The following is a 57,804-nucleotide window of genomic DNA, read 5'->3' as shown; positions in this document are numbered from 1 at the left end:
ACCTTTGTGTCTGAGCAAGGAGAACGGGAGGTAGCACTGGCAAAAATGCTGAGGAGGTGGGACAAAAGCTGCTGAAGATGCAGTGCAGCTGAAGTGAGATGTGACTCAGTGACATGTCATGCTTGGCAAATAGGAAGAGGTGAGACAAAGCTTGGCCAAGAGGAAATACACTAGGAAAATTAAACACTTTATAAGAAAAATAGCCTCTTCTTCTCTCTTCCTGATGTCTCAATTTTCACTGCTCACCCAGGAATTTCTATATATATAATGAGACATTAATGCTGGCCCTAATTCTAGTGACTGTCCCTCTTCAATAGAACAAGATTTGACCTTTTGCAGACTTGCTACATCTTTGCAGCAATTTCTATCTGCCCTCCAAACCTCAGTCTGTTTTCTCCACTGAATTTCCTGCTGTGTATCTTTTAAGCTCTTTTTATGCAGAAGTTCCTTGTGGGCAGAGATGCTTATTTGTCTGTTATAATTTATCCACTGTATGGGAATCATGAAGTTATATAAAGCAGCAATACTATTAATAGCAGAGAAGGCAGCAACTTCTTTCAAACTTTTAATACAAGTTCTCTGTCAACTTAAATGGAAGCACAATCCATAAAGTGGCACAGTCTTGTGTACAGGAATGTTGAATCACAGTGAAAAATGCAGGAAAAGGAAGTATTTTAACCATGTCTACTCACAGAGAATATAAATTCAGCCACACAAATCTTTTAAATGTTCCTTGATCAGGTATGTGCTTACAGCTCGGTATTGGCTGAGGCAGGATTATTGTGAACCGGAAAACAAACCCAGCAAACATCGTCGGAGCAACAGGGCAGGAAAAGTTTAGGGCACCCCCCTGCTGTAACAAGAACCTGACCACTCCTGTTAGTGAAATGCCAGTGACAAATGTGAGTGAAAGCAGCAGTGAAAAACTGGCCGGCGAGAAGTACCAAGTGATGGTTATCTGAGCTTGTGCTTTCTGGCCCTGGAAACAGAGGGTGCTCTGCATTTCCGAAGAAATGAATGCTGATGATTCCATATCCAGCAACATCTTTTAAAGGGGTGTCATGAAGATGGGCATCAACACTACTAGAAAGATAACTCTGCTTGCTTTTAATATGGGTCCTAAAGTCAGGGGAAGGTGGGGAAGAAGAGTAAGGGCTTTGTACCACTAGAATTAGCTGTGTATTTTATAAAAATCTTGTATAGTTTCTGAGCCTATATAAGAATGAATAAGCCTCAGTTATATTCAATTTTTAAGTGAGAAGAAAGGACTGTACAAATCCAGTTCTTAACGATAGAACTTTAAAGGCATGGTAAGAAGGAGCCAGGTGTCTACTACTGTATTGAAGTGAATGGCATTGTCTAATTAATGAGGCCAGAATTGCTAGTCTATTTATTTACTTATCATTAAGTGATAGAACATTCTCTTCCACATCCTGAAGGTCATTACCACAGTATATTTATTTTGGCTCTTTAGTGATGTTGAACATCCAGTACTGTGCCTTTTACAAACATATACATGAAAGAAATTCACGAAATCATTCTCCTTCAGTGCTGCCAAGAACAAAACAAAGTGTAACCAGGCTGCATATGGTTTGACTGTGGTAAAATATCCACACCCTGCATACACTGCAGGTGCAGCTCTACTGGAAGAAATATCCCAAGTAGGTTTCAAGGGTTGGATAACATCTTACTAGAGGAATTTCAGTGCCTGGTAGAAGATATGTCCTCAGCTGACTCCAGTTTGATTCCTCTCTCTCATATCCTGTGTCTTAAATGAGAGTTACATTCAATGTTCTGATGCACTACTCTAATCCACTAACATGTTTTCCTTCCACAATTATGAAGTAGTAAGAAGGACAATTTAACCAACAATACTTTGGTTACAAAATCAACAGATGCATGACTTGACTTTGGCAAAATGATACACTTGAAATAAACAACAAAATAATACTGCAGAGTTCTGCCTTTGTTTACTGGGGCTCAAGTGATGGACAAATCCTTGACTCTAATACTGCAAAAATCCCTGACCAGCAGCTCCAAAACAACAGTCCCAGTCCCTGATCATCCAGTCTCACTTGTATTAGTAGGATTTTGAACTCCCTAAGATTCTCATTGGTAAATCAAGGTTCACACTGGTGTGTAGTGTATCAGGTATCAAAGCCAGGGCCCCGTCTCCGAGCAGGAATGGAAAGCTTTGCCATGAAGAGGCACGCAATGTTTGAACTATGCCGTGTGTAAACGAGGAAATAAAGATGAGGTTACAAAGAAAAAGCAAGCCAGGGGTAATCTGACTAATATCCCCCTTTGGGGGGATTTTTTTGATACATAGTTGAACTCCAAAAGTGAACTTAAGAGATAAAATATGCTGATTATTGTACAAGACAATTACAGGATCATGACTCTGTGTGTTATAAAGAACCTTTCCAGTAGCTTATGTCTGTAAGAAAATGTATTTAGTACTAATTTACTTTTTTTTAAGAGAAGATTATGCAAAAGAGTAAAAGAGGAAACATCTTTTAAAATTAACAGATAAATCTCTCGCCAGATTACTTGGCTGTTGCTCTTGCATCTCTTTAGAGACTCCTCAATCTGAGGACCTGAAAGTTACTGGAAGCCAATTTAACCTGGCTGTTGGGCACTTTTTTGAAGAGGCAGAGACACTACAGGAAACTTTCCTAATTTGACAGACCTTCTGTGTGGAGTTAAGTGAACTCTCAGGCTGGACTGGAAAGTAAGTGTCACAGTGAGGCTTTTAAATTTAGGCAGCTCTTCCCTGCCATGTCCTGGGGCTGCTGCAGTTCAAGCAGCACCCCTGCCTGTCTGGGCCAAGGGTGCACAGAGTTATAGGCATAATAGGTGTTGTATTTGTTCCTGCAGAGGCCACATTAAGAAAAAAATTCAAAACAATGAGCAAAGTCTGCATTGATTGTACATGTTCCAAATAGGTCACAAACATTCAATTTAAAAGCTTGTCTCTGTTACTATTGTGCCTTTTTTAAAACAGACTGAGGAACAGAAACATTCAGTGATCGTCTGTTTCTGCCAGTTCTGTCGTAGGTTTATAAGCACTTTGACAAGTGCTCTTCAGTTTTTATCTGCTAAAAACAAAACAAAGGAAAATTCTGTATGTAAGTCTGTTACACTGGTGAAATCATTGCTATAAACAGGGACTGTAAACTACACAGTGTTTCATCTGTAGAACTCCATGTGATTTCAGAAAGGGTTATTAGCCTACAATTCCTACTGGGAAAACAGTGGTAAAGAGGTGCAGTGACTTGGCCAGAAGTCATCCAGCTGGTCAGTGTCAAAACTGAATAAATCCCAGGACTAATTCTTTATCCTGGAAGCTGGCTCAAAATAAATAATACAGAGAATTGTGCAATGAAGAGTGCTCTCGGGAACAGTGGCAGAGCACAAGACGAAAATATATATATAACCATCTGAAAGACTGTGAAGTAATTGGATTCAAGACAAGAAAATAATTACAGAAGCATGTGTGAAATTAAGCATCCTGTAGTAAAGGAACTTTGCTTTGGCCAGGCAAAGTTGTTATTATTAGAACATACCACATTTTCTAGATTTTATCTCTATTCATGTCTCTTCTCTTCTCTTCTCTTCTCTTCTCTTCTCTTCTCTTCTCTTCTCTTCTCTTCTCTTCTCTTCTCTTCTCTTCTCTTCTCTTCTCTTCTCTTCTCTTCTCTTCTCTTCTCTTCTCTTCTCTTCTCTTCTCTTCTCTTCTCTTCTCTTCTCTTCTCTTCTCTTCTCTTCTCTTCTCTTCTCTTCTCTTCTCTCTGATCAAGGGTAGCAAAAGTGACTGGAAAGATAGTTGCCTGAAATGATCCACAGTTTCTGGAAGTAATCTAGATATACATTTGCAGATTCTGTATGTAACTGAAGTGTTTGAATGGTGTGTACAATCTAGTGAGTTCTGAATTCTGTTTCATGAGGTTTTTCCATGCTCTTGGTGATAAAGCATTCAGCTGGAAGTTATCCACTGCAGCAAGAATTATGGCATAGAGCCCTCCTGATCCATGGGTGCCTTGGGGCATCTGCAACCCAGCTGACATCCTGAGGCCCTTGTACTGGGAATTACTGTGTACACATGCACTCCAGCTCTTTGCTCTGCCCAGGCTGTGTGGATGACCACACTGTCCCAGGACTAATGTTTGAAAGATTTCCCACCAACTTATTTTGTAGCTCTGGTATTTTGAGAACTCTCAACTTCATTCATCCCTTCAGAAAATTAGTGGAAGCAGTAAGTCCTGGAGGAGTTACCTTCTTCAGCCCTTGGCAGTAGAAGGAATGCATGGATGGAGCTAAAACAATTAACATCTCCTTTCATTTGTCTCTCACGTTCTTCCATTTTTTCCTTGTATTTATTATCATTCTTTTCCATAAGATTATCTTGCAAACTCCTCTGAGTTTAGACTACTGCACAGAACTGCAAATCAGTCTCTGATATTCATCCTGTTTCTTCTGTTTTTCTTTCAAACAGCCCTCAAGACTTTCTAATTGTCTCTTTCAGCCAGTCATACTTTCAGAATAACCTCATTATCTGACTGCAATCCCTCAATATGGAATAAGTTGCTGAGCTGCCGCCAAGCTGAAGGTCAGGTTTAAAAACTACTTTGCCCTGGGTTGCAGCTGCCTACCCTTTGGGTTCCGTGTGAACAGATCATTAAGGTTTAATAATACCTGGCCAGCCCATTGCCAGGAGCACTTGGAAACCCAGCCCAGCAGGAGGTTGTAGGCCAAGAGCTGAGTCTCTCAAAGCAGATTTTACATCACACACACAGAGCTGTGAAGGTCTGAAGAGTGAACTGGCTGGGATGGACTCCTCAAATCATTGCACATGTTATCCCAGGGCGTGGGGCCAGCTCTCTCACTGACTCTTCCCCACAGTAGCATCCTCATGCAGCATCCCAGGGCTGCACTCCTGGCCCTGTGCTGCAGGAGAGAGACCAGCCCCTCTCCTGGGGACTGAGGCATTACCTGGGTGAGAGAGGCTTGGTTGCTGCCCACACAGTGCAGAGGTAGCAGACCTCTCCCCTGCAGGAGCACCAGGGGTCCTGCTCCAGCCACATGTTCCTTGCACGCCAGGTGAATTATGGATGAGTCAGCCAGAGTTTTCCCACGTGCTTGTGCTGCTGCTCAGCACTCATTGCCAGCTGAACTGTGGTTTTCAGCTGCTGGCTGGTCCTCATGCTTGTAACACTAACAAAAAGAGACATCTCTGCTCTCTGACAGAGTGCTCCGTGGCAGGACACCGGGAATCCCAATCCTTGTCCAGTGTCAGGCCCCTGCACCCATAACATTTTGCTGAATAGCCTAGCATGTGTTGGAAAACATTTGGTCCTTTCTGCATGCTTTGCTCCTCTGTCTCTCCCACCAGCTAAGTGTATGGACACAGTCAATTAGAAGAGACAACAACAGTGGTGAAACTGATTTGAATTTCAACCAGGACCTGACAGCAACTAATGCTGTGTACTGAGAGCTGAGGGCAGGCACCCAAGGATCTGCCGAATGCTCACATAACCTAAAAGTTGTTTTTATTTTAAATTTTCATTTCAGTCCTTACCTAGATTCAGATTAGTTGTTGATTAGCAAATGCTGATTTCTTCTGCTCTTCTTTGAGCACATGATCATGTAAAAGAGACAGTCCACTTCTGGAAATATTTTTGACAAGACAAAGCACAAAATCCTTCTACCACAGCATTTTCTGAATCCTCGTGGAAAGAGACTAACTTCTGTAAATGGTCACAGTAAAAAAGCAGCACTGATGGCAAACTATACAGCACGGGAGACTAGGCATTAATTGAAGTCTTATTATAAATTTCTATTATCTGCCTTCAGGTTGAATCTAGAACCCCCAGTCAAGACAGGCTTCAGCTGTGCTAAACATTGCATCCATAGAAATGACAATTTGCACTTGAAAGCACTTAGCATCTAGATAGACAACATGAAATAAATTGGTGTGAAATCAAAGAAATTAAAGATCCCCACCATCTCTTCACCTAGACGTGTTCAGTAGGCTACCTGCTGCATTCAAAAAGCCTGAACTCTATGTTTATCTTTTGACAGCCTGAAGACTCAGTGATTTTAATGGGAGAGAAGCACAGGAGCATTTTTGTCTGAATACACAAATGACCGGCACCGAGCAGGAATTTGAGGATGCTTACTGCTTTACAGGCTAACATGGCAGAGATGGCACAGGAAGGAACAGAAGACAATCATGCTTTTGGGAAGGCCATAAACATGTCTCCTGGAACTGCCCATAGCAGCAAAAGTCCGTGATTTGCACAATCCTCCCTTAAGAGCTATTCAAGTGCAGTCGTCCCAGTGAGCACTTTCAAGTTCTGTGGAAGGAAGTTTCATTTGGCCCTATTTACACAGTGTATCATCTCAATTATTCATGCACACATTTCCTGACACCTTTGCCATCATAATTAAAAGGGCTTCTGGGGCTCTTAAGCCAGAATATGATCCAAGCACAATACTGTGATGAAGATAATTGATCTTTACCCTGAACTACTCTACCTACTTTATTACTACCTTTCACCTGCCATGGGATGTGGCTATGTTTTTTGCCTGTAGACAATGACAGAGCCCCTTGCAGTTGAGAACCTGCACAACCTGCTGTCCATCACCATGTTTCCTCTTAGTCTCCTTTTCAATAAAATAAAAAGAGTGATTGTAAGTCTTTTGCCATAAATCAGCTTTGCTTAGCTATCACATAACTCCTATTACTCCTTTGTGAAGCCTATATTGTCAACATAATTTTTCCCAAGTGTGGGCACCAGAACAGGACACACTATTCCCTTACTGTTAGGGCAATATCACATCTCTACTCCCATGGAAGGTGTTCTGCATCCAGGGATCACAGCAGCTTCCTTGGTGACTGCATTGCTCTGACAGCTCCTGTGCTGCAGGTTGCCCACGTGATGAGGTTTGTTGCTAATTCTTGTGATTCATTCAAAGCTGTCTGAGCTGCCACAAGCCACAGAGTAGAAGTTACTCTAAGTCACCCAGCACCTGCTGAGGTGGCCACAGGCAGCGAGGTGTGCAGCAGTGCCTCTGCAGACCACTATTTAAACATTCCAGTCATCCTGTGAAAAAAACCCCACACATTTGGTCACATAAAATTAGTCACTGAGCAAATTTCTGTGTTGGTCTGAAACACATCCACTTTGCCATGCTGCTAAGGCCCCATGACCCAAGGTTTCCTGTGGAACACAGTGATGGCATAACTTCCTTGGAGAGGAGGAGGATCTTTTCTGTAGAAGTCTCTCTCCAGGTAAATAAACAGAGTTAAAAGGTGTTGAACTGACGTACTGACGTTAGAGAATAGTTGTCTATTTCTCTTTCCAAACGAACATACAGTGCTACGTCTAGAAGGCTATGTAATGATGTAAGGTTTCTGTATGCACATTTATTTACCCAGAAGATTTTGTTATACTATTTAAAGTGTAGACAAAAACAAATCAAAGGATACAAAAGTAGTGTGTTGTATTGTACAGGTATTGTAGCATTATTGTATAAGCCAACACAACAGAACACCTTTAGTTTGACAAATGTGCTTTTAATTACCATAACTAAAGATGTAATTCTCATTTCACAAATATTCTTTCAGGTTTTCTATCCTAGATCTCTGTTGTATCCAAGTAAAATGATTATGTTCATGGATGAGACATTGCAAAAGACTAGAGTGTGCAATACTTCTAACTTTTCTTGTCTGAGATTACAGAGCCAAGTTCCACAGAATTAAAAATTAACAGTTAAAAGACAGTAAGTTGGCTGTTTAGCCCTGGATACACAACAATGAAATTTGGGCTTAGCTCTGTGCCAACAGATAAAGCATGAAGGAAAAGAAAAAGGAAGACACCTAGAAAAAAATAAATCAATGTAGTGTCACTGCAAGCCAGAGTAGAGAGTGACAAGAATAAGGGAAATTCGTTCAAAGGGTTAAAACCCTTGATTTTTCTTTTTTTAAACATCAATTAATCAAAATACAACACATGGCAAATTTTGTATATTTTAATTTTTATAATGGTGCTGGAAACTGAAACGCTCATCAGTTCAATAAAAAACAGACATAAGTTCATCTCAATTCAGTACCTGTTTATCCCTGTTCTGGTACCAGAGCCAGTATAATCAGGAACAAATTAACACATCCTCTGGGTCAGTGTGTAGACTCTTCATCATGTCTGTCTGTGACAGTCTGGCCACTGTGCCTGTGTGTAAATTTTTGTATTCTGATTTAAGGTAGGAAATCGATGAATTGCTGACTGTACTGGTGGATGTGGAGCTCAGCTGTCAGACCCAGGTCACACACCTTCCAGAGATGAGAAAACAGAGATTTAGTGAAAGTCAATTGCTCCCATTCAAAATAGGACCATCTCTGGAAAGTCAGATGCCAGAAGGATGAATCAGTTTTGCCCAGTTTACCTGATGTCCAGGAGAGAAGAATGGAAGAATTTTCTTGGATGCAGAGCATGCAATAGCATTAAGCATGGATTCTTCAGTGCTGTGGCCTATGTTGTGATGCTACAGCCAAGCCTCTCTGACAGCTCTCTGACACCACACGGGGCAGTCCTGCCTCTCACAGGTTGTGCTAATGTGATCCTCTGGTGAGATGGTTCCTCTAGCCAATCCACCAAAAATACTGCTCATCCTCTGTGTCACTGTTAGTTTTCTACTGGATCAGGTCCCTTGAAATCCTTGTTGTGAGGCTAGATGAGCTCCAGTGCCACAGGAAGGGAAGCTGCTGGGGTACAGGGCTGGGGAGGAGGTGGAGTGGGCTCACCCCTTTTGGCAGCAAGTAATTATTGGATCAGGTGAGATGAGCTGTCTAATCCCACTGTGGGCCTGACCGGCTGGGGGTGCTCTGGCAGGCACAGAAAGCTTGAGCAGAACAGAACAGACAACTCTCCTTTCATAGCACCTTGGTTTAGCTGTGAGATCCAGCTCCAGTTAAAGAGTAAGTTTCCTATGATTTGGAGGAGAGCAGAAGGCCTCCGAGTCTCTGATCCCATCCCTAAGAAAGCTGAGAAGCCTCAGGCAAGGAAAACCACACCGCTACTGATTATTTTGCACATATCTGTGCATTCCTTGAGCTGCCTCAGTAAGGCATGTTCAGTGCTACCACCCCTCAAATGCATGTGCCCAGTGGCTTCCACAACCATAGGGCCATGAAGAGATACTCTGTACTCAGTAACTCCCTGCTACTTTATAGGAAGGGAGGGACAAAGCCCTGTGCTTGAGCTAGTGGGATGTGTGGGGTAGAGGGAAGAGTAATTACATTTTGGGAGATTATAGGATCCAAGCTGTAAAAGGTTTCACTTTCTACAGAGGACTAACAGGAGCTTCTGTGCCAGAAACCAAGGATAGAGCCAGCTCTGTGAGCTGGTCAGATTAAAAACAGAGGGAGAACATGTAGACCCAATACAGCAGGCACCACCAAGGAGCAGGACTGTGTGACAACCATGGGACCTAGCTGAACCTCTTTTTTTCACAAAATGTTTTATTGGTGGAATATCAGGAGCCTTTTTTGTCCACTCTACATCTGCATTTCCTGAGTGAAATTAAATATGACATCCTCCCAATGTCCCCCTGCCAACAGTGCATCATTTACATTAGGGGTAAAAATGATTTGCAGTCACTACTTTTTTTGCAACATAGTTTTTTGGTTACAGAATCTTTTATCAGTATTTTAGACCTTGCATGCTGAGCTAGCCCACATTAATAAAGTAAAATGCAAATGGTGTGCTCATCCCTGCTGACCCCGACTTTGAAAACTGGTTTTTCTTTTCCTGCTTCTCATCTTTAACATAAGAGAGACAGGGATAACCTTAGAAACCAGCAGGTACAGCTGCTGGTCTTCCAAGTGACCTGATTCCCACTTGTCATTACAGAAACTTTCAGTACAGTGGATATTGGGAAATGGTGATGCTGTAGGAAATGGTAGATCATGGATGCCAGTTATGCTAATTAGATAGTTCCATATTTCTCAACCAAATTCTCCATTCTCTCCAAATTCTCTCCATTCCCTTAACTATCTCTCCTTATGGTTAATTATTCCTTTCCATCTTGCTGGTTTGTCTGAAAAGCCAAAAAAAAGCTGGTTTGTCAAAAGCCTTGATGCTAAAGGATCCATGTACATTCATCAAGTTTCAGATAGAGGAAGAAAAAGTCTCTGAAAAGATCTTCCCCACCTGTGCTGGCAAGCTTTCTCCTCTGAGTTCTCTTCACAGTGCAAGACTGCATAAACCAATTCCTGAAGATACTAATACTCACACCACCTCTCTTTCATATGCTCGTAACCCTTCTCTGTCTTGTTCCCTCTGTCGTTCAGAGCATTCACTAACCTTCCTGCAGTGTGCACACTTATTCTCAATAATCACAACATCCCCTCCTTTCCTTGGTTCAAATCTCACCAAAACTAAAACCACAACTCAGACACACAGAGTACTTCCAAGCTTCTTTTCTACTCTGTCTTGCATTCTGACATTCTGCTATCTTCTCTCATTACACTACTGAAATCACTGTCATGACTTCTGCCTCCTTAAATGATGTTGGTTTTTTTATATCTTCACTGATCCCTATCTCTAACTTCTGTCACCTCTCTGCCAACTTTCTTTTTCCACTCAACACTTGCTCTCCTTGGCTCTCACAACTCCATCTTTGCTTCTACCTTTTGACAGCTGAGGCTTCCTTTTCCATTCCCATTTGCCATGGAAATCTCATCAGGCTTTTACTCTTCTGCCTTTCCTGGTGTATCAGTACCCAGTCACATTGGCACCAGTGACGTGGTTTATCTTGGTGTCTCCATCCATCCAGTCCTACATTTTAGCCATTATGTCTTCTTGGGGAAGTGTCTTTGCCAATTCAACTTCCATATGTCTGCTGCTGAACTTCCAAGAAGCCCCCTGAAGTGCTAATCCAATTCCTCCAGTCTCTTCATAAGCATTGTTCTTCCTTTTGTCCTCACCTGTTGCTTGAACTAATTGAAGTCAGTCCTACCTCAAGGCAGACAGACCATGTCCAGGTTTTGCAACATTTTCTCTCAAAAAGAAGAGTGTGTTCCCTGACTTTTCTTTCCCCCTTCTCTTTATGGGAGACATCCTTAATAGCCCCTTCATCCCTATCACAAACAAAAGCTGGTACACTTATTCTTGCCCATTTTCTCATTGGTTTAAGGCTCTTCCCTGACTCTCTCTTTTACCATCATTCAACTTTAAATTTTCTTCCTCCTTCACAATCACACTCACTTCTGACCACTTCTACTTCTTATCATGCCATGTGTGTCTTTTTCTGCTTTATCTGTGATATAACCACTAATCCTTGAAAAATCTGTTACCACTCCTTTTTAAATACTAATTTTCATTCCACCTGAATAGCTATAATACAAATACCAAACTTGGGCAATATATCTTCCCTTTCCACCCTGTCTCTTTCAGGTAAACTTGAAGAAACTAGCTAGGAAACTTGGGGTTTTTTAGCAGTCTAAAAGAAAGAAAAAATGCCCAATATTGATTAAAGAACAATTTGATTAAATGGATATAAATGGTTTTAGTGGTTGTTGATTTTTACTTCCCTCCACTGAAGGATTAAAATGTACCATGAACAAATAAATGTAAATTGATGAAAGTCAAGCAATCACAAATATATCAAAGAATCTATTAACTGCCTGGAGTGCACTGACATAAACATTAAAATATTTTAAAGTATGACATGGGGGATTGAAAACGTGGTTTCACTGCACTGAGAAAGGGAGAAAATGAATGAGAATGAACTTACAAGGCTAACAGCTTTTTTGCCCAGTCCAGCCATTCCACAGTCTGTTTGAATTTCTGCCTAGCGCTTTCTAATTTAGGGCTTCATCCTCTGCACAGTGCTTAATTCTGTTAATGTCCACAGACTCATGGAATAGTTTGAGTTGGAAGGGAACTAAACAAAGTAATTTTGCAATTTATGAGCCCCAGATCCTGACACTCTGTAGATGCAGCTCTTCCACCACTACTATAAACCATTTAGCAAGCTTATATTTTGGGGGTATAACCAGTCACACAGAAACTCTACTGACAGTTCTGCCTAATACTAAAAGCAATAAGTAAGACTAAACACAAGTTTGGATACACTTGAAGCTGAGTTCTCTCTCCTTCAAAATTCTAAATCAATATTACACCTGAATTCTGACAGAACAAGCAAGCAGGACAATGTTTCCATACAGAACACATCTGTGAATGAACATCACCTTGGGCACTGCACTTTGTGCTGGGGGAGCCCAAAGCCTGAATGATGGCAGACTGGAGATACCAAGGGAAGGGGAGCAGTGGAGAGGGCTGGAGTTACGGAAATATAATCATGCAGCTACTTTAGTCATGCATAGAACTAGGTCATGGAATGGTTTGGGTTGGAAGAAACCTTGAATATTGAGTTCCAACCACACTCAATGGGCAGGGACACCTTCTACTAGACCAAGTTTTTCATCAGTTCAGGCTTCCTGGCATTTTTTCCTGACTTCCTCTTTCTTGGACTTCCTCTCTTTTGAGCTGGATCACTCCTGAGGTTGCAGGAAGTGATCCTTGAATATTAACCAGCTTTCTTGGGCCCCTCTTCCCTCCAGAGCTTTATCCCATGGTACTGTACTGAGCAGATCCCTGAAAAGGCCCAAGTCTGCTCTCCTGAATTCCAGGGCAGTGAGCTTGCTGTGCTCCCTGCTTCCTGACCCAGGGATCTTGAACATCACCATTCAGTGGTCACTGCAGCCCTTGAGCTTCACATCCCACACCAGACCATCCTCGTTGGTGAGAACAAGATCCAGAATGGCACCTCTCCTTGGTGGCCCCTCTGTCACTTGGAGAAGGAAGTTAGCATCAATGCATACAGAAAATCACAGGATTCCTGAAACAGAAGTTAGGCAGGTGAAGGTTTTTCTAAAACTGATCAGCAAAATTTCCCTTACCTAGGTATTTTTCTCATCCTATTTTTAGAGGGAAAACTGTGTACTGCTGCAACTACATCAATATAATTAAAACACAATAAATTAATTCCCTCTGAAAGAGTCTGATAAGCTGTGGAAAAAGGGACTTACACCAGTCTATGCTATATCACTGTAACAGGATATATAATATACCCATTTTTGTAGATATGAAATGCTCTGTTTGGTGCTCAGAGATAAAACAGGGAAATCAAACACCAGCTCAGCAGGGACCAATAGCATTGCAATGCCTGCAGGGAAAGGAAAGCTGTGCTCCCTGGAGAGGGGGGCTCCCAGCAGTGCAGAGAGGCTCCCCTGTACCAGGGGCCTTGGGGAGGCCCCAGCTGTGGGAAAGGAAGACCCAGTCCAGAAAAAGTGGGGTGGGAGGCAGGGGGTCCTTGCTGTCAGACACTTCCCAGACTGGGTTCTGGGGAAAAGCAATCTCACCAGGCATCAGAGGAGACACCAAAAAGCCTGGAGGGTGTGCCGGAAGGTAATGGAGGTCTTGGAGAGTCTTGGTGAGAGAACAGTGACTGGTGGCATAGAGAAGACTAAAAGGAAAAGTTCCCTGTAACTCTCCTGGACAGCTGTGAGGGGGTGCCCAGGGAACCGAGATACTGCCTGTCAGCAATACAGCTATTTTGGTCATTAAATCTTAGCTTCCCCCTCCTCATGACATAGGCCAAGACAAAATGACTCAAGCTCTCTCTACAGTAGATCTCAAAGCAAAACATAATCTCATTAGTACAATAACCTAGGTTACTCATCCACACTTTCTGCAGCCTCATTCCAGACCTCCTACTCTCCCTAGTGTGCCACTTATTTGGTCCAAAAATGCTTTACTCTAAATTAGCCCTGCTGTTACGGCTTTTCAAGAGAGATCATCTCCACAGAGTTTTTATTCCTGGATTAAAAATTGCTGCAAGTCAGCCTTTCTCCCCTTGTGAACAAGGGGAAAGTTTTCAGCTCGTGCTATGGAAAAACCACTGTCTGATTTCTCACTAGGCATGTGCCATGGTAGAAAAATGTAGTTACTTGAACCACATAGGAGAGGGCTGGGAAAACTCTAAAGCTCTGCTCTGCACTCAGTCATATGTATTAATTACTTAAAGGAACATATATCATAAGCAAGTCATCTCAGGCAGTTAAGTCTGCACTCAGGACAGGCCTCTGAAGCCCACTCTATTTTTATCACGTTGACATTTTCTGGTAACAATTCTAGCACAACTGTTAAAAAAAGTTTAAAGAAAACCCAAACCAACCCAAACCACAGGAAAAAAAATCAAAATAGAAAGAAAAAAAGAAAGAAAAGAAACAGATGATGAGGCAGGAGACAATGCAAACCTGTTTGACCAGGTGTGACTGAGCAAACATCAACAGACTATAACAAGTTACTGCAAAAATTGTATGAGACAAACCTCATCCCCTTCACTACTGCTCTGAGGGAAGTGTTGCCTTTCACAGGATCCCCCTGACTCAGCCTAAGACTCATGCACCACATTACTGGGTTGGAGACCTTGCCCAGTGGGTGTATTTTAGCCTTTTAATGGCATATTTGAGGTGTTTGTTTTGAAAGCTGATCTGAGCTGCTAGATTGTGAAGTGCCAATTCATTAGGTTCAACCCAGTGTAAAACTCCTTGGCAGTTCAGCTGATGAGGGGAGCTAATTCTTTGGCCACCCTACATGTGCAACACAAGCTTATTTTAGCCTCAGAACACATAAAGGCAAGATAGGAGCAAAATCAGCAAGCCTTCAATGTGACTCCTCTGTTCCTCCATGAGACACACCTGACTGAATGAAACCAACAATGTACTGGGAACAAAAGACTGGGTTTCATCCTCTTTTTTTGGCCAAGATACCTTTGAGTACTAATCCATATCATGTACAAAGAGCCTGTAAAAACTTCCTTCTAAAATGATAACAACAGAAGAAATTAGGTCAGCTACTAAAGAGTAGGTTTGGTATAATGAAGCTATAGCACCCCTGGGACAAAAAAGGTAGTGCTTTTTGAATTTGCATTTTGTCAACTTACACAGCTTATTGCGGTGGGAGGAACTCAAGGCAAATAACACCAAGACAGGATTTTCCAAAACGTTGGAAAACTGTTTGATCATTAATCGCATTTGAGAGTCTTAGACTCTGATTAGGGTAATTGCTCTGTATTTCTTTTCACAGCCCCGTTGTCCATGGGGGGATCAGGAAGGACTATCCACCAAGTGCAGCACAGCCCAGTTGCCTCTTTGTGCCTTTTTTTCTGCTCCCCCCGAAGTGCCAAATACTTGGCCCTGAAAAGGCACAATACTGATGGCTGCATAGAGAGTAGACCAGTGATAGGATCTACTAAGTAGAGTCTGTTTCATTGTTGTTGTGTCTCATTTGCTCTCTAGGTGACTAGTTATTCTTTGGAGTGAATTTTCTAAGTGATTACTTAGCAGTGGGAACATAGAGCTGGAGTTTGAACAGAGTTCCATAAAATCTTTCTTAAGTGCTACCTAGCATTTGAAAACCCTTCTTTTCAGTGTGGCTGGTGGCAGCAGTAGTGCACAAGGTCTCACATGATGTCAGTGGCTGTGCAGTGTATTAATGCTGTCCTCAGTTTGGCTCTATATTCCATTTTTTTTCATTACACAACTGCATAAAAAGGTTCTTGTCTGAATATGAAGCAATATTTGAACACTCTGTTTTAATTACTAGCACATGCATTTCTGTGACACACATCCCTGTGGAATCTAGGCATTGCCACTTTAATTTAGAAACACTGATATCATTATAATGAGCATAATGCCGAACTTAGACTACATAAGACAGAAAGAAGAGCAGAGATCCTGTTCCTTCTGCCTGTGGATTAAAAATTCCCTTGGATACTACAGCATTCTTTTGTACCGTGGCTGTTAAAAGTTTTCTTGTGGGTTGTTTTTTCCATGTTTATTATTTCAACAAGTAAGTATATAACGTGTTCAGCTCTAAAGAAAACAAAATAATCCTGTTCTTCCTGTCAGTACTACAAGCTCATCCCTATGCTTCAGAAATCCATTGGATTCTTTCCCTCTCAGATCACCGGCTACTGTGGTTCAGCAGGATCAGTTTATGCCTTGTTTACATTGCACAACAATGCTGTCTTCAGGTTCTGCTCTCAGTGTGTGTGCACAAAATGTAATTGCACCCAGCTCATTTGCACTCTCTCTGTTACGTTATTTCTGAAGAGCCAAGAGGATTAAAAAAAAAAGCAGCAAACATTTGATGTGGTCATTAAACCCAGTTCATCTGACTTTAAGTAAACAAAGTAATAAATCTATTAAGAAATAAGATGCAACTTTTACAGTTACTTTCCAAGAGCCCCATGCCTTAAGGAAGAAAGAGAAATTGAGGAGTTTTATGCCAGAGGCATTCCTGAGAAAGGTAAAGAGGTATGCAAATAGAAATCTAATCTGGCTCTGACGTGTGTGCTTGGGCAGAAAGCTATTGTTAGACAAACATGTTGTTCCTGAGCAGCACAACTAACGAAGCCTGATTTCCTACGGATTTGAGTCCTTTGTCCCACATCTCTTTCTCTTCACCACAATAATCCCAGCTCTCCTCATGCCTCCAATCACCCCGCCACTGCCAAGAGGCAACAAACTGGGGCTGTTTCAAAGCTACAAATATCCTCACTGTCGGCACGTGTGTGCTGCCTGGCCAGCTGGCTGCGACCAGCACGTAATGGCTGGGAGCCTTTTCTTCAGTCAGGGCAGTAACTTGACTCCATCCCTTATCCTGCTGCCAGACTTCACAAAATGTTCAAGAAAATATAATCATGTCCAACACTATCACTCTTTCAGCTTTAGTCAAAACCTGATTTGCCAGAGGGTTACAAAAATTATTAGGTACAGGACAAACACTGATTGTGTAAGCTGTTTCCACAGGAAACTAGGTTCAGAAGTTCTGCTACTTTTCTCTTAAAAGCAAAAAACCCTAACGAGGCTAATTAGGAAGTTTTCCCACCGACATTTTCAGCTGCACTCGTTTGAATAAGAAATGGTGACTGACCTGCTGTTTCACAATAATGCCTAGTGTCTGATGCTTTTTTTTTTTTTAATAGAGAAATGTGTGAAAGATTGTATCCTGCTGCTAGCATTGACACTTTTTATATGACTACATCTTTCCAGCCCACTGCACAATCATTATTGACCCTTTTCAAAGAAAAACATGCTGCCTCCTCTGTGGCCTGCTCTCTGTGCACCTCTCCATTCTGAGCTTCAGGAGAGCTCCACTGGACTGCATTCTCACACTGCCTAGACTTGAGACTACATTGAGCAATAAACATCGTCTGCTCCTAGTGTTCCCTCTGGCATATTTGCTTCAATTGTGACCTTATGTTTTGGTTTTGTTGTTTATTCCAGCTTCTTTAATACACACTCCCACGGCTCCTTCACCAAGCTGCCAACTAAGAACCTGCTTTAAAGGACCTTATCTATTTCTCCAGAGAAAAACTAAAAAAAAACTAAAAAAAAAAACAACAAAAAAAAACTAAAAAAAAAAAAAAAAAGTAAATAACAGAGGTTAGGCTGAAAGCTTACATCTCCCAGATCACTTAATTTCCTCTTCCATCACACCTGAAAATCTCGATTATGGCAACTCCTATATTGGTGGAGGAGGGCAGGGTGACAGACAGCCCTTGAGGAGCAGCAGATGTGTGTCATTTTGCCAGAGGCAAAACACGGTGTTGCCAGCAGGAGCGGGGCTTCAGAACAAAGGATGAGAACACAGAGGCTTGCAATGCAGTTTTGCAACATCCCAGAGCTGGATGGCGACCAGCAGTTGGAGTTGGTGAACGGAAAAGGAGCACAGGCTACTTGTACCATCAACACACAAGAAAAGGCTTCCATTTCATGTGTTCTCCTCAAAATGCCTGCAGCTTCCCATCAGCCTTAGTTGGGCTGAAACCAGCTGTTAGAATTGCACCCCAGTTCTCCGGCAAGAGGCTCTGCAGGACCAGGACAGTGGGGAGCAGCAGAGGTACCCCTGGGAGGTGCCCAGACTGAAGTGGGGTAAGGCATTAAGGCTGTGCTGAAATGAGGCGTCTGCAGTTTTGGGTTAAATAAGGAAGAGTATAAATCATAAAGAGAGATCAAGAAGACTGTAAAGCAACCAAATTGCCTGTGAGCCTTGGATTCTGACACTCCAAGAAACAACTTTTCATAGCAGTGTGGGAAACTGATTTTTGAAACCAGGGCTGTTATGTTCACAAGTAACTCTGTTTAAACACTAAGGCTGGATACAGTGAATGTAAAATAGGGCAGATGTGTCCTTCCCTGCCCTCCCTGCATGTGTGTATGTGTGTGTGCACATTTCACACATTTCACACATTTCACACATTTCACATACATTTACCCTTTTTTGGACTTGTGGGAGCAGGAGAGGGAATCCATCAAGGTGTGGTGAGGCAGAGAGTACCCAGGCTAAAGATTCTCTCTGGGCTTGTTCATCTGCTGAGGACCTTGCAGGAAGGGAGGATAATTGAAGAACAAATTACCTTTAGCTGTAAGTAGATGTGTAGATACATTAAAAATATTGCTAAAGAAATTTAAAATATCATTTCAAGATCAAAATAAAGCAGAATACACTTCAGAATCTAGATGTTTCCCCTTTTAAACTCATGTTATACTGAGGGGAATAGCCCATTAGTGATGTCTTGAGTTTCATAATAAATTATTTCATATGCATTTGCAGAAAATAAGAAGAATTAAACCCCAAGCTTTAAAAAATCACATTTTTCATACTCATTGAACACTAGGGCATGACATGTGTTTTTTGATCTACTGAAGTTACCATAAAAGAATGCTGACATAGTCCTGACATTCAAACCAGTGGATATAATGTTGTATTACAGTTCTGGTAGAAGTTTCCAGATAGCCAAAAAATAAAAAACATTTCCCTCTAGTATTTATATAAGCCTAAACCAGAGGTAAGTTCCCTGTGGAATTCTATCTTTGCTAAGATAAGCACAGCACAGTATAATGTGACTCTGCTGGTTCATGCAAGTTTTCCAACCACATCTCTTCTTGCTGCTTCTACTGGACTCTTATTCCAAATCCTACATTCTCTGATGGTCAGGAATATCTTTATAATTTCTACCCTAAGTGTACTTGTGCAAGTCTGTGCCCATCACCTTAAATAAGTCTTTCCTTTTTCTTGTGTTTGCTAATAACATAGCACCTGTGAGAGCATTCCGAGAGTCCACTTGACTTCAGTTTTCATTTGTTAGGGTAAGTGAATCATATTTCTGAACAGCCCGGTAGCTCCTCTTCAGAACACTTACAGTTTGAATTGGTCTTTCTTGAACAGCAGTGAGCAGAACTCTTTTTGTCTTGCCATCATGAGGTAACTTCTTAACAGCATTATCTTTGTGTCTCCTTCAAGTTAGATTATGTGGAACTTGTAGTCAAGATCTGTTAGATCCATAGGGTTTCTTTTGCCTAGAAAGTCTGTTATACAGTTATTACCAAAGAAAGCTGCCACATTAGTCTGGCACAATCTACTCTTGATAAAGCTATACTTTTTGTGCAATTTTCCTTTTACATTTCCAAGTATTCTTTCCTTTGTATTATTTGAACAGCTCCCTGAATGAGTGGAGGTAGCAATCCACAGTAAATGAAATTGGATGTACTAGGGAAAGAGCTCAAAGAATCGTAATTGTCATACAGAGCAAGTGTGGCTCCCTAAATCTGTCTAGCTGACTAACGTTTATCACATACCAAAAAGAATGAAAGAAAGATTCTGGCAACAGCCTGTATCAGTCCACAGCATCAGTGCAAGGAACTAAGTCTCTGTAACACACGGCTGTACTTAACCATACGTATTAATCTCCATCACAAGTGCCAGTTGCATATTTGATGCGCACTTCCATCGATCTGAGCTCTGTGGTAGAAGAGACCACAAATTAAAAAAAAGCAACCCACGTACAGGTCTCTTGGGACAAAGTTTAAATAGAGTGAATCTATTATGCTGGCTAGCTAGGGACTCATTACTGAATTGGCCATTCTTTGTCCTTGGAAATTCTAGAATCCATTCTGCAACAAAAGCCTGTCGGCCCTTGGGATCCCAGCAAAAGAGCAGAGTCTCTTTTTATCATTCAGTGGCCCTATTTCATCCCCACTGCAGAAAAGATTATGCCAAGGGTCATTGTTTCTCGTCCTCAGGCAGGCTGGGATCTCTTCTGAGATGGCAGAAGTTTGAAGTGCTTGCAGGAAGTGCTATGAAAAGCAGTGAGGAACTACCATCCTGCTCCCAAGAGCTGGATTTTCCTGTATAATTATCCCAGTAAGAGCTGGAATTTGAGGGACTCATCTGAGGGTGGGACTGAGCGAGGCACTGGCCAGCTGTCCCAGCCCTATGTGGAGTGGAAAGCAAGGCAGTCTTTTCCCTGGCAGTGTGGGTCTCTTTCCAAGCAATAGAATTGCTGCACTCGGTGTGTGATGATTTGATGCTGACACAATGCTTCCACATAACCTCTGAACATGGGAACTTTGGCGCAGACCTGTTAAACCATCCTCACCTACACAGCTGCTGGCCAAAATTGCCTCGTAACTTAGCAACTAACTTGCTCCTGCTATTGGTCCTAGGCCTTCTTTAATGCTACCATTTCTTGAGCTTTTCCCTTTCATTATCTGTATATATTTCAAGTATTCCTCCCCCTCAGGCAGTGCTTCAAGAAGCAACTCACTTTTCTTCGTTTTGGCCTTTCATAGGCTATCTCTCTAATCTCTCTATGGAAATCTCACCAGTGTGGCTACAGCTCATTCTGACTTAGATCTATCACTTAGCCCAGCTGTTACTTCACTAAGGATAATTAGCAAGGAACAATCATCCTTTGGTCATTAGCAATCAGAACCCAAACACAGTATTTTAGAGCAACATAAGTAAAAGATCTAAAACCAGCCAACCCCAATTACATGTTTAAGTTAGGATTTTTACACTGAGTCTAATGCAGTTAATATAAACCTTCATTTATTGGTAATAATGTGCTTCATCCCAGGACAGCAGAAAAGTACACAAAAAAAGGCTTCATTTTACTAGAATCAGAGAATGGTTGGAGGTGACCTTAAAGATTATCTGTTGCCAACACCCCTGCCATGGATAGGGACACCTTTCACTAGACCAGGTTGCTCAGAGCCCTACCCAACCTTGAGCACTTCCAGGGATGGGCCATCCACAACTTCTCTGGGCAGCCTGTTCCAGTGCCTCACCACCTTCACAGTGAAGAAATTTCTGGGTTAACATGCTGCTACCAGCAGTTACAGGAACAGGCAGCTACACGTGCTGCAAAGGCAGTTGTTGAACAGCTGCTTGTCTCCATTGCTGGGTTTTGTCCAACAGCAAAGAGGAGCCACATGCCTTAAACTTCATTTATGGACCAAAGAGACTGGCTTTGCTTATGTTTTCTTTCACCGTTGCTACTGTCTTATCTTGGTATCTTAGATATTTATACAGTGCACAGACTTCTAGCACCTTGCAAATTTTCCCCCCTACATTTGTATATGTTTCTATGTGATCCAGTGGCTTGTTTTATTCAGAGATATTTGAGTACCTCAGGGTCTTGCGGTTTTGCTGCATGTGGTGGTGTACTAACAGTGTACAAAATATTTAAATTGCTACTTGAAATACAATTTGTACAAAAACTTAAACAAGCATCAGTCAGAAGACTGATATGAAACCTCCATATAAATAAGCCTTTAACTTCAATCAACAAGTAACGGCTTCCAAGGGAGCCTTTGGTCATATTTTAATGCATTGAACACAGTTTTATTAGGAAATACATAAAATCCCTCAATAAGAACACACTGAAAGAAAACCCTGCCCCCTCCAAGTCTTTCTGCAACCTGGCAGGGACAAGAAAGCTTGAAAACAATGTTGAAATGACAAATAGCATATAAAAAAATCCAAAAGAATTTATTACATGACATATGGAAAATTTGAAGATAGGAACTGCAAAGGAAAATGAACTAGGAGTGCCCAACTACAGAGCTATGTTTTTTTTCTTTTTTTCTTTTTTTTTTTTTTTTTACTGCTAGGTAACAGCAGAACAAGAAAATACCTTTCAAAAAACTGGCCTTTAAGTAAACGGAGATGAGGTTTCTATTGAACATTTACCTTTCACAGAGAGCATATTTTTGCTTTGTTAGCTGATGACTACCACTTTATCAAACAGGATTAGCTTCCTTAGATATTCCCAGTTAGCTGCACCTTATGAATCACCAAATTTATAACTTGTCAGGCATGGTCTGATACCTCAGGGCAAACTGGGACCCTGTTGCAAACAAGACACGTTAACTGCTTAAGCAGCTCAGCAGACAGTACATTGTTAAATGTGCTGAAGTCTTGAATGCATTCTTACCGTAGTAAAAAGAGAGAGCAATCTTAGCACAGCTTTTTTTGAGAGCTGTAGTTTGGGCATGCCCAAACCAGAATATTTAAAATGAAACAATTCATATACAGGATCATGCTGCAATGCAGAGACTGTAAGGTGTCTAGAAGGATTAAAGAAATAAATCAACTCAATTTATGTTTAAACATGGTTCCTTTTTAGAGGGAATAAAAATACTAACATCTCTGCGATAATTTTCCTATGGACTTTTAGAAGTGTGAGTCTTATTTTGCACTTTTCCCCCCTCAATTTCCGTACAATTTGAGCTCCTTCTTAAAATCATCTCAGAGCGCAGTCCTTCTGAGTGGGGGTGCAACGTAACACATGAGACAAGGTAACTAACTACATCAAAAACCCCACTGAACAAAACCATAAAATCCATGTGCAAGATCCACACTAGACATGCTCAGTCTCTTCTAAGCACCAGCAGAGGTTTTTTTTTTCAAATAGGCAAAAAAAATGACTTTATCTGGTCTCAAATGCTCAGTGAAGAGCTTGGTAGCTCAGACAAGAGGTGGCCAGGTGCTTGGCTTAGCTGAAGTCAAGGAATGCAAGGGAACCCTGCATGTAAACCATGAGGCAAAGGAATTGGCTTCTTTTAAAGCTATGATAGAAAAGATTTTAAAAATCTCCTGCCACTATTTGGATCTGGTTGTGGTAAGTAGCCTTTAAAGGAGCTTCTGAAGTGCCCTTTGTATTTATTAATTTCTTATATCACTGAACTTTGTAAGCGTATAGAGCATAGTATACCTTTACCACAAGAAATCAGATCCTGGGTAAAGAGAGGAGAATGACTTGGAGTGACCCATTATTCTGGCCAAAATCACAATTAAAAGTGACACATTTAATAGCTGCCTATTCATGAAGTAACATGCATTCCCAACAGTCCTGCACAAGAGGACTATAGGGTTTCTAACAATGGAGAAAGACCAAAGCACGCTGGAGATTAAAGTGTAAGCAGTATAAATGCCGAGTTTTCCCTTCATGCTGAGAAACCTGCCCTGCTCCCTTCCCCACCCCCGCCAAGACAACTATTACTGTCTCTGTGGGTTCTGATGCAAACCCTGGAGTTCTGTATACAAACTGGATTTGACCAAATTCAGTTGCTTGCTATAAATATGCCACTGTTATATTCATGTACCACACAGCTCTGTTTAAAGTTCTCACAGAACATGTGCCACTTCCCCACAGGGAAAGAAAACAAACCACAATCAAAACAACACACCACCCTTCTTATTTTCCCCTCACTACATTTTTACTCATGCAACAAGAAGAGACTGTTCACGAGTAGCATTACTCATGACTCAAATCAAGCTGATATAACTTCAGAATACAACGGGGAACCTAATGAACTTCTAGGAGCTTGACAGGGTGTATATCGGGCGTGGGGTATCTGAAATACTACACCACATTGACACGCCTCACTACAGGGATAAACATTAGCCCAAGGTTGATATTTGCCGCAATATTTTGTTACTCATTTCCAATATTTTGTTTTCGATACCAGCTAGGCACCCTCCCAAGAAAACCAAAATCTTCCTCATTGGAACGGGCAGATTTCAAAGGAACATTATGCAAACACTGGTTATCTTCCTCGATGATCTCTATGTAGTTACAACACTGTATGTTGAGGATCAGGGGAGACTGTTCTGACACAGAACTTAAGTGTAAAATAAAGAATCAACAACACTGCTTTAAAATGTTTACTGATAGGGTAAAAAATATGTTTTAAGCCAAAGGAAGCTTTCCTAACAAAGACACAGCAGGAGAAAGATGGCCAGTATGCATTTTTTTTCTGCTTAAAGAGACCCCCAAAACTCCAGGCACATATTTGACTGTAAATGAACTTTCTATTTAGAGACTAAAGGAAATGTATTGCTTATACAGAAATCTTTATTCTAAAATAAAAAAACCCCCAACACCCAACAAGAAAAACCTAAACAACAAACATTCCTTTAAATTCGAGATCTATACAAATAAAGCAAAAACAATTAAAAAGAAAACATTCGTATTTGAAACTAATAAATAGTTTTCAAATAAAAAACATTAAAAAATAATTTTACTGTGTATTTATTCCTTGAAAAGAGACCTTAAATAGCAGTTTTGTTAAATAGTAAATTGTCTTGCAGAGTTTTGATAATTTTTAGAAATCAAAATAAAGGTAGTTTACCTGATTCCTGCAAACTCAATGGGGAGATGCAAAACTAAGTCTTGCTCACATCTTGCAGTAATTCAAAAGAACTAGTTACAGGAATTTACCTAAATGTGCTGATTTAAAAAACCCCAAAACCCCAAACCACATGAAAAACTTCACCAGCTTTCCTGTGCAAGGTCTGCAGATGGTAGCAACAGTAAGAAGGCAAAAGTCCACTAAAGCAGTATGACTCAAAACATCTTGAAGGTGCTGTTAATAGCTGCTTGGAGCTAGGATTTCACCATTTTTGGAAAGGTCATTTAAGTGAACATTCACAACTAGGAGAAGTGTTATTCTAGTAAACCAAAACATTTGTGGTTAGCAAAATTGAAGCAGATTTTGTATCTACATTAAAAATATGTTTCTATTTATCAACTTGTGGTTTTAAGTACAAATCAACAACATTCTGAGAAATGAATGATGCAAGCAACACTTCCAAGAGACAAAAGGCTAGACTGCATGGGATTTAACAGTAATAAAATACCTGAAGCAAACAATTTGTCTAATACATACCAGTGAAAGGGAGACTGCTCCCTTGTGGATTTTTACTGAAAACAAGAAGGAAAGCAAAATAGGCAGACTCAGAATATTCCCAGTAACATATCACAAGTAAATACAGTTTCACAAGAACTCTGGATCTCAATTTGTTCTGCAAAACACAAAGAAGTATTGGTGCAACTTAGGCTTTCCAACAAATGGAATGATTCTCAATTTCCTTCTCCAGAAAAAAAAAACTTAAAGAATATTCTGTCTTTGCTATATAAATAGGGAAATTCACAGGAAAAACTCACAACCGGTGTTTGTATAGACAGACCATTACTCTTACATGCTCACAATAGGAATGGACTTTTCTTGAAAGCAAAATAGTGTGGGATTGCATTTTGTGGAAATGGTATACTCTGGTTCACCCCTGGAAAATGTATGGTTTGTCCCAAGTCTGTACCCTCCCTGCAGTATCCTGTCTCTGTAACCTCATTGGCTGGGGAATGTTACCGCGCCCCTTTGAACCTCTGTGTTAAGGGTGCATTCCGAGAGGGCTCCTCCTCTTTTGCCCTGGTGGTCCTCGGGGACTGCTCCCTCCCCATCCCTCTCCCCTTCCCCCTCTCCCCTTCCCTTCCCCCTCTCCACAGGACCATGATCCCTGCCTGGAGTGAGACTTTGAATAAACCCTCATCTCATCAGCACCTCAGCAGCCGTCTGGAGTCTCTTTGCCTGCCAGCACGGGAACACCCAGGACCCTAGGACCCGGGGGACTCCCGGGGGACCCTCGCCGGGGACACCCCATGAAATTCAAGCTACAACAAAATAGGGCTGGAGCTCAGCTTCAGCTGGGAAATTAGCTTAAAGAGAGTGTGAGAGCTCTAAGATTTCTGGATTTTTTTCTTTCATTCTTTTTAATTTCTTTGTATGCCAGTCAGGAAGTGAACAGATACATGAGGTCAGGTCAATTGGTCAGAGCACGGTGCTAATAATGCCAGGGTTGTGGGTTTGATCCTCATTCAGGCCGTTCACCTGAGAGTTGGACTTGACGATCATTGTGGGTCCCTTACCAACTGCAAATATTCTGCGATTTCTGAATCACTGGGGAGCTACTGTAGCTTTTCAAAGCTCAAGTGGTTCTGTGGTAAAACAATCTCATTTATTTTTCACTTGCATCTTTTGACAGAGCTCTGCTAATCAAAAATCAAAGCTGAAAAGTATCTCTGTACATTTAGAATTGCTCCTGATTCCAATTAGAGACAACATACAGCATGATACAAACTCTTACAGAAACGAATTTGGAGAATTATCAACTTAAGAGCTCATATTTATGACTTTAGTGATCATTTGACTCTCAGCTTTCAAGACGTGCATTTGTAGCCCAGAAAGTGAATTGTATCTTGGCTGTATCAAAAGTAGCATGGCCAACAGGGGGAGGGAGGCAACTCTGCCACTCTGCTCTGGTGAGACCAAACCTGGAGCACTGCATCTGCCTATGGGGTCCCAAAATAAGATGGACATAGGTGTGCTCAAGCAAGTCCAGAGGCCAGGAAGATGCTCAGAGGGCTCGAGCACCTCTCTCCATGAAGACAGGCTGAGAGATGGGACTGTTCCGCCCAGAGAAGAGAAGGCTCTGGAGAGAGACCTTGGAGCACCTTCCAGTACCTGAAGAAGGGCTACATGAAAGCTGGAGAGGGACTGAGTACAAAGGCATGTAGTGACAGGACAAGGGGTGATGGCTTTAAGCTCAAAGACCGTCAGTTCAGATGAGGTATTAGTAAGGTGACCTTTACTGTGAGGGTGGCAAGGCACTGGGACAGGTTGCCCAGAGAAGCTGTGGATGTCCCAGTCCTGGCAGTGTTCAAGGCCAGGCTGGATGGGGCTTTGAGCAGCCTGGGCTATGAAAGGTGTCCCTGCCCATGGCAGAGGGGTTGGAACAAGATGATCTTCAAGGTTCCTTGCAACCCAAACCATTCTGTGATTCTGTAACAGATTCTTGCCTGTACCAACATGCTCATTCCTTGAGTTTAAATCTCTTTGTCAGATTTGTGTTTGGAAATACATGGAGGGATTTTCTAAATTTTTGGAAGGCCAAAAAATACATGTGGTATATATGATGAGACAGTATTAAAAAGACAGAGTAAATGAGAGAAGATTTTGTCTATGCACAAAGACTGGGAGTAACAAGCTTTTACACAACACTTGAAGATTTTATGGACTGGGAGATAATAATTATGTTCTATTTATAGCATATTTTTTCTGAATGACACATTGAATTTATTCCTTGCTTAAACACTCTCCAAGAAGTGCTGGTTTGCTGACACTTTGGTAATTCCAAGATGCTGGTGCTCCACAATCTTTCATTTCTTCCTTCCACCTGCCCTAAATAGAAATTTATTTGCACAGTATCTCTTTTTAGCAGAATAGACCCTGTGTTTAAAATTAGTCTTAAATACTTATTTTAGCAACTATTTGTCAGATGCACAAGCCTGCAGGCCAACATGTACTGATTCCATGGACATATATAGAACCATCTGCTTTGGGAAGATAAGACCAACAGAAAAGTCATTCTAGAAACTGAATTATCGCTTGTCTAATTTGAGAAGGTGTCAAATCCTGTAACTTAGTATAAAACATAATTTTTTAAATAAAAAAGTGAAAGTCTTCAGTATAAATTCATTAATTTAGAGGGGCTGTTAAGTTAGTCTACAATAATAATTTTCCTTATGTTATTTCTGTTCAGTGTCTTAGAGGGGCTGTTGACTTTGCAAATTCTTAGCTTAAAAGACTTGCTATAAGCAGTGACTTACCTTCAACCACAGAGACCGTTTTCCAACAAAAAATGCTTTTATAATGAAAACACATATTCTACGAAATATTCAAAATTCTTTATTTCAGGTCAGTATAGTATTGTTACAGGCATCCATCTCTTCCTCTGAACTTGCCCATGATCAAAGTTGGCACTTCCAACCACAAAAATGTTAAATGGTTATTACAGTAGAGGCACAAAGTAGCCAAAAAGCTTTATCTTCATTAAGCAAAACCATTATTGTGCTCTAACAGCATTTACCACCAGTGCATAAACTGAGCTCCCCTCCTAAGAGCAAGCAGGAAAGGGAAATTACCCTTAAGTGAAGGAACACAGATAGCAGCTCTGCTTCTAAAAAAGTAATTTCATCAGTGGAAGAATGACAGATACCTGAATACACTGGACATCTTTCTTCGCCGCTTTTAGTGAAAGACTGAATCAGGCACTTCTGATTCACGTGGGTTTCATATCTTTACAGGTGTCCACTGCTGCTTCAATTATTATAATCACTAGGAGAGTTCCACATTTGAAGAATCAACATGATTTTTTTAAGAAATGAAACAATGAAACCCCCAGAAGACTGTTGGCACTGCATTTCTCTTGCCTGTTTCGTAACCACCATTTTAAATCTCTCTCCTTTCTAGAAGCATCAAATCCCTTTCCTCAAGAAAGCAGCACCGGAGACACTTTGTATCACCTAACTACAATTTAACACAGTGTAGGTTACTGCATTTCTAACTTCCAGTTACAGTAAGCAATTAGCATATGGAATGAGTATCAGATACTTACTTGTACCAGAGGCAAGTTAGTCACAAAAATATCTACAAATACCTTACAAACAAAACCAGCAGCAAACATTGCTATCTTTACACAGGACTTATTCATGAACACAACTGATTGGGCACCATCTGGAAAACAAGCCGATAGCTATGTTACAAAAATAGCCAAACAAATATTTGATCCTAGTAACTGTACGAACAAGTGTTAGAGGGAGAGAAGCGAGCATGATTCCATTAGCACAAACTCCACTTATACAAGAGTGCCTCCAAGCCACAGAACACGTAGCTTCAGTTTTACACTAATAATAAATACTTCAGTCTGATACAAGCAACTGAGTCTGGCCAGAATTCCACTGGTTTTCTCTACAGCATGCAGGCCCACTCCACTGGCAGGAATGCCAGTCTTTGCCTATACAGGGCGCTTGGCAGCAGCAGGTGCCCTGCAGCTCCGAACGGAGGGACAAGGCAGAAGGGCTTCCGTCAGAGGTAAGGTTCAACGTATGCAAGGTATGTGCACAGTTTGGTTTTAGGCACGTCTTTGGTTACATTCTCAACACAGTCCGCTTTATAAAATAATAAATAAAACAGTCAAGATTTGGTTAAAACCCAGGTAAAGATTAAAAACTTCTTTTTTTCAGAAACTCAGACAAAGAAGTCTCTTTAAATTTGTGTTTTGTTATATCCATAAACGATAAAATCCCAGTGCTACAGTAAGGCATGTAAATACTGAACCTGAAAGAAAATAAAGATGGGGAGAAAAACAGCAAAACAGGATTAATATTGACATTAAATAACATTAAATCAATAGCTCTCAAAACATCTCTTCAGAAAGCTATGCACACATCTTACTACAATACTAAAGGTTCAATGACTTCCCCAACCCCCATGTGAGAGATTAAGTTTTTCATTTACAACAAACCATTTCAAGGTAGGAAAAGTATAAAAATGACAAAGAAGAAGGAGAGAAAAAAGAGTGCTGGAAAACTATCAACAGGCTGAAAGAAACCCTTACTTGCTTACCATCCCAAAAAGATCAATATAGCAAGTTACAGATGTAAAACAGGGAAATAAATAATGGGATTAATAAAACACAGTCAAGTATTTAGCAAACAAATGAATGAAAGCCATTTTTAAGAAGGCTTATCAGTTTTACATTTTTAAAATTTGTACTTAAATGAAATCAAATTTTTATTTCAAGACATACACACAAAATACTTTTGCCTTTGTTTGCAACAGGAGCACTTCAAACACAATGTAAATTATTTTAAATTATTTATTCTTCCATGTAGAGTTTAACTTGGTTTTGAGTAGGAATGGTAGGGAAAAGAATTTCTTCTCATTTTAATAAAGCACCTTTTATTTTCCATTTTATTGGTTCTCTCTAAATGATATGTCTGAAATACAGTACTATTAGGCTTATATGATTGTACTTTTCACAAAACTCACTGTGAAAAAATAATCAGAAAATCTAAATCAGAATAATTTTCTACTGCAAACCTCATTTAGTACTGCACACTCAGTAGTAAAATGTCAATATATTAAAGTTACCTAGGGCAATCATGTAGGCACACATACATAGTATGTTCTCCAAGTATATGGAAGTTTAAAGAATATGTGGCCTTGAACAGTCAGAAAAACTGAAATGTTCCTTTTTGCACATAGATCTCCGTCAGATAGATGAAGAAATCCTAGTAATGAATGCAGCAGACTGCTTACATAAATTAAGTCAGGCACAGAACTTTTTGGTCCTTGTTAACAGGCAGTCTTTTAGATTTGTCACACATATTATTAACATTATAAAGAAGGACAAAACCCTGAAAAAACGCCCATGCAAAATAAAGTTGTGAATCACAGGAGACTTCTTCTGGATTAGGTACACACAGCTAATCTTGCCTAAGACTATTTCAAGGGGGGTTTTGTCTGTTTATTTTGGGGGTTTTCTGTGTGGGGTTTCATTTGTTTGTTTTTATCAGGGCCTTTATAAACACAGCCCATTGAGAGTTTGCCAAACATTTAACAATGTTTGGCAGCTTCATCACCAGGGACAACCACCAGATTCCTTACCTGCTAAGTATTTAATATTATCAAGTTTGTGCGATTCAAGCATTGTTTTCAGATCTGCAACTTCTGTGTCTATTTTTCTGTCTGTTTGGGTCAGAGCTCGGTCCTGTTGTGCGTGCTAAAAAGCAAAGCAACAAAATGATGCAATTTGAACAATTCCCAGTTTATTTAGGAATTTAACCCATCCCTTCAAGTTGTATTTTTGCTTCCTCCTTAAATGCACATTGATTTGCATTCTTACATAAGTTACAGAATATTCTGAGTTGGAAGGGATCCACAAGGATCAAGTCCAACTCTGCAGTGAGTGACCTGTACAGGGATGCAGTCCACAACCTTGGCATTATTAGCATCATGATCTAACCAACTTTATTCAAAGAGAACAAGTTCCTTCTTAGCTGATTATGTCCAAGGAATTGAATCATTTGGTGAACTCAGGACATTTATGTGATTACATGTTCCTTAACAAGTAATCTAGAAACTGGCAGAACTGGATGACTTCTTATCTCAATCTAGCAGCATAAACTTTAACTTCCATCTGTCATTCAGCCCACTGACTACAGTCACCGCTCAGTTGTAAGAGCTACTGAGAAGCCTAAGAGCCTCTCGTGACAAAGTCACACTGGAGCAGAGAGATTGATAGATCATTACAAAAACTGAGAATTGTTCTTCTGTTGAAGAAAAGCGTGTCTTTGTTTTGCAATGAGTTTTACCAGCAAATCAGCTCCAAATTCAGAATCTGATTATGAAAGAAAACAGAACTTCTGCTAAAAAGATATGGGACAGAATTATTACTCAGAAGAGACTGAGAAATCCAACTTGTGAACCAAGAACAACAGCTACTGAGTTGCTGATAGTTTCAAATCAGCAATACTGGAACATTGTGAATCAGTTAATGATTTACTGCTAGATGACTTGCTAGGGATAATTCCATAAACTACAGAAAGGAAATAAAGAGTAGTAGTGCTTGGTAAAAATCTCCTCTAAAACATGAAGACAAATCAGTCTAGCAATGAGTTTCTCTCTAAACCCAGGGAAAAGAATTAATTTCACACTGTGAGTGGAATTTCATCTACAGAAAATACTACATACCTGAGGTGACTACTGAACAGCTCATATATACACACAGAGGGTCTAATAATATATATGAAAGCCTTTTTATTCTGTAGACATTTAATTTGAAGTGCATAAGGACATCACAAAATCCAAAAAGGATACAAGGTCTAAAACACAAGTACAAAAAGATTTGCTGTGTAATAATCAACTAAGTTCTTACCAATTCCACTATTTCTGTCCTCATTTCAAGTAGTTTTCTTTCATTAAGTGAATACTAGAAGGAGAAAAAAAAATTAAACATTATACTGTCCTTAAACTTTTTTCCACTTAAAAGCACATTTCTTTGTTTCCAAATTCCACAGAACACACAAAATGGGCAAGATCATTGTCTGACAGCACTTGGGAGACAGCATCGTAGGGTACCTGCTGTCCATTCGGAAAGCACACCTCAGCAATGTGACATGCAGCAAGTTCCTCAGACACTCATCCTCCACACAAACTGTGTATGTTAGTAAGCAGCTGCAAAAGTGGCTGGCAGATTTGCATTTCTGAAAAGCAAGGACCTGTGACTCTAAACAGTAACTCTGGAACAGCTGACTAATCCATTGAGCATACAAGCACAACCAACACTGAACCATCTGCTGCCTTCAGAAAGGGGAGAACACTCCTTAAAATGACATCAAACTCAGCTATCAACGAAATGTTTAGCCAGCACTGTATGCGCTCAAAATTTGAACTGTTCTGACCTCTGTCATTTTATGGTGTAGTTGTTAAAAACAGAACATTTGTATTGCACGTGAAGTCTTTTGTTTGCAGATCATCAGAAGCTGTGGCTTATTTTTAAGTTATGGCTACTTGGGTTCAAGGAAAAGTTAAATCCAAAATAAGGAGGCATACCTTTAAAGCAGGTTACCTTTCTGACTCAAGAACAGGCTTGATTTACCTTGACACCTATAATGGTTCCTGCCCCACTACTGGAGCAATTACTCATAGACAACTGATAAAGCACCAGTCTCCAGTGAAGAGTACTAAGGTCACCAGGCACCCATCTCAGAATCCTGAGTTAAACAGCAACAGCCTTGTCTATTGACATTCTCAAATGGAAAGTCACCTTATTTCTCCTTCACTATGGAAGCTTATTTAATTTAAACATTAAAATCAGATTAATCTACATAAATGCCTCAGCACTGAAAAACATTCTTTAAAGATCTAAAGCTCTGTTTGGACTTTTGACAGATCTCAAATTGAAGTTAAAAGACAGCAGGCTGCTACAAACGTAGAAAATTACATATAGACAAATAACAGCGTGTCTACAATTAATGGATTCACTAGATTTTGCAAAAAGAAGATAGGGATATAAAAGGGAATTCAGACATTTTATATAAATCTCCACTTTTGAAAGTGTCAAAATATTTTATTTTATAATCTAATCCAAGTTATTTTTCAGTAGAAATGCAAGAATTGGACTTCACATTGAGGAATTGATCACTATCAAAAGAACCGTAAGAATTAAAATAATTTTATGGACTGAAATAGTTCATCTGTTCTACTTTAAATAGACGCAGTTAGCCAAAGACACATCTTCTGAATGATTTATATTCTACAAGCTTCTTTCTGGATGTTTTCTGAAGTTTTGTTTTGTGTTTAGAACTCTACAGGTCAGACTCAAGGATTTTACTCTTAGGTTTAAGACCGTGAAATTGGCCTTTTACTGCAAGCCATCATCCTGTCTGTAACAACATAAACATAGTGCACAAAAAAAAAAGGACAAGGCTAAACCTACCACTCTGAAATTCAACAGACAGATTTCCACTTAAGTCCATGTTTTTCACAGTGCAAGAAAAATCCAATTTAGTCAGATACATCTTGAGATTTTTAACAGCAAGCTTAGAGGCACTGTGATGCACAAATACATTAATATATACAAGTTTTTGTATTATACTTCAAGTTTTTAAATCACATCTGTACACTGAAGACATAAATCAAAACATAAAGAGATGTGCACTAAGGTAGGATTCTCTGAGAAATACAGTAGAAAAGACTATAAAATAGTAAATTATAAAAATAAAAGAAAAAGCATTTGGAATTTGAAACATTAAAGACTGCCAAGATCAGTGTAGGCAAATTAAGAAATTCTCTTTCAACACTTACTCCATGTAAAACTGAAGGATAAGAACATTTTACTTATTGCTTCAAGTTAAAACTTGGGACATTTCTGTTCTGAAAAGTAACTTAGTAAGAATGCACAGTAACCTTCAATTATCCTTAGGGGTTTTTTTCTCAGAAAGCTGGATATTCAGTCTTTAGTCACATTACAAATGAAATAAATATAACAATGATGCTGTGCCTACTGTAGAAAATATAGGGTTACATCTTTCCCCCAACTCAGCATATGTGCTACAACCTGCTCCCCATTCAGCTGCCTTTTTCCTCTTCTGTTCACGCATTGCAGAACTGGCAATTAAATGGTGGGGTGGGGGGAGGAAAAAAAAGAGCAGTTTCCATAGAAACTATGAAATTATAGTTACACAACAGACTAAAGTTGGTCAGCCTTTTTAAGAGAAAGTTGACATGCACAGTTTGCCTTTTCTGGGAGGCAAAATAAAGGTGTGTTCTACCCAAAAGACCAAAGCCCAGGTTCCACGATTCCACATTAACATACAAGAAAACATTGCTGCATTATTTGTTACTGCTGCAGTGGTTTCATATAAGTTTTGTAAGCCCAAATTATTGCAAAGCTTATCATATACACACTGCCTACATTTCATATGATTTTTAAAAAATATTAGCATGACATATTAACCTTTAAACAAGAAGCCTACCTGCTCAAACTGTACTTTATTCAAGCACCTACCACGGGCTAAGACTGTTCATCTTTATATTGAGTCACCAACACAGCTGTTACCTAAAGTAATCATTGTGAAAAACTTCTAGGGGCATGCACAGAAGATAAACAGTATCTACTTGAACAGTTCATATAGCCTGGACTGTAGATAAGCATTATGTCTTTATGACACACCTGGGAAAAAGGACTGAGAAAGAAATAATAATAATTTAGAAAAAGTCATTAAAAGACCTTTCAATTTAGAAGATGCCATTTCACTGAGATTGCATAATACAAAGACTTGTTAATCTTCTAATTTTACATCTACATTACCCTAATTTAAGACTACATCAATTCAGATCTACCAGGTATTTCAAAGCTCAAAAACTATATGAACCAGGATAACTTCAGAAAAGGAAAAAAAATTACAACTAGTTCCACAGTAGGTATTTTCTGACAAACTCAATACAGGGAAATGAAACATCTTCAATGATGATTCAACAAAATGTGTAAACGATATTAAGTGTCTATAGAGAGAAACAGATATAAACCAGAAAACCCTCTAGGCAGCTAGTCAGCACATTAGATTGAATATCTAATACATTAAAGTGTAATGTGTTAATCCTGGTATTAAAACAAGATCAAAACAGGTAAGACACACAGACCCAAACCTAGCACCTTGCATATACTAGCATGAGTAACTTGGATTAATACCATCTGGAAGCTGAGTGATAATATAGCTTAGTGTGAAAATACTCTTTAGGTAAGATGCTCTTACCCAAATTTGGAGATTACTCCGTGTTGAGATAGTTCTAGAAGTAACCAAACTTACCAGTTCTTTTACTCTGCTCTTCTCCAGGTTTAGGTTTAACTTGTTATCTGCACGAACTTTGGTAATTTCATCCTAATGGGAAAAATTATAAAGCAGCAAGCAAGATCTTCCATTTTATCATAAGCAGAAAGAATTAGACAAACACATTCTATCTTTATTTATATATCTCATGAACATGAGCTTCTCTCCAATTAATGTATATAATTTTCAGAAGTGTTAAGTATTTATAGTCTTCACCTGGGAAGTATGATGTTCTATAGTATGAATTGGATCTCAAAACCAAAACCTAAAAATTACTTTTAACCCTGAGAACAGCACTTAACTGAGAGCACATGCGTCTATAAATGCAGAGGATGTTTTATATATTCTGTAACTCTCCCTGATATCTAGAAACCCATGTCTGGCTACACCTGTAAGTTGGATTTTTTCTATGAAGCAATCTTGATGCTCAAAATAACAAACAAAGCAGTTTCTCACCTTCCAAAGTAAAAGAAACTTTGTTTCTAAAGACTACATCTAGGGATTTCAGAAAAAGCTACAGACATTTTAAAAGTCAGGAAACATTTACTGCCTTTTTAAACATCTAACTTTTTAAAACGACCATTAAGTTGTGCACTTGCATTTGACTTTATCAATAGCTGTGAGTCCTGCTTTTCCTGATGACAGCTGCCATTTTAATGCAACCTCCTGGCAGGAATTCCAGCCAGCTGACAGTTTGTCATGTGGCAAACTGCTGATCAGATGAATATGTGGGAGAAGCAAAAGATTGCTGATGTTCTGGGAGATTCTACTGCTACAACCAAGTAAGCGTTTCTCAAGTAGGCCAGTGCCAACTCATTAGGTTAGCATTAACAATAATTAGGCTCAATTTCTGTGTTTGAATTTTGAACTTTAATTATCATTAGTTGTCATTTCAATGGAATACATTACAGTTTAACAAATAAAAAAATAGAAATTTTCCTTGAAGTTTTACATTGTGTCTTTTTGTATTAGCAAGCATATAACATGCCCTCGTGAGAATTGAATTTACAGTTAAAAGTAAAATATAAAGACATCTAGCTTTTAGAAAAGATGACTCAGATCCTTGATGCTCTACCAGTGGATTACACAAACTCATTTACATGCAACTAAAACCATAAATGAGTTACAATTCAAAAATGAGACGCCAAATGTATTTTAAAACAGAGTAAGCTTTCTACACAGAGCCTGTTTTTTTGCAATGGTCATTTGCTCCCAAACAAATGGGACCAAATATAATGGTCCCAAACTTGGTGGCTTTAAAAAGCTATTTAGAGACTGTTTTAAATTCTGGACGGATAACAGGTAAGTCTTCAGAGAAAAAACAAAAAAAACCCCACCAAATCAAACAATCAAATCCCCACAATTAGTAAGTACTGGGATTTTAAGTGTATGTTGCATCTTTAATGTAAAGGCAGCCCTAAATGCACAACTTCACTCAGCCTTAACTGTGACATGGCAGCTATGTTCTGAATCTGAATTAAGGACATAAAAATAACTTCAGTTATATTTTGGTTCACTTCTTATTCTAATCACAGTTTCCTGTCCCCATAAATGAGACATGCATGAAAGTGCCATTGCTGCAGCCCAAAGTGTACTGTAAAAAGCAATTTCAGTATCACATGTATCATAACAATTAAACACAGCTTAGAAAATAAAATTCTGAAAGTAATACTTCTTATTTTTTCCAGCTGATTAGACAGGTGTTAATTTTTAATTATATTGGTACAGTATCTTACCGTGACTTGCTTCTTTATCTGTTGGAGCTCAAGTTTTATTTTCTGTGAGAGTAAAAACAAAAAAATTTAGACTTTATTACTGTAAATAAAACCACACAATCCAGAAATCTATGGAAAGAAATCTATGGAATTTTCATTATCAGTAACACTGACTATAATTCATAATATGAAAAGGCAGGCAAACCAAGCACTATTCTATGTCTCCAGTATGTGTGTAGATGAATACACACGCATGTTTACTCAGTACTGTGCCCTTCCAAACAGCAGCACAAGGCAGAAATCAGCAGTGTCCCTCTGGCAGCCATCCTAACACAGCCCTGGAGGCCTCTGGCTCCTTTTGCCATAAGGGCTCATCACTGGCTCACGGTCTACCTGGTGTCCACCAGGTCTTCCCTGCCAAGCTGCTTTCCATTTGGTCACCTCAGCGTGTCCTGGTGCCTGAAGGAATTCCCCAGGGACACAACTGGGCATTTCCATTTGTTCAACTTCGTGTGACTCCTGTCAGCCCATTTTCCCAGCTTGCTGATGTCCCCATGAATGGCAGCACAGCTGCTGCTCCCAGCTTTGGACCATCTGCAGACTTGCTCAAGGTGCCCTCTGCTCAACAAGATCATTAATGAAGGTGCCAAACCATCCCAGCCCCAGTCACCTCCTTGGGTACAAGATGCTTTTCTACATCTTTACGAAAAAAAATCCAACAAAAAACAAACAACAACAACAAAACCAAACAAAAAAACCAAATCAAACCAAAAAAACCCACCAACAAACAAACAAACAAACAAACAAACAAACAAAGGCAGGTTCTAGAGTAGCACTTTCCAAGACAATAATTTTTACCTCATTTTCTGAACGAAGTGCTGAAAATTCACTTTTTTCCAAAATAATCATGTCCTTTTTCACACCACCAATATGGGACATTACTTGCTGCAGTGCAATTTCCTTTAAAAGAAGGAAGAAGAACCTCAGAACATATCACAACTATAATGCTTATCCTTATCTGTGCCTACAAATATGCAAGACTATTTTGGTACCCTGAAATTTTTAGTTCAGCAATTTCAGGTTGATTATCCAAGTTTCAGAAAGCAAGATGGAGTGACAGTGACAAAAGAAGCAAGTTAGGTTCAAACGTTGGTAATGTCTGACAAAACTGGCAGTGCTAACACAGATCAGAATAATTCCATTATTAGCCTAGGACACATTTGCTTCCAAGTCATCAAACTGTTAAGCTGGCAATGGCAGTAGGGAGAGCTGTCTCTGAGCCAAATGAGGAAAGCTGGCTTTCAGACCAAAATGCCTCAGTGCAACCGTACTCTTCTGTAATCACCTCTTTTGCCCCTCCCTGCAAGGATGCCTCTGCCTCACAACTCAGAATCACACACTGATGCTTTGAATTGCTCTTCTCAGTCCATTACACTGAACTGACAGAAGACAAACAAGAATTCCCCGCAACTTTCACAAAGGGAAAAATCTGTAGATGTTGTTCTAGATCCTACACTACCCACACATGCAAATAGGAACTGCCTGCTCTACTAAAGATCTTCCTCTAATCAGTAGTCCCTTGCGTTTGGGTCTGGACTAAGACCCCTACAAATCTGACGCAGCACTCTACCTTCAGTTTAGTCACAAAATGTGATTCTACCTCGCAGCATTTTATTTCTAAGTAGCATCTAAAGATGCCTGTCCGGGCTACCTGACCACAGGACTGAAAAATTGGGTCAGAGTTCTGGACATATTACAGAAAGGCTACAGAAACAGTTCTGCATGGACACCTCTTTTCTTACTCCTCAGTGTCTCCAGATTGCTCTTGCTCGCTCTCCTTCTCAGTGGACTCAGCAAACAGAGACCAGAATCTTCCATATTCTTTCTCTTCTTTGTGCATATACATACACACACATGTAAATCTGTTTTTTGCTAAGGTTTTATCTAACCAAGGTAATACTTTGATAATAGCTCATCCACAACATTCCAAATCTTTCTTCCAATTCTTTGTTCTCTTTCTGCAGAATCCCTTGTGCAAAGACCATAAAGAAATACAAATTTATCATGTGGCCCAGTGTTGATGGCACACACACTTCCTGAGCTGCCATACAAGCCCACACATTGCCTCTTAATGTGGCAGAAAGTCACTTGAGGGTCAAATCTAAGAGTCTCAGAAAACATCCACCATCAGCAGCAACATTAAATTCAACACAAAGCAACTTTCATTCAAAACAGCTAGGCAGAGTAGGAAGCTGAGACTGCTAGTTGTGAAATACAACTAACCATGGGAGAAAAGGACTCTTTAACATGGCATTCCCTGAGTGACTGTGGAACAAATTCAGCACAAGAGGAGGATTGCAGGTTTGCCTACAACCTAAAACTAAGGAAGATTGGCTTGAAACCTCCCTAGATGGAAAGTGCCACAAAATCCATTTTTGCAGCATCCCAGTTTTTAATGAGACACCCCTCCGGCAGAACTGTTACAGGACAGTCTACAGCTACAGAGACAGCAGCTGCTGTTTCCTCATGTCTCAAGAGAGCAGCCTGGTTACTGTGAAACAAGTTACACCTTGTGCTCCCAAGGTGATCTGAGGCTGTGAACCGCAGGCTCACAGAGCAGCCAGAGGTTGTACTCCAGCCCCATTCTAACACAATATAAACGTCACTGTGAGACACAGATAAATAAAAATGTACCACATAACAGGGTGGTAAATAACTGAGGGGATCTGTACTTCCTTGTTACAAGTCTACAAAAGAATACACATAGAACTTCAAATCCATGCATTGAGTGGATTATGCTTGTCTAAGCCTTCTCAGTAACTCTGTGCCGTGTTACTGTAAGGCTGAAACTAAAAAACTACTTGTGGTTTGCACACCAACCCACAAAACTAAGATGTCAAGGCCCATCACAACAGTTTGGTAACTATCTGATAAACTCAAGACAAAATGAACCAGTCAATAGGTATAGAATAGAATAGGAATGTTTGCTCTTCACCTTCAAACTTTTAAAATGCAGTGTCTAACAGTAATAACCAGTAACACATATTTCATTAGCAGGCATACAAGGCTTTGATTTACTTCAACCCCACCATTGCCTCTGATCTAACCTGCTGCACTTTGGTGACCATGTCCTTGTAAATCATATCCAGGTTGGTGTTCATGATTTTCACTAATGCAGATACAATGACCTCAGACTGCTGAGTAGTGAATCCTAAGTGAAACAAAAAGCGACATTCAGAGAGAGATCCAAACCTGGACAGTTTACAGAAATGCCATTTGCTAATACTCAGCACCAAATTACAACAAATGTCAGTTATGAAAGATAATAAAATATACACCTCTTGATCCAGCACTAACAAAGGAACACAGTCAGTACCTGCAAGTTTCCTCGCCCCAAAACTACATCTGTGACACAGGATGGCTGCTACCATAGTACAGTACTATTATACTATCAGCAGGATAAATAGGGAGTTTTCCACAGTTATTGTGGAATGTCACCTCTCACATGGGGCTACTTCCATGAGCAAGCAAGAATTCTGACTCTAAAAAGCAGATACTTCATCATACTATAAATTATAAATTATTATACTTCAGTTCCACTGAAGATGTACAAAACTCAGCAACTAAAAACAAAGCCAACAGTCCTGATTTTAGGTCTACCAGTTTCTGAGCACCTATTAGAAATGGTTTGAACTGAATATATTGGCAACTATAGTAAAACACTGTCCCTAAAAATACCTTCATCTTTTCCACCCTCAAAATGTAGGAGTAAAAATGTCACGAACAAGAGTTAATCATTATAAAAAGAAACACTTGCAAAGACGTGATTATTTCAAACCAACCAGCAGTTCAGCATCAGCAAGCACAGCTGAGAGCAAGTCACTTCCAGCAGCTGAGCTGATAAAAAAAGTTTACTACCACTAAAAGGCTCCCTCTCCCCTTACCCCTGGTCCTGACACTCTGACCTGTGCTCACTCAGCTGATCCAGCTGCTCATTAAACTAATGTCTCGTAATACCAAAGAAGAAAAAGAGCTGGAGAGTTTCCTGGGCAGCTTCTGGCACATGGAAAAAGAAGAAAGCACCTGGCAGCGGAAAGCGACTTGGCCCTCTCTGTTTTAGGAATGGAGATTTGTTCCAAGTCACTTCAGCTGTACTGAGCTTCACCTTAGGGTACCTCTCCCACCTCAGCACTGAATCCAAAATAATCTATTCTCTTATCTCTATTTTAGCATAATACTATTTTATAGAGTATTCTATGCTCTATCCCAAAAGCTGTACTGTACAAAGTAGTCCATATTCCACCCAATTGTAGCACATTGGTGAATATTCAAGGTGTAATATACTACATATGAAGGAATCCAATTAACACTGTTTAAACCACTACCTTGAAAACTCTGAGGTCTTTTGCTCCCAGTTCTTAAAATTTTATCTTTTCTTAGCTTTTTAAACTAGCAATAGGGTAAAATTGTTCCAAACAGTTATATAAGATAACTGTTTCCTTTTTGAAGCTGAAGAAAACCCTGTATGTCCCTATCTAGTATATAGATAAGACCTCAAAAATCCATAAAAATCAAGGTGTAACACTGCATGTCAAGGAAAAGCAACAAACTTTATAAACTAAAAAAACACTCATAATAGCCATTAAAAATAGCTACTTGTTTCAAACAAATTACCATTTTCTTCCAAGAGGCATACCAGCGCATGAGTGTCAAAATAAAGCCTCCTATTTCCCAGTAAGGAAATATCCTCTTTGCTTTGTAAAGATGACACAGAGATGCTTACATCTGGGAAAAAAAAAAAAAGATAATCCCAAAGTTATTTCTTAATGAAGAATATTTTATCGACATATTTGCTTACCAGGAGTTTCCTTACTACCCAAAATGTTTTCCACTTATGACAAAATAGTTTGTGTTGACATTACTATAGCTTGCCTGGAAGTGAAAAGACATCTAACCAATGAGTTCTGTGTGCAAGAGCTGGGAAACAGGACCCTACGCTACTGCTGCCTTTACGGGTGCTCTCCAGGAATACAGTGTTGTGGGAAAAATCCCTCCAATTGACACGGTCCTGCATCTGTTCCTTCACCACAATCACCTCAGCAGGTGGGACCTGTGAGCACTTCAAAGCTGGAGGGCTAAATCCACACATTCTTTGTTAAAGAAGTGAACTTTCACCACCTGCCATTTAGGGAAAAAGTAATCACTCGCAACTTGCCACTTACTGTTTTTGCAGAAAATACTTTCAACACCGAAAGCCTGTCTAAGGCAGTGCATTGTTTCCACTGGGATGTGTAGTGTATAAACTACCCTGACAGAATGAACGCGAGGTGGGGCATGAGGTGAACCGCCAAGAGGCGGAATCTAGGAATCAGTTAGGTTGGAAGAGACCTTTGCGACCATCGAGCCCAACCTTTGACCGGACAGGGCGCTGTGAACCAGACCATGGCACCGACTGCCACGTCCTTAAACACCCCTAGGGAGTGTGGTGACTCCAGCACCTCCCTGGGCGGCCCAGTCCATCGTCCAGTCACCTTTTCTGTGAAGAAATTCTTCCTAATGTCCGACCTAAACCTCTCCTGGCCCAGCTTGAGGCTATGTCCTCTTATCCTGTCGCCGGTTGTCTAGGCGAAGAGGCCGACCTGCACTTTGCTACGCTCTCGTTTCGAGTAGCTGTAGAGAGCGATAAGGTCCTCCCCGAGCCCCCTTTTCTCCAGGCTAAACGCGCTCATCTCCCTCAGCTGCTCTGCACCGGAGGTGCGCTGCAGACCCTTCCCACCCCGCTGCCCGCACTCTCTGCGCTCCCAGGACACGCCATCCTCACGGGCTCACCGCGCTCCCCGCGGTGCCGCCGGCTCCCGGCGCCGCTCCTGCCGCCCCTTCCCCACACGGCGCCGCCGCCGGGGCCCGGCTGCGCTGCGGGCGGGCACCGCCAGTCGCCGAGGCAGCGGCGCGCGGGGGGCGCGGGCGCGCGGCCGTCACGTGAGGCGCCGTCCGAGCCGCGCGGCCGCGGCCGCAGCAGCAGCAGCAGCAGCGCGCGCCCCCCGCCACTCGCGGCCGCCTGGGCCCCGGCCATGGCCGCGCCACCCGGTCCCGACAGCGGAATAGGGGAGGGGAAGGAGGGAAACCGCTGCTGCCGCTGCCGCCGTCGCCACTACTGGGCTGCCATCACCGAGCACACGCCGCGCCGGCGCCTCACTTCCGCCACAGGCGCCGCGCCGCTTCCGCCTCCGGGACGCAGCCAAACACGGCGGGTGACGCCGCCAGCGACGGCGATTGATTGTACGGCTCACGGAGCGGCTGCGGCGAGAAGAGCGGCGCGGGCGGGCCGGGTTCCGGCGGGGCGGTGCTGGCGAGGGCGGTGCGCGCTCGGCGCGGTGGAGACGGACACTCCCCCGGTCACAGAACCACCAAATTGCGGGATCATGGGATCGGCAAGGCTGGAAGAGACCTTTGAGATCATCTAGTCCTTCCGTCAGGGTAGCACTGCCGCTGTAACCCCTAAACCAGACAGACAACTTCAGACAGAACTTGTCGCTTTTTCAGTGGGACTGAGATTTCGGGACTTAAAGTTATTAACCAAGTAATGCCCGGGATTGGGCAACCTGGTGGGTCTGGAGCCTTAACCATTGAACAGGCGCTGTTTGTTAGGTTCTGCCAAAAATACAGGTTTTTGAGGAACACAGGAGAATAGGTTTTTCCTTATGTGCTGTTCTTAAGACACATTACTTAATATTTGTAGGAAATTAATAGGAGAAGAAGTTGGTTCATCCCACTGCCACGTTCTCCAAGCAGCACTTACTTTAGAGCAAGTTGATATTTTTCCTGTTATATGCAAATTCACAGAAAGAAGCATGCAGCACCATTTCTTCTTCCTACTAGGATTAATAAGTACAGCTAATCAGCATGAAGATGGCATCAATTGGGTGTACCTATATAAGTACAAAGGTAGGTGACCCACCATGGCACATGGCAGTGTCACTGCAGCTGAGACTGCACATACACAAGGCCAGCAGGGCTTTAGCAGCACCTCCCTCCAGCTGCTGTGGTGATAAAGCAGAACAGTAGAAGCCCTTGGTGTTTTTTCAAAATAAACTATAAATATTACTTCTGTGTATCAGAGAGATGTCATGCTTGCAGGCAGCACGAACAGCCATTTCTTAAACCACTTGCACTGTTGATGATCAGGGACATCAGTGGGCTGACTCTCACAGTTGTGTTTGTTTTCATTGTAAGTAAAAGCAGAAATATGCCTAATAAGTTCACTGCATCTGCTTGGCTGTTCCATGCACACTGCCTAGCAGTAGCACAGCACTAATTGCTGACATTCGTGAGTCTGCAGGCAGTTGTCTTTTCATTCTATGGATGATTCAGAAACTGGTGCAGTGTATTTTCCTTGATACTTTCTTCAATGATCCCTTTCAAAGCCCTGCGCTTGTTAGGGCAAGTGAAAGGCAAAACTATGACTACTGAAGCATCTTCTTTTATATCAACTGCCAGTTTGCATTTTGCAGTGTTTTTTGTGCCTGGACATGATGTCAGGTAATGATGCAAGAAGTGCTGTACAGACGGAGGCTCTGACTGCATCTGGAGCCAGCCCGTTCAGGGTCAGATGCACCCACGCATGCTGGTCTATCACACAGTGCCTCTTTTCATCTTCTCTAATGAAAGCAAAGTCACTACCAGAAGCTACAGAGATCTCCTAGGGCAGATGAATTTCTGTCTTTGTGTCAGAGATCAACATTTTCTTTTTTTTTTTTTCATTTTCCAGTGTCATGTCACAGGTTGAATGAGGTGATTGTCTCCCTCTACTCAGCTCTTGTGGAACCCCACTTGGAGTAGTACATCCAGCTCAGGGGTCCCCAATGGATGAAGGACATGGACAGGCCGGAGTGAGTTCAGAGTAAGGTCATAAATGTGATCAGGGGGCTGGAGAACCTCTTGTACAGGAGAACAGGCTGAAAGAATGGGGGTTGATCACCCTGAAGAAGAGAGGGCTCCAGGGAAAGCCTGTAGCACCTTCTAGTACCTAAAGGAGACCCACAAGAAAGATGGAGAGACTCTAATTACAAGGGCATGTAGTGGCAGGACAGGGGGAAATGACTTTAAACTTGAAAGAGAGTTGCTTTACACTAGATACTAGTAAAAAAATCCTTACTGTGAGGGTGGTGAAGCACTGGGAGAGGTTGTCCAGAGAGCCGTGAATGCCCCATCCCTGGCAGTGCTCAAGACCAGGCTGGATGGAGCTTTGAGCAACCTGGTCTAATGGAAGGTGTTCAGACCCATAGTAGGGAGGCTGGAACCAGATGCTCTTTAAGGTGCCTTCCAACATTCCTTGATTCTATGATCTTCCACATCCTATTTTTGACCATTTTCTCCATGTTGGAGATAGTTGTGTACTACTAGGAGGTAGCCTCCTAGAGTTCTGGAGGCACCTTCAGTAGCCTACATTAGCTTCAGTTTTATCAGTTTTGATAACTGAGCACTGGGGACTAATTTCTGCATGAAAAGGCAGGAACAGTGCAGTTGCAAGCCAGGAGAGTTAACAGGACAAAAAACTTCCTGCTATTTCATGATTCCAAGTTGCTTAATGCTTGACTTTAATCTATCCATTACTCTTTGAAAGCTGATAGACCCAGCATAAAGACTATAAATTAAGGAAATGCTTTGTGTCCTGAAAACTTCATCCCTGCAGGCACACAACATTCACTGATCTATGGAGTTACAACCCCCTTGGCTGTAAAAGAGATCTGCAGAGAAAGAACAAGTGGTGAATGACCTTAGAAACTAGGGTAACAGAAGTGGCAAAGTAATGCAAAGTGCAAAATAAGGACTAATTACAACATCTTCTGTACTTCTAAGTGAACACTGAAGGAGGATGAAGTGGGCTCTGGGACATATTAGTTGACCTACCAATGTGCGATGGCTGCAAGGAAAGCAAATGAACCCCAAGGTGTATCAAGTAGGATATTTTCAGTGGTTCACATGGAAGGTTTCATTGACCCTTTAGTATAATGTGATTTCAAGTATGAAATACATTTCTGGTCACTTCAGTACAGGAAAGATGAATTGAAACGGAGACCCTTGTGTAAACAGGATAATTAAGGGAAGCAAAGCATCCTTTCAATTGCGGGTGATTAAAAAGAAACTGGCTTGTTTAACTAAGAAAAAACAAAGCTTGAGAGGGGTTCTTGTTTGCATCTGTAAGCAAAATGGAAGAGTAAAAATCGAAAAAAAAGAACTATAGTTTATGTGAAAGGACATTACTGGGAAAAGAACATTTGGTGTAAAGTGGCTGTAAATAAATGTAGATTGGAAATTAAAAGGTTTTTGCTCAACAGTACAGCTTGTGAAAAGCTTTTCCACAGGAATTAGGAGGGATCAAAAGCTGAAATCAGTTCTTAGTTGAGTGTGCTTCACTTGTGAAAGGGATTTTACAATACAGTTCCCTGTAGTGTCAATGGACTGGTTCCTGTGCCCTTGCATTAATTCTCTGCTATGGAGGTTCTTCACTTTGGACCTCAAGCATCTGGGACTAGCCACAGAGACAGACTAATGAGCTAAAAGTATCACAAGTGTAATCCAAAATAGCATTAACTAGTACTGTTACTTACTTAAAATGTTTTAACACAGTAACTGTATAGAGTTCAGGGGGATTAACAGCTGTCGGGGTGATGAATGCCCCAAACCAGTCTTAGTTCTATATGGAAAAAGCTAAAAAACCTCCCAGTATATAAAAGAATGAGAGTCACCAGTTCATGAATGCTTTCCCACACTGAATGGAAGAGCTGTAACAGCTATCCAATGAATATACAAAAGATAAGGTGCATTCCAAGTAATTTCAGTGCTGTTATGTCAGGGATGAGTGTGCTCCAGTGACTTTGAAGTGAAGGCGGCACCCAAAAGACTGAAAGCAGACAATAAAAAGATACTGTTGTTTTCCTTCTCTATAGCAGATAATAATTCTAAGTGCTCAGAATCTTCTCTGATTCTTTTCAGGAGAATGCATAGGTGAAGGCCTTCCTCTGTTATTTTATTTTCTTTTTTAGGGGACAAATCAGTGATGGGTGTGAGATTTCTTCCATTGTACTTGTTTACGCACGCCAGCAGGTATGGATGGCTTGACAGGATGAAGGGATCGCCGAGGAATGAAGCCAAAGTGATGGTACCCATAGGTGGCAGCAGTAACTGCTGCTGGTGCTGCCTGTCAGTGCCGCTCCAATTCAGCCTTGGGACCCAGACGAGGTTTAAACCAATTGACCTGATCCTCTGAGTCGCTAAACAGCTATTCCAGAGTTCTTAAAATGGGGTCGTGCACCGATCTCCTTGCAGAAACCACCAGCAGAGTGCATCTCACTGGAAGCTGGTTCAATTGCCAGAAATAACCCTGCTGTGATTTCTTGAAGGAAGGAGGTATAATATTTATTCAAGTGCTATGGTTGACAGCAGTAAGAAATGGCATTTATATTAGAATATTAAATCCTGCTATGTTCTCACAGGATGTGTTTTTCCTATAGAATGAACAGATAAAAACCGTGTGTGTTTAAAGCTATCAAAACTGAATGCCATTATGATGGAGGACAATTTGGACCAATATCCCTTCCTGCTAACCCAAGAATTACCTTGTATACAAAATATTTATGTATTCACCACCTTTGACTGAATAAAGGTGGGAGGAATTGTTGTCATGATATAGAGGGGCAGCAGCAGCTGCTTCTGACTGCTGTAAGCAGGAAGACAGAAGTCAGGGAGGATTTTATCCATAGGAGTTTCCCATTTTTCATCTTTGCATGCTGGGAATCATATAAGTTGCAAATAAGAATTTCATGTCCTCGCAACCCTGGTCTTACTTTCTTCCTAAAGGAATCTTGCAGTGGGATTGCCAGGGAGGACTTTCTGTGCTGCATTTTAATTGCTCCTCAGAGATCTGGTTCACACTGGCAGAAGATTTGGAAAAAAATACGATTTCCAGGCAAGTGAAAAGGGAAGGAGTAGAGTGGAATTTGGGGCTCATCTCTACTGGTGAAATCTTTCCTCCCTAGAGATTGTTGTGCATTGGCTTTTTAACTTTCTGGAAATGCATCTATTATTTACAGTCTTTCCCAGTTTATCTCAGGCAGGGCAGTGCAAATATACAAGACAAAGTCAGCAGCCTGTGTGTGCTTTTTAAGAAGGACATGATATGCTGTGAAGAGAATTAGGATCGGGAGCCGTGTGATGGTGTGTGCAAGGATGCATGAGCAATCCGGGTGTGCTGCCAGCAGTTTTAAAGTTTTACCACTGTCATATAAGGACAGTAATACTATAGTGGCCTCTGGTGTAGCAGGCCTTGTGTGCAGTGCAGAAAGTGTGGCTTTGAGGGAAGATTTTAAGGAGGAGGCAGAGAAGAAGCTTTGTGGAGTAGTCCAGAGGTGTCTTCCAGGTGTAAATGTGCAAAGAAAAGATTACAAGTTAGTAGTAGGTAAAAATATCCATAGGGGGGACAGACATGAACTTAAAGTGGTGAAAGGAGGGCAGAAGAGATGAGCATGAAAGTTTGAAAAACAGGCTGAGAATATGTTGAGAATATATGACAGACCCAGAGCTGAAGCTGTGCTGACTCTGTGTGATACAGCTGGAAGAGCAATGGGGAAAGACACTAAACGGGGCTGGAGGAATCTGAATATAGGCCAGGGAACTGACGGTAGCAGTGACATTTTGTACTGGACTAAAATGGATATCAGTCAAGATTTGGGTTGTCATGTAAAGAAGGAAAGAGGCAGATGTAGGGATGGGAAATGGAGGTGAAAAGTGGAAGGCCGTTACTTGCTGTCCGTTATCCTGTGAGACAGTTGAGCAGTAAATCAATTATGATACCAAGCAATTGTGTAGATAATGAGTTAAGCAATGAGGCAGTTATACAGCAAATCATTTCTGATATTAAATAAAAATGGGGAGAATCAACAGCAATATGAATCAATTATGCAGAGAACTATTACCAAAGTCAGTCGGTTAAGTAGAGAAACAGTTATGCAGCAAGAGAATGAACAAATTAATTATCAAGTGGACCATAATGCTGAGAATTAATTATGCAGAATCTTCCTTTGTGATAAGAGGCATATCTGAGGCAGCTTCATGCACAGAAAAAAATATCAAAAACAAAGCCATATAAGCATGTGCAAAACTAATGAAGACACAAGTCCTGCAGCAGTTGTCAGACTGTTTGTGACATCCTCTCATCTGTCTCTTTGGGCTAGACTAACCTGTGCTACAGTGGGTGCTGAGGCCATTAAAGAAGCAGAGCCGAGGAAGCCTGTTTCTCCACCAAGCCTTCCTTCACTGGGAACGTGGACATAAGATAAAGCAAGTTCAGAGATGACTTTGTGGCTCTGACAGGTGGGATGTAGAAGGAGCTCATGGTCTCTGGAGTCATGTGAGCAGCACAGAGAGGCTCAAGTTTCTTCATGGCCCCCATGAATGGTCAAACTGTATACTTTCTACCAAAGAGACTGGAAGCTAGATTCTCCTCTGCCTTGCATTGGTTTCCACCTCTAAAAAGTAGGTGTCAATCAGCAGAGAAATGTTTCCATTTTGTCACTTGTCTCTAAAGTTACAGCTGGATGGAAAACAATTGACCTTTTGGTCAATACTACACTCCCTGATAGTGTCAAGTGTAAGGATTCTGCTTCAAGAGACATCTGTCTTACTTTAAACAGATAAAAATGCAAGGCAGACCCCAAGGCGATGGAAAACAAATTTCCAAATTTTTATTCCTGTGGTATCAATTAAATATTCTGACTTATTCAGGGGATACAATATGCTGTATCATTTTTTCTTAAAAGGAGAAAATAAAGCTAAATAAGCTAAACCCCAAAAATCCTGCAAGAGAGAAAGGAATCTGTAACATCTTTGAGAGAACCATGGGTTTTACCAGTTAAACCCTTTACTTAGACAACACTTCCATCTAATCCTGTGATAAATTGGCTTGACATCTGGATCCAACTGAGAAGAAATGCTGAACTAGATTCTTCTAACTATTACCTGTTCCAAGTCTAGTTGGATTCTTAAGATGGCTGGCAAAAAAGCCACTTTGCTGCTCCTATTCCCTTCTCCACCAAGGTTAAGTTTGCTGTATTTCTCACTACAGCTCAGAAGAGCAATAGTGAAGAGGTCTGTCTATAGATAACCAAACCTAAAGCCTCCCCTTTGGCCAATGCTGCAATGCAAGCACAGAATATTCATGTCTAAAACACGTCTTTCACACAAACAAAACAAGATATAGGTTCAGTTGAAGCAATTATTGTTTATTCCAGCAAGGTTAATGTCGTATTTGTTGTTTAGAGAGAGGAAGTTATATGGTATGTTCTGATGATAATAATATAAACACAATAGTAGCTATTCATATGTTTTTAGCAGAAGTACTGTGAAACTAGTAACAGAAACTTCTTAATGAATTAGCCAATAATGTTAAAAAGCATAATAAAGAAATATGTGAAATAAAAAAATATGACATAAAAGTTTAAAGGAAAATGGTATCTGCTGAAGCAGAAATAGACTGATGTGGTTGGATACGATGCCACCATATTTCTGTTCAGCCATGTTAACAATGATGTCAACTCTTATTCTCATCTGAAACAGAGAATGTTAGCTTCAGCTCTGGACAGTTGCTCCTGTCTGTGGCTTTCTGTCACGATTTTGGTGCAGCACATCAGAATCAAATCTGGCACATGCAATCAGTATTAATTGCACAGGATTATCTCTAAGGTGATGTGACAAGACCTTTATGCTGAAGGTCAGGGCTGCTGAAGTTAGCACTGCCTTTATAAGCACCCAGGCATGCAACTGGGCATTACGCAGGTATGGTATAATTTCCTCCTTTTTTTTCCTTTAAGGTATGAGAATCAGTTAGTCACACAGATGCTTTTTGTTGGTCTCTGCATCTACATATATAATTTTCATCAGGTCTCTAATTTTTTTTTTTTAAGGTTTCTGCAGACTTCTCCACATTTTGATTTCAGCTAGAAACTCAGTTTCAGGGAGCAGAGCATACCTGTGGCATGCTCTGTGCAAAATGGCTCAAGCTGGGTATTTGCTTTCAAAATGGGCTTCCAACCCCGTTAGTTTGTTTCTTTCACTGCTGTTTTCTTTCCAGACATCTCCATCCTAGAATTATCTCCTTTTAGAACTGTGGAGTGATTTTGGCTGAATTTAATCTCATGTTATTGATTTAATGCTATGTTAGTGTTAAACCTTCTCTGTTTCTTATCCCCAATGATGTTTTAAGATGCTTAAAACTAAAAATTATGTATACACCTCAAGACAAAGATGCAAAAGTCCTAAATGTCTGCCATCCCAGCGATGACTGACATTTTAGGTAGCACTGTTGTTCTTTGACAACACTGATCAGCTTTCTAAGAGTTTTAAAGCTGTGGATAGAGGGAGGAAATTTTGCCAACATGAATCGGAAGAAAAACTCATAATCTTGTTTACAAAAACACAGGAAAAGGGGAATAAACAACCTTGTTTCCTTTCATGTAACTTCTGAGTGGGTTTTTTTACCCCTTGGCAACAAGCAATGTCTTTGGCTGTAGCTGCAGTTAAGGAAGCTGCTTCCCTTACCTTAACTTTGACCTGCTTCCCAGCATCCTCCAATGTTTGCAGATGTCCTTAGTACATCTAGACTAGAGACTGGTTCTGGACCCAAGGCTCTGTGGCTGATAATTATTAATATATTGCAAGACTGTCAAATGTACTCTTTAGCTGGATACAAATGATTCTTTTTGCCTCCATGGAAAAATGCAAACTCTGTAGTCCAGAGATAAAGAGTTTCTCTTTTGTGTAATATTTCATTGGATCTGTAGATTGAATGAGCTGGTTATGGAAGCATTTTCTAGACAACTGCAATGTTTCAATTCAGAAAACTTTAGCTTCTAGGCAGGTGCCTGTTAACTGACACTGAAGACCCATAAAGACAAGGCAAACCCAATGTCCTTGAGGACATGAAATCAAACTCCTTCTGAGCCTGGAGGCATTATTTGTTTAGAAATGATCAATGACTCTACAAACTTTGAGAAACATCGATGAGGTCCATGATGTACTTTCTGAAATGTCAGTTGCCTTTGTAGAAGTCACACAGACTTAGTGAGGGCTGAGAGAAGACAGTCCACTCAAGGAATGGTGCATAGGCAAGACAGATGCAAGCATAAGTTACTTAAAATACCCTAGATGTTATCTAATGCTTTGTTTCTTCTAATCATGACTTAAATATGAGACCTGGTCATAGACTCCCTGGGGAGGAGACATGAATGCCACAAACTGACTGTGTGTCTGGGCTGCGACTGGTTACTCTACAGAGCACTGTAGACTCATCTAAAAATAGGGAATGTTCCCCTCTACAGCTGATGTAAAGAGTGATCTCTGCTGGGAGGGATTTGGAGGGACTCAGAGGAGGACTGAGATCCAATTAACTTTATAACCATAAAAATTGCATAAAATAAATCCCTGTGTATTTGGAAAAAAAGCATTAAAATGTCAACATCACCTACAGCTTTCCAAAAATAAATATTGTGAGGCCAAAAGACTTGGAAGAAGACATCTTTAACTTGTGATAGATAACTGCTTAACTATTCATAAAAAGAATTAGCCCCCATTTCTTTAGGATTCTGCAAGACCACAATTCCTTTTTAAATAAAAGGTAGATCACTCAGAAAATGAAACTTCACCCCCTGACTGCAAGATGTTATGAATTAATACTGTGGCTGGAAGAAGTAGTATGTTTCTTTTTGTTACTGACCAATAGTCTGGGTTATATTTTGCAGCATTTCCAAATGAAAGAAAGCAGTCCAATAAAAGATTTTGCATCAGTAAGGTCATTTGGGGACATAATTGTGCCTGAAACATGTTGCATTTTTGGCAATATATGAAAAGAGATTACAGTTCTGGGTACCTAATTTTTTGAGATAGATCCTGTTTGTGTAGAAATCTTTCTCCCTTGCACTTAAGTGTCAAATTTCATTGCATTAAAAAAGAGTACACACCATAACAGATGGCAAAAATGCCATTGAATAATTTTTAATAATAGCAGAAAGCTAGTTGCTTGTCAGCAGAAAATACCTTTTCCAGAATTGGCAGAAACCCTACAGAATATCCATGTTTTTGCTGTAAGGTTCAAGCTGGTTGATTTTGTAAAAATCTGACAAAAGTAGTCTTTGCATTCATCTAAATATATTTAGGTAAGGTACAGCTGCTGAAATGAGTACCTAATTGCTGTGAAATTCTGCTGGGGTGCCAAAAAGAAAAAACAGATTTTAAAAAGATGAAATTACTTCAGTTATGACTTAGCCATCTGATGAAGCAAGGTACTCTGGCTTTTGGAAGAGCTTTGTATGAGTTTATGCACACTGAAGACTTTCATTTTACATTTTTTCATTGAGAGTATTATGTAGATTGGTACTCTGCCTGCTAAACCTTCTGGTTTGAATAGGATGGATGTCCTTTTTGGAACCGGTATGAGAAATGGCAATATTATTATAAGTCCTGTATTGCAGATATAAAGCCCCTAAATTATAGTTGCTGACTTTTTTTCATATATTTTCATCATCAAGGAAAAGCCCCTATAATTCAGTAGAACAAGTAGAAACTCATTATACATTTATCTCACTATTGTTAAGGTTATTGTGAATGTCTGAAGAAGTTTGACATTTTTTGCTTTATATCCATTTCTCCTAAAGGAATGGCAAATGATGTATGAGCATTTTTTTAACATAACAAGCTAAAGTGTTACTTTATATTTAAAGCAAAGGAATTTATGTTTAAAACAAAGAATACTAAATACTGCTCCTAAGGAAGATCCCTCAGTGGGCAGTGCCTGACAAAATGGCCCAAATTACTAAATCACTACATCTTTCCAGATTACAATGCTGTGTTCACAAAGAATATAACCCAGAAGGTGATTTAAAACTTTCAGCAGAACTCTTTCCATGAACGATTTATATTTTTTGTATAACTCTAATCCAAATAAACACTTTGAAATGAAACAGAAGCTGATAGCCATAATTTCTGTCTTAGGAGAGACCCTAACCCAGTGAGGACCCAGCATTTTTTGTAATATCTTTACTTTCCTACAGCTGTTGATGGGAAAATTATCTCAATGTTTTCCATCTACCGTGAGTCTTGTTCTTCTTATTTTGATATAATATTGAAGACATGAATAGCTGGAAGAATAGATGTGATTTCTTGATTGATAGAAACACAGAAAATCAGGGGGATCTTACACACACTGATACCACCCATCTTTGCTGTGTCAAGAAGGTCACTTGAAATCTGAAGGCCTTCCATGCAGTTTACATCTGGCCTTTAGGCTCTGCAACTCACTGAATTCTCAAACTTGGAAAAACATCCTATCTGTTGACTCTATGGGTTCAGTATAAAGACCCTTATTTTTCCCTGAACAGGACTCTGCTCGGGGAAGAATCTCACTGATACAGAAATGTGATTCCAGCTTTTCATTTGCCAAGTGTATTTTTAACTATTTATTTTTGAGTGGCTGTGCTACACTTTGCTTTAGTGTTATTTTTATAAAGATAATTTGTAGCTGTGTAAAAGGTGCTGAGGATGCACTTCTAGAACCCTTTTGTACATATGCAAAAATAATGAATAAATAAATAAATGCTCCTTTCACATGACCTCATCAAGAGCAAAGCCAAATTCTAGCAAGAGAAAGCCAGCTGAGCATAATTTTCCAAGTGCCTGTATTACAACATTATTTCTATTCCCATTGCATCTCAGAGCCCTAGTCACAGACTGGGACATTACGATGCTAAGTGTCACATAAAAATAAAAAGGATGTCTTTGTTCCAAGGGGCTTTTATAACAGCAGTGGTCGAAACAGAGCAATGTCTGTCAGTAAGACCCAGGAACATTTTTCTGAGTGTGGAAGTGTGTGTCAGCAGTTTCTTTTCACGTTGGCTTGAGGACAGATGGGGTAGGTGTGATGACATCTGAAGTTCCACTGTACACTTGCTGTACTTTGAAGAGGTAAGTTAAAAACCAAATACTAATCAGCCAGCTATGCAGAGATGAAGTGGGGACAGTCAGCTCAGGTTTTCAAGTCAGCATTGCTGAGGCATTTTGCTTATGTACACACTTGTGATCTTGTTTTCTATGTCTACAACCATCTGAAATTTTGCATAGCTGCAGACTGAACATCTGCATAAATCTGAATGAAAGATTTAAAAAACAAATAAGAAGATTATGTAGCAAAACCACATCTTTGTTGCAGCATTTTGGAGCTCAGACACAAAAAATCAGACACATTATATGAAACTAACAATATAAAATTTTGTTTTCAATACATATAATCCATCTGGACATTAACTTTTATCACCTGTATCTTCAGGATTGAACTGAAGGTGGCAAACTACTAGGAGTGAGAAAATCATTATGGATTGTTAGGCTAGTACTGAAGACACTCCCGTGTTCCAGTTAATGGACAGTGAGGACATATATTTGTGGAGGTAAAGACAAATGGACCCATCTCTCAAATCTCATCATTTTGGTGAGACATTGCTGGAGCCCCAAGATTTCACTAGCCTGGAAAGGACAGCTGTGCTTTCATTGAGAGAAAAGGATTTTAGCTCTTGGATCCCTGTGGCAACGGACAGTCCCCAAATTTTGCAAGAGTGCAGGAGACTTCAGGGTCCGACACACTGAACTTATCTTCATGCTGTCATGCCTTGGCCATTTCTGCATTTTATACCCTTCCAGGCTGTGACTGTGCCCTGCCACATGCCCTCCCTTGTGTACGCATCTGAAGTTAGAGAGATGCACGTGACCTGAGGCTGCATGGGAGGAAAGCAAGCACATCTTTATCAAATGGAAAAATAATCTCTTATAAGGTGATTTTACATATTGATTTTTCCCTTGACAAGAAGCCCACATTGTTGAAATTACACACACATGCCTTGCTTTCTTCATCTCCTATGACTTCAGGGGAGTAACATTAACAGAGAGGCAGAGAAATGAATCTGGGATCTGGGAAACTTGAGAGTAGGGAAGAACTACAAAAGGAATTGCAGCTTTAAATGGCTGCCTCTTCCCTTTTCATTACTAGCATCTAGAGTCCTAAGTGACATTGGGCCCCATTTCCAGAAAGCACAACTAAATGCAAGACAGTTTGTACAAAATCTCAGTTTTTACCTGGTTGGATAAAATGGAAATGTTTTTGGATTGACCAGAATGAGAATGTTTTTATTCAACTGAACCAAAGTATTTCATGCTGGATCAGAGGAGAATGTACCTGGGCTCTCCATACTGTGTTCTGCATCAGCCAGTTTATCTCTAGATCAGGATCTTTGCCTAGATTAAACCCTGGTACTATACCATAATGTGCCTGTAGACTGCACCAGCCCTGACAAGTTTGTTAGCTGGAGTGTGTTCGGAGGGAAGGGGATGAGGAGAAGAGGACCCTTGGGCAGTTCAGCTGGGCACTCTTCCGACTGGGGAGTGTTGAAACTTTTCAGTGAAATTAAAATGCAGCTGGAACAAGCTTTTTGAATGCTGGAAGTGCAGCTGGGAAGTAACTGGTGGGTTAAAACTGCAGATGAAAAGCTGTGGGCACTTGCAGCAATTAAGCAGTCTGGAGTCTTTCAGAGAATGAGCAAAACCCCACACATTTCAAATACAGTGAAAATATCAGGCAAATATATCTCTGCAGCTTTTTCCTGGCACTTTATTTCATCAACCAGCTAATAATACTATTGTTGGTACCCTGTATGTAAATTTTTTCCCAATGATTTTTCTTTAAAAGGAGATAATTTTTTTAAAATTGTGGTTGAAATGAACAACTCACAAGCCAAAAGCAGTAGGCCTCTATTTCAGGGTGTCAGTTAGATAGCTACTTTTGCACTGCTGGGTGGCTGACAATATGCAGTTAAATTATAACAATATGCAGTTAAAATCACTACTGGCCTCCTTTGCTTCTTCTTCCATTAGCTTCTATTAACATAAGCCCTGGTAATTCTTCCACTGATTTGAATAAATAATAATTACAGTTCAGTAATCCTTGTTGTAGCATTGCCTAATTAGTCTCTGTAGCTGACTTAAATCATGTAGGGTTTAAATCATGAAGATAGAAATGAATTAAATATAGGATAAACAAAACCCTCATGTGAAACAGCCTTCTCTCCAACATCATAGAAATGTTTCTCAAGGAACTATGGAAAAAAATTTAAAAAACATTTTAACTTATTTTCCTGGACAGCTGCCAACTCTTAATTTGTTGACATTTTTATTTTACTCTCTTGGGTCTCAAGTGGAAGATGGACTGTGGGTTGAAATATAGATAACATTTTTATCTTTAAGTAATCTTCTCCTAGGAATGATGCTGCATTTATAAAACATCTAACATCCAACAGACCAAACAAAACTCTTCTATGAAAGTATTAAAGTCAATGGAGTTACACACAAACGAATTTGGCCCAATGAAGTATTTTGGAGAACAGAGCGAAGCCTATCAGACTATATACAAGAAAATAGAATACCAGAGTGGCACAGTTGGGCAATTTAATTCTATTTTCATTTCAGCTCGAAAGCTTCTTGCTTGCTAGTTTCTATTTTGCATAGCTTTTTATATGGCAGCCATCACCACAAGATCTGAGTACCTTCCAAGGACGCATTA

At 40.4% G+C, this 57,804-nt stretch overlaps 1 protein-coding gene and 1 long non-coding RNA gene across 2 annotated transcripts; one reads left to right on the top strand and one right to left on the bottom strand.

Moving 5' to 3' along the window:
- Nucleotides 1–27,923: 27,923 nt before the first annotated feature.
- Nucleotides 27,924–43,377, bottom strand: MCUR1 (mitochondrial calcium uniporter regulator 1). The gene is made up of 9 exons (XM_063403092.1): nt 42,981–43,377; nt 41,826–41,936; nt 40,259–40,362; nt 38,010–38,111; nt 37,173–37,214; nt 35,416–35,487; nt 31,980–32,033; nt 30,710–30,824; nt 27,924–29,377 (listed from the first exon to the last, which is right to left on the bottom strand). The coding sequence occupies exons 1-9, from the start codon at nt 43,222–43,224 to the stop codon at nt 29,322–29,324; spliced, it is 900 nt and encodes a 299-aa protein (XP_063259162.1). The 5' UTR covers nt 43,225–43,377; the 3' UTR covers nt 27,924–29,321.
- Nucleotides 43,378–43,961: 584 nt separating this feature from the next.
- LOC134553436 (uncharacterized) lies at nt 43,962–54,877 on the top strand. The gene is made up of 3 exons (XR_010081086.1): nt 43,962–44,096; nt 44,920–45,051; nt 47,198–54,877. It is a non-coding gene; the product is annotated as an uncharacterized LOC134553436 (long non-coding RNA).
- The last annotated feature ends 2,927 nt before the right edge of the window (nt 54,878–57,804 follow it).

The sequence above is a fragment of the Prinia subflava genome, chromosome 1, assembly GCF_021018805.1.
Source record: "Prinia subflava isolate CZ2003 ecotype Zambia chromosome 1, Cam_Psub_1.2, whole genome shotgun sequence".
NCBI classification, from domain to species: domain Eukaryota; kingdom Metazoa; phylum Chordata; class Aves; order Passeriformes; family Cisticolidae; genus Prinia; species Prinia subflava.
The sequence above is the reverse complement of the archived record's forward strand: the minus strand, read 5'-3'. Positions and strand labels throughout refer to the sequence as shown.

Coding starts and splice junctions, on each gene's coding strand:
- MCUR1 (XM_063403092.1), bottom strand. CDS start 43,224: ATGGCCGGGGCCCAGGCGGCCGCGAGTGGCGGGGGGCGCGCGCTGCTG. Junction 38,112..40,258: donor TGGTCACCAAAGTGCAGCAG/GTTAGATCAGAG, acceptor CTTCTTTTAAAG/GAAATTGCACTGCAGCAAGT. Junction 35,488..37,172: donor AGATAAAGAAGCAAGTCACG/GTAAGATACTGT, acceptor TTTTCCCATTAG/GATGAAATTACCAAAGTTCG.